Genomic DNA, 62,275 nt, shown 5'->3' on the forward strand with positions numbered 1-62,275 from the left:
GCTTAAGTTTTCCAGGGTTTAGCAGGGTAAGAGTTGGGTTTACTGCTCACTCACCTCTCAGGGCTCTAGCTCACACTTCCTTATTTTTTTAAATTGAGGTATAGTTGATTTACAATATTATATTAGTCTCAGTTGTACAACATAGTGATTCACAATTTTAAAAGATTATACTCCATTTATAGTTACTATAAAATATTGGCTATGTTCCCTGTGCTGTACAATATATCCTTGTTGCTTATTTATTTTTTACATAGTAGTTTGTACCTCTTAATCCCTGATCCCTATCTTGCCCCTCTCCACTTCCCTCTCCCCACTGGTAACCACTAGTTTGTTCTCTATATCTGTGAGTCTGTTTCCGTTTTGTTATATTCACTAGTTTGTTGTATTTTTTAGATTCTGCATATAAGTGATATCGTAAGGTGTTTGTCTTTCTCTGTCTGACTTATTTCACTAAGCATAATACCCTCTAAGTCCATCCATGTTGTTGCAGGTGGCAAAGTCTCATTATTTTTTATGGCTGAGTAGTATTCCATTGTGTGTGTGTGTACACACACAAGTCCACTGTCCTCCTTGGCAGCAGATGCCCATTGAAGGAGACCCAGCCCAACCTACCCCATCCTTTGCTGGAATATTTTATACCACATCTTATTCATCTGTTGCTGGACACAGGTTGCTTCCATATCTTGGCTATTGTAAATAATGCTGCTGTGAACATTGGGGTGAGTGTATCTTTTTGTTTTCGTTCTTTCTTTTTTTTAACTTTGCCAATTCCTTACTTTCATGCCTGTGTGTTTAGAGAGATGATTTATAAGTTTTCAGCATTTTTAGTTTTTTAGTTTTTTTCAGTTAGGGTTGTTCAGGGAACCCAATCTGCCATGTTGCTGGAAAGATTAAGAGAACTTTAGCCAGTTTTCTTAGAAGAGTTAGGAAGGGCATATGGAAGCTGAACAGCCAAGAAACAACGTTGTTTAGAATAAAACAAGGCCTGCCAGCTGGGGGCTCTGCCACATTGCAAGATGTTACGGCTATCTGCTGCTGTGTAACAAATCACTTCAAACTCAGTGGCTTAAAACAACGTTTATTATGCCAATAACTTCTGTGGGTCAGGGACTTGGACAGGGCACAGCAAGGGTGGTTTGTCACCGCTTCACACTGACTCCAGTGTGAAGAGGACTCAAGTGTCTTCATCACTTGTGTGTCTGGTACATGGACTGGCATCCATGGCTGGGCTCACCAGGACTGTGGACCAAAGTCCCTACACGTAGCCTCTCTTTGTACTTGGACCTCCTCACAGCATGGTGGTCTCAGGGTGGTCAGACTTCTTACATGGCAACTCAGGGCTCCAAGAGAGAGAGTCCCAGTGAACAAGACAGAAGCTGCATGGCCTTTTATGACCTAGCCTCGAAAATCAGTTCACTTCTGCTTTACACTGTTGGCTGAAGCAGTCACAAGCTTGCCCAGATTCAAGGGTAGGGCGTTACAGCCCACCTCTCAAAGGGAGGCATGTCAAAGAAACGATGGTCGTTTAAAAAAAATCTGCAACATAGGATTTTAGCCTTCCCCTTTCATGGGTGTTTCTCTATGAGACAGGTGGGGCAGGGGTGGAGTGTGGCCTTGCAGTGTCCCTATTTTCAGCGGACAGTTTTGCTGTGTCTCGTTGTTTTGCTCAGCTGTGTTGCTGTCTCCTGAACTGCTGCAGTTTGCTTCTAACAGCTCCTCCCAGGCCCCCTCTTGCAAGTCTAAGACCCCTCTTCTTGGACACCATTTGACCTTATTTCTCTGAGCGTCTCTTCTCTTTGCTGCTGCTACCTGGTACTCTGTATCCAGATCTACATCTCTCCAAACTCTCTGTCAAAAGAAAACATCATTCTTTTATAGCATGTGGCCTTTTAAGAGGCGTTATCTTAGCAGAAGAGCATGGACCCTTAGTGATAAGTGTTTTCAGTTTAACCACTCAGTCTATGGGGTAGAGGATGGTTTGTCCCCTAGCAAAGGGATTTGGCTAGTTAGCAGTAATATTCTTTATTTTCTACTACCACCTCTCTTTTCCTGGGGTGCATGTGTATCATCAGAAGCTGGGTAGGTGAGGTGGAAGAGAAATATTCAGGCACAATTTTAGGCTATACCTGAAAAGCATTGTTTCTTCTGATGCCTAGGTCTGATTCCAGGTCAGATTGGTAATCTACTTCTATACCTTTGTTTGTTTAATATATTTTTTTCAAAATAGATACCATTGGATTTTTAGTCCACTCTAAATGACTGTATATGCCTGAGCCCTAATTGCGAACAGGTTCCTGTTTTTACTGTGGGACTCCTTACCCAGGTAAGTCACATGGCGGTGCTCTAACATCCCACATTAGTTAAGGAGGCTCTGTCTGCTAGAGCACACGTTGGACCTGCAGAAATCTCTGTGCTTCAGTTCTGCCTTTCAAAAGCACCAGCCAGTCTTTCACATTTTTGTTTCTTTTAATTAGTTCTTAAAATTCCTTTAGCTCTTTAAACTAGAGTAAGCCATCTCCTTCAGGCTAACGTGAGTTAGAGAGATGCTCTTGCTATCTGATTTTCCTCTGGATAAAATATTATGAGTATTGTTCTTAAAATCTGATATTTCCCATTATTTTTCTGTGGTAATAGAATTTTAGCCAGGCACAAGAATAAAGACTACATTTCCTGGTAGCTAGGTGTGGTCGTGTGTTCTGGTAAATAGGATGTAAGTGGATGTGTTGTACAGCACCTTCTGACAACCTTCCGTAAAGGAGAGCTGGACTCAGAACAAAAAGGAATGAACTACTGATACACATGACAACATGGCTGGATCTCAAGGACTTTATTCTGAGTGAAAGAAGCCACTCTCAGAAGGTTACATACTGTATAATCTTGTTTATAAGGTATTCTGGAAAACTACAGCACAGAATAGAGCAGTGATCACAAAGGGTTGGGATGGGAGAAGGGTTTGAGTACAAAGGAGCACCAAAAGGGAATGTCAGGGGTAATGGGGAAACCTATCAGGCTGCTGGGGACCAGGGCTCCGCTGACTGCACTTGGCATCAAATGGCGCACCAGAGCACTGGGAGTCGGGGAAGAGACATCACTGGTCAGCTATTGATTAACTCTCCAGGGTAACAAATGAGGATTGTAACAAGGGTCTCGAGCTCAAGGGGAAATGTCAGGCACTGTAGCAGGCCGATGCCTAAAGGAAAAGGTATCAGGGGCAGGCAGAGCCCCTCAAGTTCATCCGAAGCAGTTCCATTTCTAGTTATGTCAGCCACCAATGAGATGACGCTCTTTTCTCATGTGTCCATACCCTCCCCTTTTTGGTTCCAGAGCACAGAAGAGAACAGAAACTCCTGTGCCAGCCATGGTTCCCAGGCAGCACCCCCTTTCCACACCTCCTCGGCTTGGGAGAAAGAGGGCTTACTTGCTGGGCAGTTGCTGTACCACCCTGGCCATCTGTGCCACCAGAAGTGCTGGCAGAAAAGTGAAACAGATTGAAAGAACAAGAAAGGAGAATGGGGACTTCCCTGGTGGTGCAGTGCTTAAGAATCCGCCTGCCAATGCAGGGGACATGGGTTCTAGCCCTGGTCCGGGAAGATCCCACATACCGCGGAGCAACTAAGCCCATGTGCCAAAACTACTGAGCCTGCGTTCTAGAACCCGTGAGCCACAACCACTGAGCCCACGTGCCACAACTACTGAAGCCCGCGCACTCTAGGGCCCGTGCTCTGCAACAAAGAGAAGCCACTGCGATGAGAAGCCCATGCACCACAACAAAGAGTAGCCCCCCTCGCTGCAACTAGAGAAAGCCCACGCGCACAGCAATGGAGACCCAACGCAGCCAAAAATAAATTTATTAAAAAAAAAGGAGAGTGGACTTTTTGCCCTGATTTAATAGGTTATTCTTCCTTGAACCCCTAATTAGGGTCTATAAATCAACCTCTCAGTCCTCACAAATCCCCTCTCTGATTAAGGAGTGCCCCCAGAGAACCACTGTTTTAATATCCAGACTGTTTCTCCATTTCTTTTAGGTCCTAGATGATACGCGTTTCCAGAAGAGGAGGGAGTCCAAAGCCCTCCCTTCTTTGAGTTCACCCTTCACTGAATCCAAAACCGGGGGGCAGTGGGAGAAAGACAGGCACGTTAACAGCCTGTAGAATGCAGTTAGTAGCCTGCAATTGATCTCAGGTGGCCTCGGCCTGCAGCGGCTTGAAGCAGGATTTCGGTTTGTAGCCAGAGATTGAAGTCAGGCCGTGGCAGTGGGAGTGCTGAATCCTAGCCTCAGACCACCAGGGACCAGTGGCCAGTGACAAGGCCCTGGCCCATCAGCTGTGTAGAAATGAATTTCCACATAGAATCAGAAAGTAGTGAAACAAAGTATTTATTAGGAGGAAAAAGGGTACGTGTGGATAGGCACACAGGTGGGCTCAGAGAGGGTCCTGCCACTGTGGTAGTTTGAATCACTTTTATGGGGCATTTCTTCCACGTTTCCTTTGGCCGACCATCTTGCTTTGCCTGGTTCTGAGTTCGTATTTGGTATATCTCAGGGTCCTCTCATATGTGCGCATGCACCTCTTAGCCAAGATGGATTCTAGCGAAGAGGCCTATGGGTAGGTTGACATCACCTACTATGTGGTGGCGGCCCCTCCCTTTTTGACCTTCAAGGAGCCTTTCTGCGCATGTGTAGTCAGGAAGGTCTCCTCGACCTCGAGATGAGAAATAAGCGGTCTAGCGCTTAGCTTCTCCTCCTTCCTGCTATTTTGGCCCCTTCCAGCCTGGGACCCATCTATCTCCTGCCTCACCATCGGCCATCAGATCTCCTGGGCACTTTATAAGAAATACACATGTCTGGAGAGCCTCCTAGAAATTCTTATTTGGCAGATTAAGGGTAGGGCCCAGGCTTTTTAACAAATCTCCAGTGACTTCTGTTCAGCAGCCCCAAGCCAGGCTCTCCGGCCCAGGTACTAAAGGCACTCCCAATATGGGGGTTGCTTCCGGTTCCCTGCCCGTGGCTGGGAGCAGGGTGACACCTCCATCCACGTAGCTGATGCCCACTTTCCCCATCCGCAGCTGCGGGAGCACAGCACCCAAGAGTCCCCAGTTGCCAGGGCGCAGGCGCTGCTGGGTCCCGCCCTGCAGCCGCGCCTCCTCGCGTGGCGGCCGGTCTGCGCAGGCTCAGGACGGGTCTCGGGAGGCGGGGCTGGGGCTGGAACCCGGGGGTCCCTTGGATCTTTGTGGGTTTAGCTACTCCTGGCGCGCAGGCCTGACCTGGGCACCGTGCCCCGAGCCCGTGACACAGTGGGGAGTGTCCCTTCGTCTGCCCGCCTGCGAGGGGCTGAGGAGGCCTGGAGCTGGGCGCAGAGTTGCGGGGCCGGTCGTTTCCCTGTGAGGCTCTCCCCAGAATCCCTGCTGCCTCCGGGCAGTGGAGGAGCGGGCACCGAGGTCGCAGGTGTGGCTGGGGCCGTTTTTCCTGGTGCTCTGCGTGAGAGCTGGGTTCCAGAGCCTGGTCCCTAGGAGGAGAGCGGCGGAGCGGAGCCCGTGGGCGGAGGCCGGGCGCGTGAGGGGTCTGGGAGTGGGAGCGGGAGAAGAGCATCGCCCCCGCAGCCATGCTGCGCGCCGCTGGGAAGTGGACCCGGGTTTGACGGCCCTGCTCTGGGCGCTGCGGGTTGGCTGGGCGTCGCTGCCGGAGTGGGAATGCCTGGTGTCACCCAGCTTGCTCCCCGCTCCCTGAACCCCGGGAGGACCGCAGGGACCCGGCCGGAGGACAGAGATTTGGACCTAGTGAAAGGACATCGTCCCTTAGCACCAGCTATGGACTCCACAGCATCAGGTTTGGCTCTCGAGGGTGCCGCGGGCCAGACCCCTCCTGGGGGGGTTAGTGCTGGGTCGAGGAGGAGGGCCCTAGGAAAGGGCCGGGGAATCCCACTGGAGAGGCAGAGCCTGCAACCGGCTTCCCTGTGGCGGTGCCTTCCAGGCTAATGAGCGTGAAGTCCCAGCATCCAGAGACCATGGAGGGCATGGCCATGGGAGACTTATCCCAAAGGCCAGAAGACAGAGGGGAGAGCAGGAGGGGATCTCTTCCTGCTGTGGCAGGGAGACGGCAATAAACCTGTGAGGGAGTGGCCCTTGGCCAGGGATCAGAGGACAGTGGGGCCATTTGGAGCCTTGCCACCCACTTCCTTTATTACTTCATTAAGTAATAATGTTCTTCTGGAGCAGCTGGGTACAAGGTCAGCAGTGTACACGGTGGGCACCTCCTGTGACCACCGTCTGCCCCAGTGTTGGGGAGAGCGCAATCCAGGTGACCCAGGAGATTTTAAGCCATTCCTTTCTTAGTTTAGAATCTCCCGCCCTTCACCAAGTGGGCATTTTATTTTTGCTGCCTTGGGTCTTTGTTGCTGCACGCGGGCTTTCTCTAGTTCCGGCGAGCAGGGGCTACTCTTTGTTGTGGTGCACGGGCTTCTCATTGCGGTGGCTTCTCTTGTTGCGGAGCACGAGCTCTAGGTGCGTGGTCTCAGTAGTTGTGGCTCGCAGGCTCAGTAGTTGTGGCGCACAGGCTTAGTTGCTCTGCTGCATGTGGGATCTTCCCAGACCAGGGCTCAAACCCATGTCCCCTGCATTGCCAGGTGGGTTCTTAACCACTGCGCCACCAGGGAAGTCCCGGGTGGGCATTTTAGTTCTTCAGTGCACATGCTCAGGGTCATAAAACTGGCCAATGACAGAACTGGGCTAAATCTCTGGGACTCTCACCCCCTCTTTTTTCCTATATGCCTTGTGGTCTGTAGACCAGCAGCACAGGCTTCCCCTGCAAGCTCTCTAGAAATGCAGACTCTCACGCCCTACCCCACATCCCCTGACCCAGTCTGTTTAGCGAGATCCTCAGGAATGCATATGCACATTAAAGTTTGAAAAGTGCTGACCTGTGCTATACCACGCTGCCTGCCTACCTCCCTACTTTTGTTGGTGGTGGCCGTAGCCACTTCTCTGGCATGGTTGGGGTTAGTTTTTTGTTTGAAGACTTTAAAAAGAGTATGATACAAAGGCCTATAATAGAGGGGCTCTCAAAATACACTCTAGAGACCCAATGGTGCTTAAGAACATAGAGGACAGCTTCTCAGGAAGAGCTGGCCTCTGCGTTGCTTCCCAGGGATAAGGGGAGAGGTGTAACTTCTTCCCAAAAGTCCTATATCCCTATGTGGCCTCGTCCTAGGCCTTATTTTGTATTGTTAACCTGTCTTATATCCTCAGGTTACATTAAAATTCTTTGAAGTTCTTATTCACATTTATATTTTCAAAAGGCCTAGTAAATGACCTGCATTATTGGAGGCCCAGTAAATAACTCTCCGATAGAGTGGCCAGACTGTGGTCACACTTCAGCTACCTACAGCTTGCTGTGGCCTATGGACAGGTGGGGACCTCACGCAGCTGTGTACAAGGGCAGCCTCTAGCCCGTCCGTCAGCTCCCTTTGGCCCAGCCTTGTCCCCAGAACCGTGGAAGTGACACACTGACTTGGGGAGTCTGGGAGCTGTAAATCTCATGAGGGTTAGCCTTCCTTATGTCTCCTTTTACCTTCCTAGTTCTCCCTTCTCAGGACCCTGTTCTTCCTCCAGAGAGATGCCCAGGAGAAAAGGGAACAGCCAGCTTATCCCTGAAAGCCAGGCCCCAGGTGAGTTGGGGTTCTCTTGATGTTTCCTCAATTGCCTGAACTATGGCTAGTTTTGCCTCCTTTTCTCTGGAGCTTCCTGGTTTGCCAAAGGGAACTGACCCCAATTCCTGCTCTGCAGGAGGCCGAGCCCATCAAGGCTTTTGCTGGCCTCCTTGCCCCTTGTCCAGGGCCCTCTCCTCTGCTCAGCGTGCACTCACTCAGATCCTTTGGTTTATTTCTGTAACGGGCACTGTGGTGAGTACCAAGTAATGCGAGAGCACCCTGGCCCTGAAGGAGATGTCACAGCCACGGAGGGGAGGGGACTCTCGCACCCGGGATGCAGCCCCAATCACAGTAAGGGTGTGCGTGGTTTGATGGCAGATGGAATGGCATAGACAGGCCTTTCCATCAGAGTTTGGGAAAAGGAGAACCAGCCTGTGCTGGAGAGGCTGGGGAAGGTGCATGGAGAAGGGGGGACAAGGAGGTTCTGAGGGTTCGGACAGGTGAGGAGGTCATTTGAGGCTGGACCCCCGTGCACATGTTATCTTCCCGGATTAGTGTGGCAACACACTTAACTTCCCTGCTTCCGGCTGCGTGACCTTGGATGAATCACCTAAGCTCTCAATGCCCTGGTTTTGCCAACTGTAAAATGAGGATGATAATGATGAAAATAATAAAAGCTATTATTTGCTGAAAACCAAATAGGTATCAGGAACTATTCTACACAGTTTATTTATACTAATTAATTTCATCTTTAAAACAGTCCCATTTTGAAGAATGGCAGCTGAGGCACAGAGAGGTAACCTGAGGAAACCAAGGCACAGAGAGATAAAGTAACGTGGTCCTGGTTATCTAGCTAATGGCGGGGGAGCCAGTTTCAGATCTGGGTTGTCTGGCTCCAGACTCAACCACTCAGTAACACATGCACCTCATGTAGCTCTTGGAGTCTCTGGCACATGGAGTTGCCTAGTCCTCGTCAGCTTCAGTTGCGATGGGGATGCAGGCGTTAATGGTGACTGACTGTAGAGGTGGATTCAGGTTTGGCTGTAGGAGGCTGGATGTGGAGGGAGAGCCAAGTGGAGGGCCGTGAACGCCAGCCTGCATCGTTTCCTAGCATCCAAGATGGTGGTTTGGTGGGATTCTGGCTTGAAAATAGACATTCATAATTAGTTTTCTAGTCAGTAGGGGAAACCCTCACCAATAAGGAATTGTCTCAAGGAATTAGTAGAGTAATAAAGAGCTTAAACCTCTTTGGCCTTGATGTACACCATTCAGAGGTATATCAGAGAGCTTCGTCTAGTTATGCTGTGGTAGCAACAGCAGCTCTCACTGGCTCACGGTAACGAAGTGTGTTTCTTCTATACGTTACCTGTCGTTAGGGGGCTGGCCGTGACTCTGCTCCATCCATACCCTCTTCACTCTGGGATTCAGGCTGAAGGATCAGCCCTCCTCTGGGGTGTGCCGTTCTCGTGGCTGGGGGAAGGTGCAGTGTGAGGCTCAGGAGCTGGCTCTCCAGGCTTCTGCTGAGAACTGGCATGTGCTGCTTCTGCTCACAACCCATTGGCCAGAGCAGGTCACGTGGCCATGCCTAATGTCCGTGAGGTGGGAAGTATAAGCCTCCCATAGTAAGGGGCCCAGAGGGAGGGGCAGTAAACATTCTGAACAAACAATTACACTGTCTGTTCTCTTGCTCACAGATGTTCACGTCCCTCCCTCCTGCACACAAAATCTCTCCCCAGGGGAGATATAACCCCAAAGCCCCATCCAGTCGGAGCATGAGGATTGAAGTCCTGGATGGTGTGATGTTTTGGACATCAGGTCTGGATATTTCTCCTCTGGATATGGAGATCTCTGAAAAAAGAATCCATATACCCCACATACAGTGGAACAGTGGGGCTGGATAACCACAATAAACACCGCTGTTCAGAAAGGAGAACCATGGGAGGAGCCCAGCAGTCCCTGGTCTGGAACAGTTAGGAAATTCCACCGGGCAGAGTATGCATATGGCTGATTCACTTTGTTGTGCAACAGCAACTAACACAGAATTGTGAAGCAGTTATACTCCGATAAAGATCTCTTAAAAAAAAAAATTCCACTGGGCAGACTTGGTGAGGACCTTGGCCTCGGGAGTGGGGAAGTCTTTTGGTTATATGCAGTGGCTCTGCTCCCTGGGTACAGCTCCCCAGTCCAGTGTTCTCCCTGGCTCTTGGCTCTGCCCTCCAGAAGTTCCTTCCTTTTGCAGTATCCCCCTTGGTCACATATGAAGATGATGTTGGAGGATAAACTCTTTTCAGGGCTAAGCAGCTTTTTCATTCTGCCTGAGTAGGTTGAGGGCCCAAGGATTGTTTCAAGTCATGAACATTCAGTGTAACTCTCAAAAACTCGACCAGCTTTTTGTGTACTTCCTTCCATTAGCTCCCTGTGTCAATAGCTTTTTCCCACAGTTCTTGTTGAAATATGCCCCTCTCTTTAGACTTAATTGTGGAGCTTTTGGGGTTTCCTTGGGAAAACCATACTTTTAGTCACTCTGAACAGATTGGTCCCACTGAAAGGATTTACTGGGAGCCATCTGAAATTAATAAGAGGTTTAAACAAAAGGTTTGACAGTCACACCCATGATTTGGTCCTTGCCATTAGGCTGAGTTTTAATCAGCCTCTGTCATGCAAAAGCCATATTTATTTTGTCTTTGACCAGCTGGAAACGAGAACTGGTTAACTCTCCAACCCTGCAAGTCCTGGAGTTTCTGGACACTTTCTTTGGCCTTCCATTTTTATTTTGCAAATCAGCAAACTCTTGAGTTCATTTTTTTTGGTTTTCCTGTAATACTGTCAAGTGACAGTGCCAATGACAACCAACTCATACTACTGATATTATGTTTCCCTCCTCTTTTTGTAACATCACAAGCTCATGCTTGCACTGTTCGTCTTTCAAGTTACGGCAGCGACAGCTTTACCCCACAGTTCAGCACCAAATTACATGGGTTGCCATCTTGCCAGTAAGTTTCCTCACTGCCTGGCCCTGAAGACAGTGTCACGTATTTTAGGCTTTTTGTCGTGGCAGAACCCTACTTGGAGTACCAGCTTTTTTAATGAGTCCGTTTAGGCTAGTTATGCTGTGATAACAACAGCAAACCCTGAGAGACTTACACCAGCAATGGTTTATTTCTTGTCCACATTACACACAAGCTGTGGTTTTGCCCCACATCTTCACTCTGGGATCGTTTGCTGTTCTCAAAGCAGAGGAAAAAGAAGCAATTGCAGAACCTCCACTGACCCTGAAGGCTTTTGCTCATTAAGAAGCTCATGTCACTTCCTTCACATTCCATCTGTGAAAGCAGAGTATTTGGCCACACCTGAGTCAGTGGCGTAGGAAGATCAATTTTGTAGGGAGGGCCAATGAATATTTTGAACAAATAATATAATAATCGATCACAAGAGGTTACTAAAGTAGTGAGTTTTCCACATTTGATTATCCTGGACTGCCTTTAACTTAATATAAAATTGTTACTTTGGCCTATTCTATGGAAACCTTAGTATCTAAATGGGATTTGACTTTTAAACGTTTTGGGGGGAAAGTAACAGTACTACGTTCACTTATCTGCTTTATAGTTCATAGTTTATGGATTACTGCACAATGTAAGTCAAATGAGAGTGTTGCTGTTCTAGAGAGTGACAGGATAGTTCTGGTTGGGACCCACAGAATGGTTGTACCTTGTGGGGACCTGAGATCCAGGGTCTCACTCTCAACTTTGCACATTCAGGAACTGAAAAATGATTAGGCTTTGGGGGAGAGGATTTATGTGAATCAAACTCGCAGAAGTCTTAACTGATTCACTATAAGGCCACTTGATACACTTCCAGTGAACTGCGTGCTGGCAGGCTGTTTTGGGGATAAGTTATTCTAAGCCCCAGATGATTTTATTTGGCCTTAGCAACAGTTGTCATTGAAATCCTAGGTCACAAGTTTCAAAAATACTTAATTAGAAAACTACTGATACCATTGCATTTCAGAATGCAGAGTACATGAGTTTGTTACTTCGAATTGATTCTATTTAAATGTCACTAAATTGAGAGTGAAACCTTTGGAAAACTGAGGAAATGGATTGTATTTCTCTCTCCCATATAAGCAGAGTGTCTCTGTAGGCCTGATTCTCCTGAGACCCCGATTACATTTCTAAGCACTTGATGTTGACATATGTGGGCACTGGGTGGGATGCCAAGTAGTAAGGATGACACAATCCCTGGAGCAGCTTAAAATATTTTTGAGATGATAAAACCCAGAACAGAGGCATTGTGGTCGCTGGGAACTCTCGGAATCCCTTCCCGTACATCCTGAGGTTCTCCTCAGACACCAGTCTACTCTCCTCCCCAGGGTCATGAGTGTGCTCCCGAGGGTGCAAGAGTGTCTTCTGTGTTTCAGGACCTGATGACATTTGAGGATGTGGCTGTGGAACTCACCCCGTGGGAGTGGGGGCAGCTGGACCCTACTCAGAAGGACGTGTACCGGGAAGTGATGCTAGAGAATTTCAAGAACCTGGCCTCCCTGGGTGAGCTCAGCTCCTCCAAAGCCCAAAGCCTGCCCATCAGGCCATCTTTATTTCTTTGGTGTTTAAAAGCTAGGGGTGTCTGGGCCTGTTGACTGATTTTTGCCCTGGGATTCTGGAATTAGACATTTACATTCTCTTTGGCACCCAGAGATACAGTATTTCTACTCCTTGTTCCTAGGAAAAGTCCCACTCCATATGAACTCAGAATAAGAAGTTTCATGACTCTGCTCCTGATACTTCACAATGCTTATTCTTTGGAGGCTGTCTACAAGCCTTGACCTCTGACATACACAGTCATGATCCTTTTCCTTTCCACCAGGGTTTCCAATGTCCAAACCGTATGTGATCTGCCGGTTGGAGGAAGGGGAAGAGCCCTGTATTTTGGAGAGAGAAATCTCAACAGGTGCCCCCGCAGGTGAGTGAGTTGGACCAAAGCAGATAATAAGGCCCAACCGAGAGCGGGAAGTTCCCCTGAGCCCTTGGTCAGGGGGCTTTTCTTTGAAAGGGTGAGGTCACTTGCCAGGAACCCTCGACACCAGTATTTTGAATACTTGTAGGCTTTTGTAATGTTTTTCTGGTGGGAAAAGAAGAGATGTTCATTTTCTTCCCTAGTGTTTTTATTTCCCTTGTTACCTATCTCTGCCCACCCTTCAGGGTTCCTGGGGCTGTGCATCATCACTAGATGTCACACGGTCAGTATTAGATGGAATTTAAGGAACAACAGATGTAAGTGCCCAGCAATCCTGTATCAGCAGGGCTAAGAGAGTTAGCAAGGAACCAGACTGAACAGTTAAGTAGCCCAGAAATTAAAGGGTTACTGGCAAGGACATCCTGATGGATAAAGTCAGGAAGATCAAAGTGAGGACACTTCAAGCTTGGTTAAGCTAAGCTGCAACAGAGGTGATTCCAGGAACAAAGACTACTCCTTACTAGCTGTTGATGGAACCTCTTTGAAACTGTTTATTCCTAGGTGATTTGAGAGTACCCCGTAGGCTCCACCCCTTGGGGTAGAATTATGGACACAAAGCTCTCCTGACTCCCGTGTGTAGCCCAAGCATACTGGAGATGACAGTCTGTGTCAGTGTCCATCTCTGAGGCAGAATCAGCCCCAGGCTAGAGCTAATGCTCCTGAAAGCAGGGCTCAAATCCTGACAGCACAGGCTGGGCCTCGTCATGGGAACCTAGAAGAGAGGGGAGAGAGGGAAGATGCTGATCTCCTCTGTATTTAGTACTCTCTTGATCTTGTTTCCTTCCAGAATGAGGGCAAGGGTCTGACGTCTGGATCTAGTCTCATCACCAATATGTCTGTTTACAATGTTCTGCAAACATGGCTGTGTTTCAGAATCTCTCGGGGAGCTTGATAAACACTCATATCCCCAGGAGCCACACAAGACCTACTGGCTCAGAATCTGGCCTCTGGGAGCCCTGGTTAGGCATTGCCAGTCATTTTACTCTTCAGAAGGGTCACTGTTATTGTATTAGCTTTCTGTTGTTGCTGAAACAAACTGTCACAAACTTAGAGGCTTTAAGCAACATGTTTATTATCTCATAGTTCATAGGTCAGAATCAAGCATGGGTCTCACAGTGTTACAACCAAGGTATCAGCAGGGCTGAGTTCCTTTCTGGAGTGTCTAGGGAAGAATCTGTTTCCTGTCCCTTTGGGTTGTTGGCAGTACCAATTCCTTGTAGTTGTAAAACTGAGCTCCTCGTTGTCTTACTGGCTGTAAGCTGAGGGGCGTTCCTAGCTTCTAGAGACTGCTACATTCCTTGGCCCCTGGGGTCCTTCCTCCACCTTCAAAGCCAGAAATGGTGGATTGAGTCCTTCTCACACCACATCTCTCTGACTCAGCCAGGAAATCTTCTCTGATTTTGAGAACTCTTGTGATTAGATTGGGCCCACCTGAATGATTCAGGATAATCTCCCCATCTCAAGGTCTGTGCCCTTAATCACATCTGCAAAGTCCCTTTTGCCATGTAAAGTAACATATGTTCCTGGGATTAGAGCATGGAAATCTTTGGGGGATAATTATTCTGCCCACCACAATTACATACAGTAATATAATACATGGTATATGTATATTATATAATACATAATAATGTGTGGTGTGGACTGAGGGAAGATTTTGTGGAGGGCATCTTCCTAACCCTCCTCTCATCTTTACAATCTTTGGACTTATCTTGTGTCCTGGAGTCCAAACACTGTTCTCTCAGGTTTTCCTAATCTCCAGTCACCTGTGTATCTTATTCTTGACACCTCCAAAACTTTGTTCAGACATACACCATTCTTGGAAGAAACTGTACACCTCTTTTAGATATTATTTTATTTATTAAAATTTTTTTTTTAATTTTATTTTCGGCTGCATTGGGTCTTTGTTGCTGTGTGCGGGCTTTCTCTACTTGTGGTGAGCAGGGGCTACTCTTTGTTGCGGTGTACAGGCTTCTCATTGCGGTAGCCTCTCTTGTTGTGGAGCATGGGCTCTAGGCATGTGAGCTTCAGTGGTTGTAGCACGTGGGCTCAGTAGTTGTGGCTCGTGGGCTCTAGGACACAGGCTCAGTAGTTGTGGCACACGGGCTTATTTGCTCCATGGCATGTGGGATCTTCCCGGACCAGGGATCTAACCCGTGTCCGCTGCATTGGCAGGCGGATTCTTAACCACTGTGCCACCAGGGAAGTCCCTAGATATTATTTTAAAGGTTAATTATCTTACATCTATTATAGGACTTTACTTCCTCTTGGCACATAGAACAGGTAATAACAGACTGTCTTTTTTTTTTTTTCCCCAGACTGGGAGAGAAGGCATCAAGCCAAGGAATCAATGCTAAGTCAGGGAATTTCCAAAGAAGAATTATTCCAGATAGCATCAGTGGAAAAAGACATTAGAGATGAACTCTGGTCCTCCAAACTGAAAGCAACTTGTGGTTGTGATGACCAGTTAGAGATGCATCCAAAAAAGCAGGAGAGACATCTGAAAGAAATGTCACTCACTCACAAATATACTACCACCCTTAGGAGAGATCATGAGTGGAGTGAATTTGGGACAAGTTTGGGTTTAAGATCAGTCCCTGTTAACCAACACAGTGTTCTCATGGGAGAAGGATACTATAAATGTGATACAGATTTCAGAGAGACTTCAGGGAGAAATAACTCTCAGAGAACCCATCCAGGGAAGAAATCTTGTAAATGCAATGAATGTGGGAAGTTGTTCCATTTCCAGTCAGAACTTAGGCGCCATCAGAGATGTCACACTGGAGAAAAGCCCTATGAGTGCAGTGAATGTGGAAGAGCCTTTGGTCATATTTCATCCCTTATTAAACATCAGAGAACTCATACTGGAGAAAAGCCCTATGAATGCAGCGAATGTGGGAGAGCCTTTAGCCAGAGTTCATCTCTTGTTCTACATTATAGATTTCATACTGGAGAGAAACCCTACAAATGTAATGAGTGTGGAAGGGCCTTTGGCCATACTTCATCCCTTATTAAACACCAGAGAACTCACACTGGAGAAAAGCCCTATGAATGCAGAGAATGTGGGAGAACCTTCAGCCAGAGTTCCTCTCTCATTGTACATTACAGATTTCATACAGGAGAGAAACCCTACAAATGTAATAGATGTGGGAGAGCCTTCAGCCAGAGTTCCTCTCTCACTCAACATTATAGATTTCACACCGGAGAGAAACCCTATAAATGTAACGAATGTGGAAGAGCCTTTGCTCACACTGCATCCCTTATTAAACATCAGAAAAGTCATGCTGGGAAAAAAACCCTATGAATTCAGACAATGTGGGAAGGCTTTCAGCTGGAGTACACACACCACTAAACCTCAGAAAATATACATGTATGTATATATATGTGTATATATATATATATATATATATACACACACACACATATATTATATGAGTGTAATGTATGTGGGAAGGCTTCTGGTCAGAGGACCTTGTTAAACATCAGACAGGACATACTAAACTGAAGCTCTGCTAATATCAAGAGAGGGAGTGGGCTTTTGTCACAACTCCTCCCTTATCAAACACCAGAGAATTCAAACTAGTAAACTATGTGAACATAATGGATTTGGAAAGGCTTTAGTTAGTGGACACACATTATTCAACATCAGACAGTTTATACTGGGGAGAAGCCTTATCTGTGTAATGAGTATAGCACAGCCTTCAGTCACATATTATTCCAAAAAAACCACAAACAAACCAGATAACCATACTGGAGAGAAACTCCTCAAGTACAGTAAAAACTGTCAGTAATACTTCTCTTCTTGCCTTACTAAGCAGCAGGAATACATACTAAAGAGAATCGCTGAGAAAGCAGTAAATGTGGGAAGGCCTTCAATCACAGCACATCCCTTATTAAGCATCAGAGAATTCGTTCTTGAGAAAAACCCTGTGGACATGGTGAATGTGGGAGAGCCTTCAGCCAAACCTCTTCCCCTTATAAACATCAGCAAGCTCACCCCACTGGTTAGAAACCCTGGGGATGTAATGCATGTGGGAAAGGCTTTGGTGGATGTTCTGCCCTTTTTGCACATCAGAGAATTTGTACTAGAGTGACTCTCTGAATTTAGTGAAACTGGGAAAGCCCACTAGCCAGAAGCCAGAACTACACATATTGTATAGTTCCCTTTATATGAACTCCACTAGTAATAATATGTGTTCTCTAACTAAAGCCTTTCCAAATCCAAAACCCTCAGCATACATTAAGGCTTCACCCAAAAGGGAAACCCTGGGAGCTTAATGAATGTGAGGAAAGTTGATTCATAAATCTAGAGCTGAAAGGAAGCTAAGAGACCACCTAGTCTGGTGATTTCCTACCTGCTGGGGGTTGTTTTTATAACCACTTGTGTTGTCTCCCCATCCTGTTACTGATGGGAGAGGGGGTGCTGTGTGGGTGAAGAGAGTGAAGGCTGAGGAAGGTGGAGGCACCAGTGACCTAGGCCAGCCATATTTTACAGCTAAGGAATCTGAGGTTCAGAGAGTGCCATGCCCTGGTCTATACACCTAACTGCTGGACTTCTTTCCTCCTGGTTTACAGCTATAGTTTGGGGATTGAGAGAGTGAAGGCCTTCTCTACACAAAAGCTCCATGCACTTGTTTCTCTGTAATGTTACTTTTATGAGGCAGTAGAGTACTCTTATTAAAGTTTTTGCGAGCAAAAAGCAATTTTAATAGATCTTTATGCTACTAGATTTGGGATTTTTGAAATAAAAAAATTTTAAACATCAATTAAAATATGGGTATTTTAAAAATCAAAACCTCAAAAACATTATCCTAAGTGAGAGTAGCCAGATGCCAGGGACCACATATTGTATGGTTCCCTTTATATGAAATGGCCAGAAAAGGCAAATCTTCAGAGACAAAGTAGATCAGTGGTTGCCTGGGGCTGGGAGTGGCAACTGGGAGTGACTGCAAATATTTCAAGGAATCTCACTGGGGTGGTGGGGCTGTCCTAAAACTGGATTATGGTGATGGCTGAACAACTTGGTAAATTACTAAAATTCACTGAAATGTGCAAATAAAATTAAATTTTATGGTATGTAAATTATACCTCAACTGTTTTTCAAAAATCAAATATACAGACATACCAACTATCGTTAAACCAATTTTCCTATCTCGTTTGTTACTTCAAGCCATCTGTGTGTCTTTGCTATCACTTTCTATTTTCTGTAATGGTTATTCCTAAGCTTACTGGGTCTCAAGTTCATATCATGTTGTCTCTACAACCTATGTGGAGAAGCCAAGACCAAGAGCTGTCATAGGCCAGAGGAGTCTTGGCTAAAGGAATTAGCTTGCACTAAGGACAGTCGTTCAAACATTTAAAGTCCAGATGAGTTAGCTGAGCCCAGAATTCAGGGAACCAGCTCAAAGTGGGGCCATGCAGACAAGCAGGATCTAGGGGTATAAGAGGTTGGCAGAGGGGAGTAGGCAGGTAGAAGGCACAGGAGGCATCTGGACAGCTAAGATCATGATGCCAGCCTAGGAGCCTGAAAATCATGGGAAATTCTTCCCAGAGATTCAAAGTTCACAAGCAGAAATAGCAAATATTTTACATTAGTAACAGCTTAGTTTGCTCTATCACACATTCTTTCCCTCCAGTGCCCTTCTCTAACCCCCGCCCAGGTCACTTTATATACCTGGATACCTGCAACAACTTTGTAGCTGGTCTTTGCCTAACATCTGTCCCTTCCTCTTTTGTATCTCAGCCACATTAACCATTCTCATCAGTGTGCACCCATTCGCACCCCTGAAAGCCTTTGTACTGCCTACAGGATAAATGCTCACCTCTCAGTTTAGCATTTATTGCCCTCTTCAGTCTGCCCTAATCTCCTGCTGCTCCTGACAAGAACCTCTATTTCAGAAAAACTAGCTTGCCTGCCGTACTTAAGACATGCCTCTGCACTTCCCAGCCTGGGCCATTCTGCTCAAGCCTTTCCACCAGCCTGGAATGCCCCCTCCACTGTCTAAAGCCTAATAATCAGTCAGAACCCTGTTCAAAGGTCCACTCCTTGGGGAATAATTCTCTTGAACACTGATGAGAAGTCAGGTCTTATTCATTTGCAATTGTAAAAGCATTTGTTGTATCCGTAAGTATTTAAAAATGAACATATAGATAGGGATAGTTCTTATCACTGTCTTGATCTATTTAAGTCACGGGTTGTTTATCATCTTGCCACTTTGTCTCCTGAACCAGATTATCAGCTGCTTCAGGTCATTTCTCATACTTCCTCTCAGAAATGAGCACCCAGTAGGTCCTCACTAACCACGTATTAATTTGAAAAACAACTTGTATTGCCCAAGTTTTCTCAGTGCTCTGACTGCACAGTTTCTACTAGATGAAAATCTTTCCTTCTAGAACACTACCAATCAAATATTTTCTTAGAAAAATACTACATTGTTCCTGTAATTATTTTTCAATTTCAAATATAGATTAGCATTGTTCCATCTTTTGGGGTTGTTGTATGCGTATATGAAAATTCACTGCTATTTTATTTTGTAGCACTACAATGACTTCTCATTCCAGCTACCCAGAGGTGGGCCAAATTTCACAGGTTAAGGAAACAGTCACCCACAAGACTGCTCTCACTTCAGACACCAGCCATGAATTGGGGGTCCCTAGGTCACCCTTTGACCATCTGGCTACAAATTTGGAAGTTCCCACTACTCTTTCAGACTTGGTAATTCTATATATATAAAACTACTCTCAGAACTCAAAAAAGTGCTGTATTTATTATAATTTTATTATAGCAGAAGGATACAAATCAAAACCAGCCTAAGGAAGAGACACATAGGTAAGGTTTGGGAACAGCACAAATGTGAGGCTTCCCCAGGAACACATTACCCTTCTGGCATATTGATGTGTAACAATAATACATAGAGTGCTTCCAGGCCAGGAAACTCACCTGAGCTTCATTGCCCAGAATTTTATTGGGGTTTCATTACGTTGGCGTGATCAATTGACCACACAGTTGAATTCCATCTCCAGTGCCCTCCACCCCCAGGTTGGGCTGATACCATGTGGCTCAAAGCCCCAACCCTCTAATCACTTGGTTGATCTGTCAGGCATGGCCAGTCCCCATCTTGAGTCATCTCATTTGAGTAAACTAGGGGCCAACCACGAGTCACTTCATTAGCATAGACTATCAGATATGGTCCTTGGGGGGGTCACTATGAATAACAGAGATATCCTATCACTCAGGAAGTTCCAAGGATTTAGAGGTTATCTCCTAACACACATTCAAATCAATGTAAAAATGCTGGGCTTCCCTGGTGGCGCAGTGGTTGAGAGTCCGCCTGCCAATGCAGGGGACATGGGTTCGTGCCCCGGTCCGGGAAGATCCCACATGCCGCGGAGCGGCTGGGCCCATGAGCCGTGGCCGCTGAGCCTGCGCATCTGGAGCCTGTGCTCCACAACGGGAGAGGCCACAACAGTGAGAGGCCCGCGTACCACAAAAAAAAAAAAAAAAAAAAAAAGCTTCTTCAATTATTATTCAAATAAGTCATAAACATAAAGACTGTACTTTAAACATTCCTCATCAAATAATTGCAATATACCACTTCTGCTTGCAGACCACTGGCAAGAACTTAGACATAGGACTATGGCTGATGGCAAGGGAGGCTGGAAATGGAAGTTTTTGTCCTGGGCAGCAATGGGGCCAACGAAAATTGGGGGATTCTATTACTAAGGAAGAAGAGGAGGATGGATATTGACAAATGACCAGGAATCTGTGCCTGAAGACCCCAATACTTCAAAGTCATTTGGGAATGAGATCATATCCACGATCCTCTCTGGGTCTCAGTCTTCTCCTCTGTAAGATGAAGGGCTTTGCACTTGTGGAAATAAATGAAGACTACCCAAATGAGAAGAAACAGGCTGTTTATTCAGAGCTTGCCATAGCAAGGGATCAGCCACTATCACCTGCACCTGGCAGAGACCCAAAGGCATGAAAGGATTAAGAAAGCTTTACGATGAGAAGAAAAAAAGTGAAAGCTTCAGGTATGCCCTGACTGGAAGTTGTTGGCATGGGAAAACTGGAGGGGGGCTAAGTCGGAGCAGGATATCTTATGTGATTGGTTTGGGCAGCATATTTGGTTTTCTATGGTTGGTTCTAAGTTGGAAGTGAGGGCAAAGAATAGGGGGGAAGTAGTCATTTGGCTGTTCTGAGCTGATTGCTGCAGAGGCTGTGGTTTGGCTTCCAGGCTGGTTGCTGCAAAGGTGTGGGACAGAGTTCTATTGTCATATAAGGTGTATCCATTGTCCACTGGTATATTTAGTCCCTCAGTTCTCCCTTTTGGTCACTTTCTTGCTTGAGAGAGGTTGACCAATTCAGAGATGCTAGAGAGCCAGATCTTTACGGAGGACTGTTTGGTTGTCTCCATAGTAAACTTATCATGAGATCTTTTTGTTGTAGCATCATGGCAATCAGATCTGATGAGAGAGAAGCTGTGCAGAAGCATTGAGCCAAGTAGTGTTTTCTTTAAGGTGATGTACTGCCTGTTCTACCATGCCTGTTTCATTGAGCCAACTATAGCAATAGCATAGATGCCCCCATGATCAGTCAGTAAGAAGTTTAGTGCAAAGCAATCGCCCATAACTACTTGAGCCAATGAGCTGAGACAAAGCTACAGATCTTCAGTCTAGGGAAGAGGTGATGTCATAACTGGTGGCAGTTAGTGAGTGATAGGTCTCTTATAGTCTTTCTGTCTCCCACCATTGGAAATACTGCTCTGATTGTTCACATAAACAATGAGTCAGTAATTCCCCAAGGCAGAGTGCATGAATAATTAAGGGTGGCCGCATTTTGGAGCTCTTGCCTGGGTTGGAATTTCCAGCACTGGTGATGTATAAAGTTAGGATTTCTATATACAGACAGTTTTGGGATGCTATTCCTAAAGTGCATGAATTTTTAGTCTGAGGAAAACGAGACCTGTTGACCTGGTTACAAAGGAAGTAGAATCCAGTAAGGGCACATAGAGATCCAGGAAAAAAGTTGTTCATGACATGAGATTGGAGCCAAAGCCACCCTTAGGCGGCTTTGCTATATATTTAGCTCTGCTATATACTTGGATCCCTTTACTGTCTTCCAGCTGATAAGTAACTGGCCTACTACCCTAATGAAGGTTGTTGAATTCAAATTCAGAATTACCTGGATTCTGATCAACAGATTGTGATAACTGGCTCTTTTTCTGGGAAAGTGGGACACTAGCAAAGTCACAGGTTGCTTTGTTTAAGGTCATTTGTCCCTGTAGGTGCTAATGGAAAAACCACTGGCTTTAATTCTCTATAGTCTCATTTGGTGAGACCAGAACCGTTCATATATATTTATCATGATGGTCTGCCAATGGATGGCATATCCAGCAGTTGGTGAGATTTAGAGCAGTGGCTACTATTTAGGATAATCTAAGAATGGCATTAGAATGAGTACGCTCTGGGGACTTCCCTGGCGGTCCAGTGGTTAAGACTTTGCCTTCCAGTGCAGGGGGTGTGGGTTCAATCCCTGGTTGGGAAGCTAAGATCCCACATGCCAAAAGACCAAAACATAAAACAGAAGCAATATTGTAACAAATTCAATAAAAGACTTTTAAAAAAAAAGAATGAGTACGCTCTGACCTAACAATTATAATGAAGAGGGAAGAAAAGAGAAAACGGGTCGTTATGGGTGGATGACAACCAGGAATCAATAGAAATGAGAAGAGTAACTATAAGCAAGCAGATGAAAAATAAAACAAGACTATTTTTGAAGTATAGTTGATACAGTATTGTGTTAGGCAAAACAGGGCTTTGACACAGGTCTTGGTCTGACATCTTGGGCAGAAGCTATCTGTCATCTGAAGTCATCTGTTTATTCCAAAGGTCTTTGGTCAGCTGTATACTTCTGAAGACCAGCTGCTTCTAGAGCATCTGGGAGAATCCTCAGTTTGAAGTCCTCTACTGGAATAGGCTTCCAGTTGTGTCAATTCGGAAATTCTTCTTTAGTTGTAAAATATGTATTGAAGAATTGACCCCCTGGAGTTTCACTGCTGTATTTGTTAACAGTACCCGATAAGGTTCTACACAATAAGGTTCAAGAACAATTTTTCTCTGATGTCTCAGACAAAAATCTCATAGTTGAAGATCACCAAGAAGCTATTTAGGAAGATGCTGGGGGAAGATGTCCTTAACCTGCTGATGATAGGACTGGGTAGAGTACATGAATCCCTTGTAATATTTTGCCATGTCTGCATGCAGCAGGGTAGAGTCTAGTATTGGAAGTGGAATCTCTAAATAAATGGGTTCAGTTCTTAGATAACTGATGTATCCCCAAGGGAGTGAACCATACGGTCATAAGGGCTTCTGGGAGTACCCTTGGCCAGGGAGCTAAAGGGTTTCTGAGATTTTTGCTAATTTTAAGTTAAAGATGTCACTGATTCCTGTAAAGTGTGTGCTTTGATCACCTGATATAAAAAATGGGATGTGATAGGTTGGATACACAAAATCAAGCAGCTTTTAGTAAGGACTATAGCTTTTCATAGCAGCTAAATGCTTCAGTCCATCATAAAAATAGACATATTAAAAACTAAAACATTCCCATTTCATGAAGGGTAGGAGCTGGATAAAATCCATCTGAAGGTGTCCAAGGATCTTGGAGGCTTTGGTTCCAGGCCATGTCCCACCTTTAGTTTTGTCAAGATTATGATTATAGGTGACATGTGACCTAAAAATAACCTGTTAAAAAGTTTTCTTTTTAAAGTTTATTTACCAATGTTAATTTAAGATTGTAACCAATTTGTATCATGATGTGTAGTTTCATGGAAAAATTCAGCTACCATCTGAAATCATCTGGCACCACCAAGTGGCCACCTTGGGAGCACCAGTGATGATCTGAGTGAAGGTTACATTTTTTAACATTCTTCTTTTTCAGAGTCAGGGGCTAAACGTTGATATTCTATAGTGGCCTCTCTGAATTCCTCCAGAGATTTATCCTTTGAGGGTTTAGTTAGGAACCTCACCTGGGTTAAGGCTGCTTGTTTGGCCTAATGATCTGCTAGTGCATTTCCTTTCACTTCCATATTATCTCTTTTATATGAGCCTCAGCCCTTATAATAGCCACCTCTCTAGGAAACAGGAGTGAATCCATAAGTTCTTGTTGTCCGTTTTTGATGGGGATTCTAGGAGAGGTTAGGAAACCTTCTTTGTTTCAAAGCATCTCAAAGTCATGTTCTGATCTCAAGCATATCTCCTATCTGTGTATGTGCTTACCCTCTGGTCTTTGGCCAGTCGACTAACTGTATAAAGTGCAATAAGTTCTGCCATCTGGGCTGACTGTAACTCAGGTAGAAAGGACTACATTCTAAAGAGAACTTAAATTAGTGACACCATATCCTTCTTGATAACCTTTGGTTTCATATTTGAGATATGCTTCATCAACAAAAAAATATTAGTTCAGAATTCTTAATTGGAGTCTCTAGTAAATCTGAGCAAGGTACAGAAAGTTTCCTAACTAAGGTAAGACAATCATGAGGTTCTCCTTCTGTTAGGGGCAGGAGTGTGGCAGGGTTCAGCGTGCTGCAGTAGTGAACAGAAATGTGAGAGGGAGAGAGTAACAGAATATAACATAATAAGAGGTTAATTAGCAGGCTGACAGTGTAAACTCTCTCTTTTCACAGATGACATGATCTGATATGTAGAAAATCCTAAGAAATACACTAAACACCTATTGGAATAAATGAATTCAGCAAAGTTCCTGGATACAATCAGATCAATATACAAAAATCAATAATATTTCCATACATGATCCATAAAAGAAACAAACCGATAAACTGGACTTCATCAAAACTGAAACCTTTTGCTTGGTGAAAGACCCTATTAAGAGGATGAAAAGACAGGCTATAGGCTGGGAGAAAATATTTGCAGACAACTTATTTCGAAATGTACTCCCATCTAGAATATACAAGGAACTCTCAAAACTCAATAGTAAAAGAAACCAAGCAATCCAGCTAGAGAGTGAGCAAACATTTCACCAAAGAGGACATACAGATGGCAAACAAGCACGTGAAAAGACATTCAAACATCATTACCTATTAGGGAAATGTAAATTAAAACCATGATGATTTATCACTACTCAGCTATTAGAACAGCTTAAAAAAGTGTTTTTTAAGTGACAATTCTAAATGCTAGTGAGGATCAGAGGAAGTAGATCTCACACATTGCTGGTGGAAATATAAAATGGTACGGCCACTATGAAAGAGTTTGGCCGTTCTTAAAAAACAAAACATACCTTTACCATGCAATCTCACTGCTTGGCATTCACTCCAGAGAAATGAAAGCTTATGCCCACACAAAAACATGTACATGATGGGTATATACCTCTAAGTATTGAAAGCAGGGACCTGAAAATCTATTTGTACCCCATGTTCATAGCAGTATTATTCACAATAGCAAAAAGGTAGAAGCAACCCAACTGTCCATTGGCAGATGGATAGATAAACAAAATACAGTGTATACATACAATGGAATATTATTCAGCCTTTAAAAAGGAAGGAAATTCTGACACATGCTACACAAGGATGAACCTTGAGGACATTATGTTAAGTGAAATAAGCCAATCACAAAAGGACAAACACTGTATGATTCTACTTATAGGAGATAGTTAATCAAATTCATAGAGACAGAAAATAGAATGGTGGTTGCCAGAGACCGGCGAGAGAAAGGAATAGGGAGTTTCTGTTTTGCAAGATGAAAAGAGTTCTGGAGACGGATGGTAGTGATGGTTGCCAACAATATGAATGGACTCAATGCTCTGAACTGTACACTTAAAAACAGTTAAGACGGTAAATTTTATGTTACGTGTATTTTAGCACAATTTGAAATTTTTTAAATGTCAAAAAATGCACATGAATATTCACAGCAGCTTTGTTTGGAACAGCCAAAAATTGGAGAAAAACTAGCTATCCTACAATGATGAATGGTGGAACAAAAGGAAGAAACTATTGATGCATTCAACAACTTGGATGTACATCAATGGTATTATGCTAAGTGAAAAAAGCCAATCTCTCTATTCCATTTATATAACATTCTCAAAATGACAGCATTTTAGATATAGAGAACATACTAGTGGTTGCCAAGGGTTAGGGATGGTTGGGGAAGACAGAAGAGGGAGAATGTGACTCTAAAGAGAAAGCACAAGGGATCTTTGTGATGATAGTTCTGTATCGTGATTGTGGTGGTTACAGAAATCTACACGTGATAAAAATTGTATAGAACTACACACCACCCCCAAGAATGCATGTAAACTGATAAAATCCAAATGAACTCTGTGAATTGTATCAATGTGTACAATGGTTTTGATACTGTATTATAGTTATACAGTTGACCCTTGAACAACATGGGTTTGGACTGCATGAGTTCGCTTATATGCAAATTTTTTTCCCATAAATACTGCTGTACCACATGATATGCGATTGGTTAAATCCATGGATGCAACACTACGAATTCAGAGGGCCAACTATGGGACCTGATCACCCATGGATTTTGGTATCCATGGAGCCAATCCTCTGTGGATACTGAGAGATGACTGTATAAGATGTCACGATTGGGAAAAACTGGGTGAGGGGTGCATGGGACCTTTCTGTCCTATTTTTGCAGCTCCCTGTAAGTCTGTAATTATTTCAAAATGACAAGTTAGAAAAAACAAACAAACCAGAACTTGACTGCTTGGCCATGGGCCAGCAAGTTCCCTTGTGACCTGAGCTGTCCATCATGAACTGGGTGCCATCTGACCCACCAAGCCATAAAGCTGGGCACACAGCAGCACGCCACCATCAAGTGGAAGTGGTATATATGAAGCTGCGCTCAAGCAGATCCTGGAGGCACAAGAAATTGATTTCCTCATGACCGTGGCCTCTACTCTTGCGACATTATCTTCTCTCTCCAACCCCTACCTACAGCTTCACGGTAACCTCCCTCTGACCAGTTGCCTGAAGAGGAAAACTCTTGGGTTCTGCATGGTATGCATCACCTAAAAGGACACAGCTGCACAACATCTCACTTTGGGAAGGCTCTGCGGGACAGTGATGAAGGGAAATCCTCTCAGTGGGCAGAAATTTGAGCAGTGCACCTCGTTGTTCATTTTGCCTGATGAGAAGCACAGAGCCATACTTTTTCATGCGCTGTGGCTAATGGCTTGGCTGGATGGTCAGGTACTTGAAAGGAGTATGATTAGAAAATTCAAGGAAGCCTGACAAGGAGTCTGGGAAGAGGTGTGTCGACAGACTTCTCTAATTTGGCACAGAATGTTAAGATAATTATGTTCCATATGAATGCTTACCAAAGGGTGCCCTCCACAGAGGAGGATTTTAATGAGGTGGACAGAATAACCAACCTGTGAATGTCAGTCAGCCTCCTTCCACAGAAATGGACTCAAGAACAAAGCACTAGGGATGGAGGTTACGTTTGCGCTCAGCAACATGGACTTCCACTCACCAGGGCCAATCGGGCTCCAGCCACTGCTTGGTGCGCAATATTCCAACAGCAGAGACCAACACTGAGCCCCCAATATGACACTACTTCCCGAGGATTAGCCAGCTATCTGGTTGCAGATTGATTACATCGGGCCAGTTCTATCATGGAAGGAGCAGCACCTTGTTCTGACTGGAACAGACACTCTGGATATGGATTTGTCTTCATTGCCCGCAATGCTTCTCCCAAAACAACTATCCAGAGCTTTGCTGGAGTTGGGTATGAATAGCTTTTTCATTCTCCTATTTATTTCCCCCCCTCGGACCTTCACTGAGACCCTCTCCGTGCTCGTCTGTACCTCGCACTTCTGGTTGGGAAGAGTCCGCAGCATCAGCTCCGTTCCGAGGGAGGAGGATGTCACCGGCTCGCGCTCCCGCCGCCCTGTAGATCCCGACGGTGCCGCCGGGTCCCTGGAGAGAACGCCGTGAGGCAGCCCCTGCCACACCGGCAGCCAGCCCAAGCCCCGCCCCTGGGTCCTAACGCGAGGTCCCCCGCGGGGGCTGTCCGAGGCTGCGCCGTACTCATCCTACTTTGCTTCCCGTCCAGACAACCCCTCACTCGGGCCTGCGTTGCGGGGCGGCCCCCTGTCCTCGGAAATTCAGTCTCGGGCCGAGGTCCGCGGCCGTTGGACGAGGAGCAGTCGCGGCAGGCGGTGGGAAGGCTGCCCGGACGGAGGCGCTCGTGGGTCTCCACCATGGCGGCGACGGTGCGCGCTGCGGCAATTCTCCCTGTGCTGTGTGGCGCGCCGGCGGGTGAGAGCCAGGACGCTGGGAGCAGGGGCTCTGAGCGGGGCGGGAGTGGGGGTTCGCCCAGGGCTTGCAGACACCCGGGTGGAAAGAAGCGAGAAGCCGCAGCCCCGGCCTCTCACGCCCGGCTCTTGTCCCGCTGGGACCTGCTGTGTGACCTTGCGCGCGTCCGCATCCTCTCTGGGTCGCAGGGCCCGGGTCTGTAAATTGAGGGTGGACTGGACGCGGTCCAGAGTCTCTTCCAGTTCACCAGGCCGCTCGTGCATGCTCGGTTAAAAGGGGCAGGGTAGTGGCAGGCGAGCATCGCCTTCCCCGCGGGCGTGATTCACAGGTTCATTTGGTGATGTTGATGTGGGGTTCGAGGTGGATGGCGGCCAGCGAAGCTCGGAAGGGAAATAGGCTGCCCTCCAGCTTGAGTCGGATAGGATTAGTGTCAGTTATTTTAGATTCCGGGCTGATCAGTGCCCTTTATTAAAAAGAAGGATGTTTGGAATGTCAGTAGTTTTGCTCTTATTGTCCTCCCCCACCCCTAGTTGGTTGTTTGCAGCCCGAGGAAAGGCAATCTGCTATCCTCCAGCCTGATGTTTATCTCTACGAACCACTTCGTAATTAATTTGACCTCTCTTCGCTCTGTTTTATTGTAAACCCACAATCCAGCATTCGTAATTCCGAAATCCAAAGATCTGTAAAAATCGAAAAGTTCTTTTTAGTAACTCATTTTGTTGGGAAACTTGACCTGCAATCGTTTGTAGGAAAATCTGACCTGAGCATTTTTTACTTTTGTTTATGTTGTGACCACCTCCTCCTTTTCCAAAGCCCCAATCAAATAGCACTTAGCATGTGTAGCTTTCTTTCATGAGCTCTTATGTGTAGCAGGGACTGTCTTAAACTCTTTATGCTTTTTTCCTTGCTGCATCTTCACAATGCCTTTATGAGATAGATGCCTTTATTATTCCCATTTTACAGATGAAGGAATTAAGGCACACAGAGGTTGAGAAACTTGTTCAAAGTTAGACTGGGAGGATGTCAGGTTTTTGCACCCACACCACCTGGCTCCAGAGCCTCTTTATTTCTTTCCTTCTTTTTTTTTTTTTTTTTCTTTTTCTAGTGTATAAACTTTTTTTGGTAGTGGCTTTATTGGGATGTAATTTACGTACCACAGGATTCATCTTCTTAAAGTATACAGTTCAGTGGTTTTTAGTGTATTCACAGAGCTGTGCAACCATCACCACAGTCAATTTTAGAACATTTTCATCACCCCAAAAAGAAACCCTGTACTCTTTTAGCTAGCATCCCCCCAGACCCCCATTGCCCCCAGCCCTGGGCAACCACTAATTTACTTTTTTCTCTATAGTTTGCATGTTCTAGAGATTTCATATAAATGGAATCAAGTAATATGTGATCTTTTGTGACTGGCTTCTTTCACTTAGCATAATGTTTTCCAGATTTGTCCATGTTGTAGCATAAATCAGTACTTAATTCCTTTTTATGGCTGAATAATATTCTGTTGTGTGTATATACCACATTTTGTTTATCTATTGAGCATTTGGGTAGTTTGTACCTTTTGGCTATTATGCCTAATGTGGCTGTAAATGTTTGTGTGCAATGTTTTTGTAAGTACTTATATTTTCATTTCTCATGTGTATACACCTTGGAGTGGAATTGCTGGATCAAATGGCGACTCCATGTTTCACTTTTTGAGGAACTGCTAGACTGTTGTCTAAAGTAGCTGCACCTTTGTACATTCCCACCAGCATGAGGATTTTTATTTCTCCACATCCTTGTCAACACTTGTTATTTTCTGTCTTTTTGACTGTAGTCATCCTAGTGGGTGTGAAGTGGTATCAATTTGTGGTTTTGATTTGCATTTCCCTGATGGCTAATGAACGTCTTTTTTTGTGCTTCTTGGCCATTTCTATATGTTCTTTGGAGAAATGTCTGTTCTAATCTATATCCATTTTTAAACTGGGCTGTCTTTTTATTAGTGAATTGTAAGAGTTCTTTATATTTTCTAGATACAAGTCCCTTGTCAGATAAGTGATTTGTAAAATTTTCTCCCCATCTGTGTGTTGTCTTTTCATTTTCTTGATAGTGTCCTTTGAAACACAAAAGTTTTAAATTTGGATAATGTCTGATTTACCTGTTTTTGGTTTTTGTTGCTTATGCTTTTAGTGTCATATCTAAGAAACCATTGCAAAATCCAAGGTCATAATTATTTACCCTTATGTTTTATTCTAAAGGTTTTATAGTTTTTGCTCTTACCTTTAGATCTTTGATCCATTTTGAGTTAAGTTTTATGTATGGTATAAGTAGGGCTCCAACTTCATTCTTTTTGCATGTGAATACTCAGTTGTCCCAGCATCATTTGTTGGAAAGATTATTCTTTCTCCACTGGTTTTTCTTGGCGCCTTTTTCAAAAATTAGTGTCCAGTGAATGTTGTCAGAGCCTGTTCTGAAGTACTGCACTGTGTGAAGTGATACACCGTATAGTTACAGCCTGGCGCTGCAGGGGCTCCTGATGAAAGAGGGGAGCAGAGTGCTGTGGGAATTGGGGAGCCTTCACCGAGAGGTGGTGTTTCAGGCAAACCAGGAGAACCTGTCAGAGACACAGTAAAGGATTCAAGAGCTGAGTGTGTTCCATACTGACTTTGAGTCTGGTGTGGCCAGAGGGGGATGGAGAGGAGAGTGGTGGAGATGAGGCTGACGTGGAAGGTTGGGGCCAAGTCGCAGCCCTGTAGGTGATGCTGAGTTTTGAATTTGTTCTGCAGATAGTAGGGAGCCAAAGAATGATATATCAGGGCTGTGCGGTGACTAGACTTGTAGTTTTAGAAAGGCCTGCCTGTTACCAAAGGGAAAAGGGGAGGGGGGTAAATTAGGAGTTTGAAATAAGCAAAAAAAAAAAAAAAAAAAAAAAAGAGAGAGAGAGAAGGGCCTGCTTGACAGCAGATGGTGAATTAGAGGGAGACTGGAGGCAGACTGGAGACCTGTTAGGAGACTGTCAACAGGAGACTGTCCTTACCACGTGGCTGAGGGATGGAGCTTGAACAAAGAGGGGCAGTGAGACTGTAGGAGGGTGTGTAGCTGAGAGGTGGATTGATTTTTGAGGAGAATCTCTAGGGCTTGGTAACAGGTCAGATGTGAGAGTGAAGGAGCCGATGTGATGTGATTTCATTTACTTGGGCAAGTGGTCATGGAGCCCAGAAATTACTCATTTACTTGTCTTGATTCTTTTATTCTATAGATAATACTATTCTTTAGGTGTTAAAAAATGTTTCTTTTCATGTAGAAATGGATCTTAATTTTTTTTTTTTTAATTTATAGGTCATCTATGGTCCAGGCAGCTTTACCTAAACAGCTTTCCAGCAGCTTCCATTTTGGCATTGAAGACTGTTCCCAGCAATGGTGAGATTTATTTATCTAACTACCTTTTCTTATAAGAGCTAGTGTTAAGAGTACTTTATGTAGTTTTTTAAAAATGTAGAGGAATGAAGTACATTCTTTGTAATAGAAATGGATAAGGTCTAATGAGTATTTTTCAAATTTTTAATGATTACAGCTGTTATAATTCAAGGCTTTAAAAAATAATAGCAATGATTTATTGAGTAATGACTGTGTCAGGTTAATAGTATGTTATCTTGGTTAATCCTCACACCAGTTTTTATGAGGAGTTGTTATTCCCATTTTACAGATGCTGAAGTGAGTCTCTGAGAGGCTAAGTGACTTGCTTTAAGGTCACACAGCCAGTAATGGTAGGACTGGGTCCTGAGCTGTCTTGGATACTGTGATGTGTTCTGGAAACACAGTGTTTGTAGAAGGGGTGGGGAGAGTGCTGACTGGTGGAATGACTGCACAGTTCTCGGCTCCTCCACTTTCTGCCTGTGCGACCATGAACTAATGACACTCCTTGGACCCTCAGTTTCCTCTTCTATAAAATGAGGATGGTAGTTCCTACTTTAAAGATTGTTATCTTGAAACATTGTACTTCCGAAGAGTACTAAAAGGTTTATATCTTAAAACCACTTCCCAGGGCTTCCCTGGTGGCGCAGTGATTGAGAGTCCGCCTGCCGATGCAGGGGACACGGGTTCGTGCCCCGGTCCAAGAAGATCCCACATGCTTGCGTACCGCAAAAAAAAAAAAAAAAAAAAACCACTTCCCTTTTCTAGGCCTTCTCATCTTCCAGTGACACTTTAACTTCCATCTGGTTATATTTCTAAACAGATAGTGTATATACTTGTTCTTTTTTCTGTTAACGTCATTATGCTAATTGAAGATTTAATTAGGCACCATCCCTGCTTTTTCTGAGCATAGTTGTAAGCACAGTTTTGGTCGAATCTGTAGGCAGTTATGTATGTGTTCTTCACAGCCGAGCTAGGTAGTACAGTTGACCCTGTACAACCAGAATGGGTTTGAACTGCACGGGTCCAATTATATGTGGATTTTTTTCAAGAAATAAGTACTACAGTACCATGCAATTCGAGGTTGGTTGAATCCAAGGATGTGGAATCGCAGATAGGGAAGGCCAACTATATGTTATATGTGGATTTTTAACTGGCTGGGGGGGGGTCAGTGCCCATCACCCTCACGCTGTTTAAGGGTCAGCTGTATTCTCTTATTATGTTTCCTTTCTCCTACAACATTTTCTTTTCCCTAGAGTTAGTAATTGCCTTGTTTTTAAAAAATTGCTTTGTATTCTTTGTACCTGTTGCAGTATTTTCCTAAAGGCTGCAACAGATTGGTCAGAAATAGCAATAATTTTTCTAAAATCCCTGAAACACATCACTAATTAACCAGTTTGATTTAATAGAAGAGATTTAAATTAGAAGGAAGCAATTCTTCATGGTGAAAACTGTTAAACACTGAAGTGAAACCTTCAAGGGCAGACTCTGTCTTTGAAGAAGTCCACCCAAGGGAGCTTCCTGGGCTTGGCCCTCTGTGGACTCCATGCTATTCCTGACATGGAGACTTCATGGTCTGAAATTAATAAGCATTCAAAGGATCAGAGCAAAATTGTTAATTGATCATTGGTGGATGATAATCTGTAATTGGACTTCAAATGTGATTCAGCATGAGCTGCTGCCACCTCCTGTTTTAAAAAGCACAATGCAATTTGAGCAAACAGTTGTAGCAACAGTACATTGAAAGAGATTATTTCTGAAGTCTGAAGTTGATTTCTTTCTATTTTTGACAGTTGGACCTTTGTAGGCTAACTACATTATTATTTGTGAATAGTATTTTGGTCTTTAGAAAAAGATTAAAGAATTCTAAATTTGATGGTAGTGATTTTTACACTCTTAAAGTATGTCAAGGATTGTAGTTCTAAACTACAAGAATAAATTCATGTGCACTTGATATTTTGTTGAAGATTGAGAAGGTTACAAGGAAAACTAAAATGTGTCCAACATAATGGGATTTAGAATGATTTTTGAAGATCTGAATATGTTTAAAATGAAAAGCCAGTATTTTCTATTTACTTTTAATTGAGTAATTTACAAAGTAAGCTAATAGGTCCAGAGAGACCTCACTATGTCGTCTGAGCCAGCCTCCAGAAGTTTTATTTTTTAAAGAAAGACTGTCCTCGAAATATGATTCTTAGGCCTTCCCTGGTGGCACAGTGGTTGAGAGTCCGCCTGCCGACGCAGGGGACACGGGTTTGTGCCCCAGTCCGGGAAGATCCCACATGCCGTGGAGTGGCTAGGCCTGTGAGCCATGGCCGCTGGGCCTGTGCGTCCGGAGCCTGTGCTCCGCAACGGGAGAGGCCACAACAGTGAGAGGCCGTGTACCGCAAAAAAAAAAAAAAAGATTCTTAAAAGTTCAGGATTTTAGTGACTTATTTTTATTAGTAACAGTTAATTTTTTGGTGCTGGCAGTGTTTCTCCATAGGTGTGGAGCATCTAACAAAGTTTTATTCCATCTACCTGCAGGCTGTGTGTCATCTCCAGGAACCAGAGACAACCGTCATTTTATCAGCTTGACCCGTGCGCTACAGACACAGTGCTGTGTTTCTTCTCCCAGTAACTTGATGGGCCAACAGTATAGATTCTATAGTTTCTTCACTAAATGTACGTAGACTGGCCACAAACTTCCCATTTCATGAAACAGGAAAATAAAAGGTGGATTTGTATCTTAATTTTTCTTCTTTTTCTTTTTCCTCCTTAAGTGAACTAACACTTCAGAGATTAATATATGACGTACAGGCATACCTCATTTTAATGTATTAATGATGATGTACAGGCGTACCTCATTTTATTGCACTTCACTGTATTGGGCTTTGTGGATATTGCGTTTTTGACATATTTAAGGTTTGTGGCAACCTGTGTTGAACAAATCTATCTGCACCATTTTTTCCAACAGCATTTGTGTGTTGTCTCTGTGTCATATTTTGGTAATTCTTGCACTATCTCAGACTTTTTAGTTATTATTATATTTGATATGGTGATATGTGATCAGTGGTCTTTGATGTTGCTACTATGACTGGCTGAAGATTAGCATTTTTTAGCAGTAGAGTATTTTTTATTTTATTTTTGAATATTTTTTAAATTAAAGTATATATATTGTTGTTTTAGACATAATGCTATTGCATGCTTAAGACTGCAGTATAGTATAAACGTAACTTTTATAGGCACTGGGAAACCAGAAAATGTGTGTGACTCACTTTATTGTGATATTTGCTTCGTCACAGTGGTCGGGAACCAAACCCACAATGTCTCCAAGGTACGCCTGTGCTATTCAAATAAAAATGTTCCTCCATGTACCTCCTAGAATTATCTTACATGCTACCAGTTGTACTATACACACTTTTGGGAGTACTGGTTTACTTTAATCCCCTCATTTGGGGCACCTGAGGTCTAAAGGACCTGTGGAATCCCTGGAATTCCAGGATGGAATTGTGGCCCAAATCCCTGCTGATTTAGACTCACACCAAGAATATACTCAAAATCTGTTTTCAGTTGCACTTTAGTTGAGGAGATAGGACTAATCAGGAAAAGTTAATTTTAAGTAGATGTTGTTTTACTAATATTACTCCTACCTGAGATAGTATTTGAGAGTCCAGTCTGAACTGAAATTAGCTTGTAAGAAATGGAGATTGAATCCACAATTCAGCATTAGGCAAATTAAAAGAAATTAGGATTATAAAGCCAATTCATTTTAGACTGTTTGGTAAATACAGAATCAAAAAGCAAAAAATCACTTGTAATCCTACTACCCTGAAATCCTGGATTTGCTGCTATTTTCATACAGCAGTACGCTATACATTTTCCCATGACAGTACATGGGCTTCTCCAGTGCAGTGTCATAACTGTAGAATATTTCATTGTGTGGGTACAGATCACTTTAATTTGGATTAAATTAAATAATGACCTACTAGGTTATTTGTGTAGCTATGCAGAAAAGAGGACCAGGTGATGGGGAATTGCAAGTAACACAGTCTTCCTTGTATTAGAGGATTTTGGTGTAAAGAGAAAAGAGAGGTGGGTAGAGTTGGAGCCATGAGGCTCTTGGTGCCCCCAGCCCCAGTGTTTTCTGAGAGCTGACTTTGTGCTTCGATGGTGGTGGTTGGGGGGTGTTGGGCGGGTGTATATCCGACTTACAGGCCTTTTTAAAAATAGTCTTTTCCCTGCCCTGAAAGGCCTTTTCTCTAACTCTTCTTGTTCTAGAGGTGCCCCTTGCCCTCTGAGACCACTCACACCTGCCTCTGACTCTCCATTAGCCTCCCTTCTTCCTCAGTCATAGGACTCTGTACCCTTATGAGTTTATTGCTCCCAAGTCAGGGCGGGGTGGGGGTGAACTCAGTTGAAACCAGCATGGGGCTAGTTTTTGCTGTTTTAATAGGAACTAGTCTTTGACTTTCTAAATCTCTTCCAAGAAATAAAGAAAACCATAATTTTTTCAAAACTCATTAAGATTTCCTAAAAATGTTTAACATTGTATTTGTAAATCTATCCCTCTGCCATAGAGGGTCCACCATTAAATGGTGGAATCTTTTAAATCTTCGTCTTAATATTGTTTCTTTTAAAATTGAATCCCTTTTAGTCTTAATGAGTGATTTGCTTATTCTGATTCTAAGAGAAACTGTAATTGATGGACCTCCTTATGCCTCCATTAAAAGTGCTCTCTCTGTGAACTTTCAAGTTTTTGATGGCGTTTATAGATACCATCATTTTTAAGCAATTAGGAAAGAAAAGCAGTCTTTAGTGAGAGTTTAGTTTGAGGTTGGTAATTTTATTTCAAACCTGTGGTTCTTTTAAAAGAATCAGTGTCAGCCTAAAGTTTGAAGTTAACCCTTTGCTTTGATCAGGGATACACAACGCAGCATGTGATGTGGAAGCTTACTTACTTTTGTGAGCTTCAGTTATGCAGATCATCTGTAATAATACATTTGTATTTTTAAAAACAGGGTACTGTATAGCTATAAAGCATTTAAAAATATTATAAATCCAAAGCATTTTTCCCTTTTCATGTTATCTACCCAAAGGATCAAGGTGTAAGGCCTTTCAGGAGGCTAGCAGGTAGAACTTTCATTTTTATTATTTTTAAAAATTTTTATTGGAGTATTGTTGCTTTACAATGTTGTGTTAGTTTCTACTGTACAGCAGACTGAATCAGCTATATGTATAATATAGATCCCCTCTTTTTGGGATTTCCTTCCTATATAGGTCCCCACAGAGCATTGAGTAGAGTTCCCTGAGCTATACAGTAGGTTCTTACTAGTTATCTGTTTTATGCATAGTATCAATAGTGTATATATAGTGTATATATGTCAATCCCAATCTCCCAATTCATCCCACCCACCCCCTCTTACCCCCTTGGTATGGTAGAACTTTTAAAGCTTAAGGGCTCAGAAGAGGAGAATGAAGATACTCATTTGAGTTCTAGAATATGTTTAATATTTCAGGCATGTAGATATATGTATCTTAGATTTTTGACTAGTACAACATTTGTATGGCTCTGATTCTTTATTAAATTGGTAATGGAACAATCTGTGGTCATAAAATCAATTGGTGATACTGTGAAAGGTAGAAGTCCTTGTGAAGACAATTTAAATCTAATAAACAACATAGCTAGCTAAACAACATAGACCAGTAAAATTCAGAAGTGGTCAAAAGTAAAGAATCTGAATATTCCACAAGTACAAAGGGGAAAATACTGCTTGTAATTTATGATAGAAAAAGATCTGGGGACCCTGGAAATTCACAAATGGAAATAAATCAGCAGTGTCAGGGTCTATATATAAAGAAAAGACAACAACAGTGATTTAAGAAATACACACATACACATGCAGGTATTAACTATCAGACCTCTACACACTCATTCTTTTGCAAGTATTGGTTAGGCTATAATCAGAGTTGAAGGTGAATTTGGGCATCTCATTTTGAAGGATATACAGAGATGTTTAGGGCATTTACAGAATAGAGCAAACAATCCAAATTATTAAGATTTTTGGGTTCAAATTGCAGTGTTGGTACTTTGGGCTAAGAGATCTGTATTTTGGAAGTCTAGTTACTGATTATCTCAATAGTTATAATGGAGGCAAGAGGGCAGGGAAGAGATTGGTCACACAGTTGTTAAAATGTCTGGGAGACAAATCTACTGGAAAGTAACAGGGATTGAAATATGGTTGTCTTTTGTGGGGGAAGGCCATATTCTGTAAAAGGAGTAGAATCGCTTCCTCTTGGGCTTTCCAAATGTAACCATGTGATGTGTACAAAGAATGTTTCAATTTTGCTTTCATTGCCGTAATGATATGTGACCCGACTTCTTCCAGCCTTTTGTATTCAACAGGAATAAATCAATAGACCGTAGATCATTTCTTGAAGAAATTTTTTAAAACCTATTTCTTTATAGTGACAGCAGATGAGCTGTGGAAAGGTGCCTTAGCAGAGTCTGGTGCCGGAACAAGAAAAGGAAGAGGCAAAAGAACTAAGAAAAAGAAAAGAAAAGATTTGAACAGGGGTCAGATCATCGGTGAAGGTAAACTTATTTATAAAAACAGCTAATGTGCTTTCTAAGATTTTTTCTCCAAAATTTTATAGATATTTTACAAACTAGAAGCATAAAACATTTCTCATGAAGGGTATTAGGTTCTGTGATTTTAGGGTCCAGCGAAATGGCTTATTGCCCCATGATTCAGGGAAAGGAAAATCCCATAGAAAGGGATTCATTCATTTAGTTATTCATTCAACAAGCCTTAAATGCCCTTGTGTGGTATCTGCTGCAAAAGTCCGTATCCTCAGAGAACTTACGATTCAGAGGTAGAAGGTGGAATAACTGGAGAACTGGCTTAACTTTCTCTCTGAAGGGCCAGGTAGTAAATACTTTTTTAGCCTTATGGGCCACATGGTCTCTGTTCCAACTATTCAACTCTGCTGTTGTAGCACAAGAACAGTCATAGACAATACATAACCAAATGAGCATACCTGTGTTCCAGTAAAACTTTATTTACAAAAATAAGTGGTGGGCTAGGGCTTCCCTGGTGGGGCAGTGGTTAAGAATCCGCCTGCCAATGCAGGGAACACGGGTTTGAGCCCTGGTCTGGGAAGATCCCACATGCTGCGGAACAGCTAAGCCCGTGCGCCACAACTACTGAGCCTGCGCTCTAGAGCCTGCGAGCCATAACTACTGCAGCCTGCACGCCTAGAGCCCGTGCTCCGCGACAAGAGTAGGCACCGGAATAAGAAGCCCACGCACCGCAACGAAGAGTAGCCCCTGCTCGCCACAACTAGAGGAAGCCCGCGCGCAGCAACAAAGACCTAACACAGCCAAAAATAAATAAATAAATAGATTAAAAATAAAAAAAAGCGGTGGAGTAGATTTGGATTGTGGGCCTTACTTTGCCAACTTCTGGAACACATGATTGTTTATACTTGTGTTTTTTAAAGAATAAAAATAGTATACTTGAATCAACATTCTTTACTGTGGTTGCTGACAAATTATCTTTGATAGTAATAGCCTTTTGGATGTAAAGAAAACACCTTTCACTGCACTTGTAGCTGTTGCATGTCTACTTGGATGTTTTTCTCCATGACTTACCTTATATCTTTTTTATTTATTTATTTTTTTAACATTTTAAACAAACATATATGTATACTTTCTCAATAAAAAAAATTTCTCAATAAAAAAAAATAGAGAAACCTAAAGTCCCCCTTGATGCCTTTTTTATCTCCCCCAATCCCAGTTGCCTTCCCTAAGGAAACCACTGATTTCATTTTGATGTGTTTCCTTCTGACATTTTCTAATGCTTTTATATATATAAATACCCTAAAAGGAGTATATATTTTCTTTTAAAAATAATTAGATTATGTCATATGGTACATATTGTCTTACTTGCTTTTTTTCACTCAATAATAGGTCTTGGAAATTGTTCTATATCAGAACCTATAGTGCTAACTTATTCTTTGAATTTAGTATAGAGTATTTCATAGGTTGGATATGCCGTAGTTCATTTTACTGTTCCAATATTGCTGGACATTTAGATTGTTTCTGTTTTTTGCCTTTACAAATAACACTTCAGTGGACATCCTTGTCCAAGCACACATATGCCTCATACCTGCATGGGAGTGTTTTTCTAGGCAATACCAGTAAGTAGAATTACCAGCTGTTACGGTAGGTATGTTTAAAATTTTAATGAACAATGCCAAGTGGCCTGTAGAGTGATTATGTTAGCTTAAGCTCCCACCAGCGGTATCATTATCTATATACACATTGCCTGGCATTTTAATACTCAAGAAATGAATGCTTTTAAAAAAATCCTTATTTATGTATGTTTTTAAACCTTCAGGGCGTTATGGCTTCCTATGGCCTGGTCTGAATGTCCCTCTTATGAGAAATGGAGCTGTGCAGACCATTGCCCAAAGAAGCAAGGAAGAGCAGGAGAAGGTAGAGGCGGATATGGTCCGGCAGAGAGAAGAGTGGGACTGGAAGAGGAAGATGAAGGTTAAACGGGAGCGAGGATGGAGCGGAAACACATGGGGAGGCGTCAGTCTTGGCCCCCCTGACCCTGGTCCCAATGGAGGTAGCAGAGTCCTGGTTTTGCTTACATTGTGACAGAGAGAGCACTCCTATTTCTGGAATTCTTTGATATGATTTTATTTACTCGTCTGTTTAGATTGCCTTCTTCCTAAAAAGGATTTGAGCATCATTGAAATAACTTCACATTATTACCCAAATGTATTTTATGGAGCACTAGAGGCCTATAAGCCAAGAAGTATTCCACAAATAGGGGGCAAAGCACTGGGTTCTGGTGTCTTTACTGTGTGGCTTCTCAGAGCATTTGAACTTGGTGGTGTGCATATGGCTCTGTATAAGTCATCTGTGGGATGCAGTTTCCCAAATGCTGCTGGTCATTGGGTACGGAGCAGCATGGCTTGGGAGTGCTGTTTTGTTAACAGAAGAAACCAAATAGTTGTCATTAAGCCTCATAAAAGTACACATGAAATAAAAGTTGAGAATATTTATCAGACTAAATTAGAAAACAAAGTCATCTCCCCACTGCTTCCTGAGTACGTAAAGAAGTAAAAATCATCTGAAATATTCATTCTTGTCAATGAATAGGAGATGAAGAAGTAGACAAGGGTTCCGCTGCTTTCTTTAGTTCGGCTCAAAGAGGAGACGAGAGGTTGAGGTGGAGAGACTCAGGCCAGCATGCTTAGGACTGAGCAGAATGCTTCCACTGGGAGAATGAAGATACGGGAGGGAGAGAAAAAACCCATAAACTTAAGTCCCTAGGGAGGGCCCAGATTTAGAGTGTAGATAAATGGACGAACTTGTGACGGGAGAAAGGGCAGGGGACAGAGCCAGGTAAGCTGTGTTGTTGGTAGTGGAAGGAGGGGGTGGGGCCTGTGTCAATGCTGTCTCTCTGGAGCCTTCAGTTAGTCTGTGAGGAGGAGATGGGCGTGGATGAGCACGGCCACCAGAATATTTTGATGAAAAGGTAGGGTATCTGGGACGGGCCTCAGAATTATCCAGTGGACTGGGACTTGGACAGAGTTTAGAGGAAAGAAGATTGGCTGTGAGTTGATAATCGTTGAAGCTAGCTAATGGTACATAAGCTCACGTTTTACTGTTTTTTGGGGTGCTTTTTGCCTATGAATGTAAATTTTCTATAGTAAAAAGTCATTAAAAATAAAAGAACACAGTGTTTGAAATGGCTGCTGTGGTGAGAGGAGAGAGACCTAACTAAAAGGATGTAAAAGGCCAGCAGGCAGCAGGGAGGACTTGACTGAGTTGGAGACCATGAGTCTTTCGTGGCCCAAGTGTGTCCCATGCTTTGACTTCTCTACAGCAGCACCTGGCAGGTCAGGTGTGCCCAGACAGCTGCATTGATTCCATCCTGGATAGGGTGGTGGGGAGGGGAAGAGGTGAGGGAGCTGAGGATATTCACAAGACCGGGTGGAAGTGTTAGACTGTGGTGTCTTGACTGAGTGGGAGAGACTGGAAGACCAGAGGGGTGATGGGGAAGGGGAACAGTGGGCAAGAGTCTGGAGGTGCTGGGAAGCCCCAAGGACCATCACCTTTCAGTCACTGAGTGAGAGCTGGAGAGGTGGAGGATGCAGTCAGGGAGATAGTGGTCGAGTTTATGAATTTAGTGGTAGAACAGTTTCTGGTGATGATGGAGGACCAGGGTGTTGCTTTGATAGTGGCACCAAAATATCTGAGATTCTTTCTTAGTTAAAAGTCAGTGATGGGGCTTCCCTGGTGGCGCAGTGGTTGAGAGTCCGCCTGCCGATGCAGGGGAGACGGGTTCGTGCCCCGGTCCGGGAAGATCCCACATGCCGCGGAGTGGCTGGGCCCGTGAGCCATGGCCACTGAGCCTGCGCATCCGGAGCCTGTGCTCTGCAACGGGAGAGGCCACAGCAGTGAGAGGCCCGCATACCGCAAAACAAAAAAAAAAACAAAAATAACTTTCATACACTAATTATATAGACACATTTATCTGTATACCTGTTTCTTTTCTCCCTACAGAAACATATGATGATTTCGATACCAGAATACTTGAGGTGGGCATGCTGAATTAAATACCCAGTTAAGCCTTTGGAGAAGTTGGGATGGATGGAGTGGGGTGGGTGGAGAGGGTAAGAGGAACAGTGAGAAAAAGCCTTTGATGCATGACTTTTTCTGAGCTACAGAGCTGCTTTGGGTAAGGAAATAATGAAACTTTAATTTCAGTTACTTGATCATATTGGCTTTTCTGACTGCTGCCCTTCTGGGGGGCCACCCATTAAGGTCTCAAGACAAAGCAACTTCAGTGGTATTGTTGGTAACAGAATTTGGAGATTACATATAAATTTCCTCCTTCTTAAAGCAAAGGTTGCAGTAGCAATTTCTCCTTGAATTCGGTGTATCTGACGCTCAGTTCAGCGGGCAGAGATTGAGGGGAGCCATGGGGAAGGGTAGAAAGCTTGGAGTTACTGTGTATGTCCAGCTCTTGGTGGGGAAATGATCTGCTGGGCTGCTTGTAGGCCCTTGAAACTGAACCCTGTATCAGGTAAATTGCAATCACTCTTTCCAGGGTGTTTCCTAAAATAGTCAACTTCCCTTTGAGCCAGTGCTGCATACTTAGTGTTAAATGCCATATGCAATAATCACGTATTGAGTTTGTGATTGAATGTGTATATTGTTTCTTCAATATCAGTTGCATTACAGAGTTTAAGATATATTTACAAGTATTTTAAGTCTTTGGGTCCTAGCTTACACCCTTTTGAAATTAATTCCTTTGAAGAACTCTTGTCTGTGTGGGTGATTTCCTGTAGGATTATCCACAGGAGTGGGCTTGAGCCCCCTTTTCTTACCTTATGGGAAAGGGGCTGCCATGTAAGCAGTTTAGTTAACGTTTCATAGTTCTTGGTAAATTTATAAATATGCCCCAAAAATGCAGATTTTCTTGTAGTTCATAATAAGCAGGTATTTCCAAATTTTCTGTTTTCAGTTGAGCCTAACCCATAGAGATCCAGTCCTGTGCTAATTATTTCTGTACACTGCATTTTATCATTTCTAAGATGCACATTTTTTCATATTTTAACATCTGTGATATTGGGATGTGATTGATTGACTGATTGATTGATTTTTGGCTGCTCCCGCAGCTGGTTATATCTTAGTCCCCCGACCGGGGATGGAACCCAGGCCCCAGCAGTGAGAGCGCCAAGTCCTAACCACTGGACCTCCAGGGAATTCGAAGGATGTGCTTTTATAATCAGTTAGTTATAAACTATGTCAGAGTTTAATCGGCAACTTTTTATCTTTCTTGTGGTGCGTTCATTAAAATAGGGTGCATTGAGTTTTACAGTTTCAAATCCTTTAAAAGGTTTCTCAGTCAAACTTTCTAACAAGCCTGTGAAATAAGAAGAGAAAGCCTTACTTCCATTTTACTCCTGAAGAAACAGTCCAGATGGAGGTTTCCCATTGGAGACAGTGTGCTGTTGGTGCTCGTGGGATTGAGGGATGATGTGTGTATTCACCACGTGTGCCTGTGTGTGTGTGAGGAGGTCACTCCAGTTCCCTACTTCAGAATTTTCTTAAGGTGTAATATTTATGAAACATTTTCTTTTAGGTGAGGAATGTTTTCAACATGACAGCAAAAGAGGGAAGAAAGAGATCAGTCCGTGTCCTGGTCGCTGTGGGGAATGGCAGAGGAGCTGCAGGTGAATGGGGCTGTGATCATATACGGAGAGCTGGTGGTGGAGGGACAGCTGTGGCCTGGGCTCAGCCGTGGGGTCAGTGGGTTCAGGCTTTTTTGACTAATTAAATCTTTCAGCGGCTTGGGCTCACAAACCTTGTGGTAAACCCATGTAATCCCTTAGAGTCAAAAGAAGGATCTTCCTACATCTGCCTTTTTCCATGAAGACAATTAATATTTTAAAAGGCTTAAGACACTACTGTTTATGTATAATAGTGAAAAACAAGGGGGGTGGACACTAAATGTTCCACAGTAGGGACACAGTTACAAGAAGAGTATAGCTATACATTGTAATAGTCTATAGCCATTAAAGAATTATGGAAAATTACTTACAAAATAATGGTAAGTCAAATGAACAGACAAACAAAAACCCACTTCATATAGAACTGTATAATATAATCCCAGTTTTTTAAAAGTATGTTTATATGCAAAGAAAAGACTGGAAGGATTGGAAGGATATACACTGAAAAGATTAAAAATGTTTAATTAGTATGTTTGCCAATCATTTAAATTTCTTCTTGATACTTTTCTCTAAAGTTTCCATAGTGAACATCTGTTTTTGAAATGTATACATGAATACATTTCAAAAGGGAAAGAAAAGTGGAAAGAAAAATGGAAAACTGCCTATTTAAATCCATACTGACACTTTCAAAACAATTAATACCTGTAGATAGTATGTTGCCAAAGGAAACCACTCTTAACAGTTACTTTTATATCTTTTCAGAAATTCTTTGTTCAAATATCACCATATATCTTTTTTAAAAAAATTATACAAAGGGTCATATTATATCCATAATTTTATAGCTTGTTTTTCTTGCCTAGTATTATACCCAGAGATTTATATATTAGCATAAGTGGATTCCCCCTCATTTTTTTGTATTGATTGCATCGTGTTCCAGTGTATGGATAGCGTAATTTTTGTAACCTTTTTCCTATTGCTGAATATTTATGTTGTTTATACTTTTTTTTTTTTTTTTTTTACTATTTATAAAAACAGTGAGCTTCTTGTACATGTCATATGTTGTACTTTTGCAAGCATATCGATGGGGGAAATTTCTTGCAGTGAAATTGCTGCCTCTAAGTTACATGCATTTGAAATGTTGATGAGTGTTGCCAGATTGCCCTCCCAAAAGGCTGCATCCGTTTATGTTTATCTGCACCGTCACACCCTTGCCAGTCCTGGATAGAGTCAGACTTTACTGACTGTAAGTAAGTGACGATATGAAACATAACTCTTAGTTTTGATCTGTATTTCTTTAGTTATGAGAGTTAGGCCACCATTTTACATGTCTGTTGGCCATTATAATTTCCTTTTTGAGATCTGTTAGTTCATGTGTTTCACCCACTTTCTGTTGGGTGATTATTCTCCTCAATGATTTTCCTCTTTGTATGTTAAGGACATTAGCCCTTTATCTATCATATATTTTGACTTAGTTTTAAATTTTTTCCACATGAAAGTTTTTAAATCACAGAAACTTTATACCTTTATATAGCAAGTAAGTTCACCCATATATTCCTCAAGGACTTATATGGTTTAATTTTTTTTAAACTAGTAATTGTAATCCACAGCCCCTTTTGCCCCAGCTTCTCAGATGTCTTGCATATCTCATGGAACAGTACTGTCTTATGTTACTTTTCTGTGTATAATTTAAAAACAAAATACATTCTTCAAAATAAATAATGGTGATAGCAAATAATGCAAACATTTTCTTAACTTGTGGTAAACCTCATTTCACAGGATTAAGCATTTACAAACTCAGGAATCATTGATTTTTATTTCCGTGTATGTCTAGCAGTGTATGTTTTTTTCCCAGCTGTTCTGGTTATTTTAATCTGTTTTCAGAATTTGTGAAAACCATTTACCTTATTAATTTAGCATGGTTAGGGTTTTTTTGGGTTTTTCGTTTGTTTTTTTATTCAGTGTAGTTTTATCTAGAAATTCATAAAAGGTAATGTTATGCATCTAACCTTGAATTTCATAGGTACGTTCAAATGTAATGTTTCCAAAATGCGCCAAAACAAAGAAGCAAATCTCTGTAGCCTCATGCTTTGTCGTTTGTTTTGGATAGCGGGTTTTCTGTGGGCAGAGGAAAGATGAGCTACTGTGAAACGTTGTAGGAACTGAAACCTGAAATGTGGTAAAAGACATTATGTGCCAAATTTATGCCCCTTTTCATATTTATGCTTTTTCTTTTAAAGGTTTTGCCATTGGGAAAGCCAGTGAACGGGCAGATGCTTTCAGAAAAGTATGTACATTTTCCCTTTGTTAACAGTAAAAAACCAATAAGCTATGTGCTAGACATTGTGGGAACCACAAAAAAATACTTACTGTCAAAGGTTACTTAATAACTGTCAAATACTTACTGGCAAAGGTTACTTACCTCAGAAAAAGCAATTTCAGAAGTGCCTGTATTCTTGCATCATTTCTATCAGACTTGTAATTGCTTGCCAAAATTACGAGACAACAGGGAATGTTTGAACACTGTCAGAGATATTAAGGAATTGTTTTGGGTTTGTTTTCTGGCGTGATAGTGATGTTATACTTACGTTTGTTTTTTTTTTTAATTAAATCCTTAGCTTTTAGAAGTATATACTGAAATTTTTGTGTAAATTTGAAATTTTCCATAATAAAATATTTTATAAAAGGTATTTTTTGAAATCCCTGAAGAAATGTAAATTCTAACAGTAGATTTAAGAAAAATATTTTCCTTCTTTCTTTCAGGCAAAGAACAAGGCAGTTCACTATTTGCATTATATAGAACGATATGAAGACCATACAAGTGAGTTTTAATCTTTTCTTTTAAACTTTGCAGGATTATATTTGTTTTATTTATGTGTGGCTGTATATCTCTGTGGGTGTTTCTGTGTTTCCCTGCTTATTACTGCATTCTTACATATAAATATATAAAATGTAGAAACAAACTTTCTCTCCTGAGAAGATTAGTAATGAGTGAGATCGGAGTTTGTTACTCATCCTTGGCCAACATGTGGTGTCTGCTTAGGGTAGTAGTGGTTGCTTTGTGATATTTGCAAGGGCATTAAATCTATACCCCTAACCCTTCTTATATTTATGTTTTTACCCTCCAGTATACCATGATATTTCTTTAAGATTTAAAAGGACGCACATCAAGATGAAGAAACAAACCAGAGGTAACTAAAAAAACTCATAATTTGTTGAAGATAAAGCAGAGAAACTGTACCAATTTCATCCTGCCCTCTATTTTTGCTCACCTTTACCTGAACTCATTTTGAAAACACCAAAATGTAAAGGCCCAAGTTAGATTTAAGAAGATTGAGGCTTTTGGGGAAATAAAAAGCAGTCATCCTACCCAGGCTCTCATGATTAAAACACTTCCAGGGGTGACTGTAGGTGGGAAGAGCACTTAATGAATAAAAAACAATAACTGGGGCTTCTCTGGTGGCGCAGTGGTTGAGACTCCGCCTGCCGATGCAGGGGACACGGGTTCGTGCCCCAGTCCGGGAAGATCCCACATGCCATGGAGCGGCTGGGCCCGTGAGCCATGGCCGCTGAGCCTGCACGTCCAGAGCCTGTGCTCCGCAACGGGAGAGGCCACAACACTGAGAGGCCCGCGTCTGCCAAAAAAAAAAAAAAAAAAAGTAACTGAGTGAGTGAATAGTTGGGTTTGTAGTGGGAACATTGGTTACTCCTAGACAATTCATTGATGCTACTAGCTGGTTCTTTTTTTAAAAAAATTTTTTTAATTTATTTATTTATGGCTGTGTTGGGTCTTTGTTGCTGTGCGTGGGCTTTCTCTAGTTGCGGCGAGCTGGGGGCTACTCTTGGTTGTGGTGGCTTCTCTTGTTGCGGAGCACGGGCTCTAGGCGCGTGGGCTTCAGTAGTTGTGGCGCACGGGCTTCGTAGCTCTGTGGCATGTGGGATGTTCCCAGACCGGGGATTGAACCCATTTCCCCTGCATTGGCAGGCGGATTCTTTTTTTTTAAAATAAATTTGTTTATTTATTTTGGCTGCGTTTGGTCTTAGTTGCTGCATGCGGGCTTTCTTTAGTTGCGGCGAGCAGGGGCTACTCTTCATTGCGGTGTGCGGGCTTCTCATTGCAGTGGCTTCTGTTGTTGCAGAGCACGGGCTCTAGGCGCACGGGCTTCAGTAGTAGTGGCACGCAGGCTCAGTAGTTGTGGCTCACGGGCTTAGTTGCTCCACAACACGTGGGATCTTCCCGGACCAGGGATCGAACCCACGTACCCTGCATTGGCAGGCGGATTCTCAACCACTGTGCCACCAGGGAAGTCCCAGATGGTTCTTTTCTTACAGCTTGTTCAGTTCCACTCATTTATTCTCATCACCAAGTATTGACTGAGCATCTTCTGTGAACCAGGTGCTACACTGAGCTCTGAGGTTTCAGAGATGGACCTTCTTCCTGTCTTGGAAAGAGCAAGCAGGCAGAGTTCAGGGTCATGGAGCTATGCCAGTCATGCCCAATGGTCTCGAGGTGTAGAATTCTTGAACATTCTGATTTGTGTTTCACCTGTGGTTCTACAGTAAAAATGATCTCATATAACTCTAGGTATACTTACAAGGTCTGGATCAGAAGATAAAATATTAAACAGTATTTAAATTTTTCATGTCAAAACTTCTCATACAACTTTGCTAGAGCTACGGCATGGAAATAAACCAAGAGAAATAAAAATCAAATACAGTACCTATTGTATTAGTGCAACAGAACTTGCCTTCTGCTTTAAAGTCATAATTAATCATTCATATGCCAGATAAAAACCATTTATCTTATTATTAGAAAAAGTATTGAGTTGAACACTTAGACATTAAGGTTTAGACCTGTGCTAAGGTGTGTCCCATGTGGTAGTTGTGGCCTGTGTGGCTATGGAGCACGTGAAATGTGGCTTCTGAGAGACCCTGTAAGTGTCAAATACCACCAGATTTCAAAGACTTAGTATAAAAAAAAGAATAAGAAATATCTCAAAAATATTACTGTATTGATTACATGTTCAGATGATAATGTTTTAGACATATTGGGTTAATAAAATACTAAATTCAGTTTTACCTGTTTTTAAAAAAACTTTAAAAAGCATATCTGCGAGAGAATTTAAAATCATATATATGGCTTACATTTGTGGCTTGTGTCATGTTTTTGTTAGACATGTTACTTTGGATACATCTTTATCCGAATGATTTTGGAAAGACTGCTACCATTTTAATTGCAGAAGTTACCTTTTTTATCTTCCCTGTCTTCTAATCAAAGCTGTAGTTTTCAGTCCTGCCTTTAAGGCATGTGCTGAGGTCCATGCCTGGTTAATCAGAAGGTTAAGAGTCTAAATTTGGGCTTTTTCTCTGCATCATTCCCACCTGCATCTGCCAGGGGCTGATCTAGGCTCTGGGGATACAGCAGTAAGCAAACAATATCCTGGCTCTCATGGAACTCTCATTCTGCTGAGGGGCAACATTGGATAACAAGTTCGGCTGAGTGCTTGAAAGCAGCCATCAGGGTCTGGTTTGCAGGGGAGGGCATGGGGAGGGAGGAAGGAGGCCACCTTCACTAGTGTGGTCAGGGAAGGTCTCTTTGAGGAGGATGTATCTGAGCGAGACATTGAAGGTAAGAAGGGGTCATGCAGGGAGAGCAGGCTGAGGGAAACACTGAGTGCAAAGTCCTTGCGGCGGGAAGGCCAGCACACAGAGAGTGGTGTCTCTGGATGAAGTTGGTGAGATGTCAGTCACAGAGCAAAGAGGGCTTTGAAGGCCGTGGAGTTCTTTGTTCCAGTCGACCCTTGAACAGCACGGGTTTGAACTGCTCGGGTCCACTCATACTCGGCTTTTTTTCTAAATACTACAGTGCTTCACAGTCCGTGGCTGGTTGAATCCATGGATGTGGAACCTTGGATATGGAGAAACTGAGGACATGGAGGGCCAACTATAAGTTAGACTCAGATTTTCCACTATGTGGAGGGTCGGCTCCCCTAACCTCCACACTGTTCAAGGGTCAACTGTACTTATTTTAATTCGAGGGACAGTGGGAAGTGAAGGGCTTTAAATAGGGAGTGATGCGTTTGCTTTGTGTTTTTAAAGCTCTCCCTAGGGAAGGGATTACAGGTAGACAAGAGTAGGGCGAATGGCTGGAGGGGAAACCACCCAAGATTTAGAGGCCAGCAAGGAGGTGAGAAGGATGGGCCAGTCGCTAGGAGGAAGTCTGGGAGAGGGTGTGTTACCGAAGCTAAAAGAGTTTTTCCAGGAGGAAGTGGATGTCTCTGCTCAGTGCAGCTGAGCATTCAAGGAGGTTGAGAACAGATGTGTCCCTCGAGTCTTAGTTAACGTGGACATGGGGCACCAAGAACCTTCAGGCATCTCTGTTAATCTGAACAGCCCTGTTTTTTTTGCCCATACGTTTAAGAAACTTATATATTATTTCTTTAATCCTTATAACATCTCATTTAAATAAGTGTCATTGTGGAAGCTAAGTAAGTTGTGAAGTGTCACCCAGCTGGGAAGTGGTGAAGCCGGAATGTGAACCAGCATCCCCTAAATCCAGAGCTGGAAGCTGTGCGAAGCCAGCAGGTGATGCCGCCTGCACCGTGGGCAGTGGGCAGGTGTTTGACTTGTTCTTCCTCTTTCTAGGTTATGGCCTCCGCTGCCACCGGGCCATCATCACCATCTGCCGGCTCATTGGCATCAAAGACATGTATGCCAAGGTCTCTGGCTCCGTCAACATGCTTAACCTCACCCGGGGCCTCTTCCACGGGCTCTCCCGCCAGGTAACTTCCCTGGGCTCTGAAACAGAAGGGCTAATTTGTATGTCATTTGTGTGCTCTGAGACCACCGTCTCCTGGGCTGTCCTGGAGTTGCTCTCGGGCCACCTGAGGACTGGGCATTCTTTGTTGTCTGTGGCTGCATCAGGTTAGTTAATCCAGCTGACAAGTTAGTTCATGAGAATTATCCTGTAAAAAAATACTCTATGGGTGTTTTGAAGTTTTAAAATTAAGTATTTTTAAAAGCCAGTAATTATAATCTGCTTTATTATGGAAAGAATACCCGCTTGTTCTAAAGCTTCAACAACATAAAGATGTAAAGTAAAAAGAGAAAGTCTCTTTCCTAATTTCGTCCGTTCCTTTGGAACTGGGGTGAAGCCCCTCGGGCACCTCTACTCGAGAGCCGTCTTCAACTGAAGCACGGTCAGTTTTCACGTCACCTGTATCGGTAGTTCAGAGGGACATCTGAGTCAGTAGGAATATGAACATTAGTAGTTCAGGTTATTTCTCCACATAGATGGGAGCTCTGGGCCCCTGCCCAGCTCACCCCCTCAGCCTCGGCTAGGCTCACAATCACTCCAGCGGTAGGGAGGAAGGGCTGTCGCTGCACGGGGCCCCCGCTTCTGGGCTGCCTGCTGCCTCTCTGCCAGCTCGGTGGGGATGGCTTGTGCCTTGAAAGGATGGGTGGACCTTAGCAGAGCTGGGTGAGCAGAAAGACAGCCAGGTTCAAGAGACATTTGCTGAGGACTTTGACAGGCTTCCTGACAGAGTGTGATGACTGTTTCTGAATAAAGTGATCCATGGAATAATTGTAGCCGTCTCTGTTTAAAATAGGAAAATTAATTGAAAGAAAAAGCTTTGCGTAAAAAACTTTTTTTGAACAGCTGTGTTCGTGTGTGTGTATGTGTGTTTGTGTGTGTGTGTGTGTTACTACTGTCTAAAACGTGTGTGTGTGTTAGTACTATCTAAAACATCCTTCAAAAGCACTTCTAAATTTACACTTACTGTTAAGAGGTTTAATTGTTTGATGTAGCTAAGATATTTGTTTTAGATAGGTCATATTTATGGTCAAGTAGACCTGTTCTAAAATGCCATCAGCTATAAAAAGTTGCATTGTGCTACTCAAAGAAAAAAAATGACACCAGTGTAAGCAACATGCCACTGATTATAAGACACTCCAATTTAAATTATTTTATGTTGGTTTTTTTTTTATGAATCAGCTCTTCTCTTTTCTAATTTCAAACGTATATAGAATTAGAATAGTACAAGATGCGCATAAAGTCCGGAAACATGAGATTGTACATTTCTCATGGTATTTTAGGTATTTTAATTACGATCAATAAACCATCTATTGAGTTCATTCGCCTTTTTCCGATTTTTATGGCTACCTTCTGTTATGAATCCCCATGGCTCTCTTATACAGCATCAACAGTTAGCAGCTCATGGCCAGTTTTGTTTCTCGAAACCACCCCCAACCAGCCCTAGTCATTTTGACCCAAATCTCAGATATCAATTTATTTCACTCATAAATATTTTATCATGTATCTCTAAAAGATAAGGATTAAAAAGGACCCAACAATACTAATATCATACGTAAAAAATTAACAGTAACGAGATATCAGACATCTAGTCAGTGTTCATAGAAATGTATCCATTTGTCAGATTAAAAAAATTTTTTTAATTAATTTATTTATTTTGCCTGCTTTGGGCCTTTGTTGCTGTGCACGGGTTTTCTCTAGTTGCAGCGAGCGGGGGCGACTCTTTCACTGCGGTGCGCCGGCTTCTCATTGCGGTGGCTTCTCTTGTTGCGGAGCACGGGCTCTAGGCGTGCGGCTTTCAGTAGTTGTGGCACGTGGGCAGGCTCAGTAGTTGTGGTGCATGGGCTTAGTTGCTCCACGGCATGTGGGATCGATCGTTCGGGACCAGGGTTCGAACCCGTGACCCCTGCATTGGCAGGCGGATGCTTTTTTTTTTTTGCGGTACGCGGGCCTCTCACTGTTGTGGCCTCTCCGGTTGCGGAGCACAGGCTCCGGACGTGCAGGCCCAGCAGCCATGGCTCACGGGCCCAGCTGCTCCACGGCATGTGGGATCTTCCCGGACCGGGGCACGAACCCGTGTCCCCTGCATCGGCAGGCGGACTCTCAACCACTGCGCCACCAGGGAAGCCCTAAGATCTTGTTTTTAATCACTCTTAAATAATTCAGTAAACAACTAAACTTGATATTATATTACCTGGGCCATGTTTCCTGCTGTAATAATCACCCTCAGTTAATGAATTTTAAAGAGTTGCTACATTTTAATCAACCAAACAGTTTTGGCCATGCAAGATAAGTATCAGGGCTGGACCATGTTAGACCAACCTCATAGACCTAACCTCGTGTCCTCAATTTGGTCGTGTCCAGGAAACCCATCAACAGCTGGCTGATAAGAAGAGTCTCCATGTTGTGGAATTCCGGGAGGAATGTGGCCCTCTGCCCATCGTGGTTGCCTCCCCCAAGGGGGCCTTGAGAAAGGATCCGGAGCCGGAAGATGAGGTTCCAAACATCAAACTGGACTGGGAAGATGTGAAGGCTGCCCAGGGTATGAAGCGCTCTGTGTGGTCAAGTTTAAAGAGAGGCGCCACCTAGGCCTCCATCTGGCCTGGCTCAGCCTGGCATCTCTTGCTTCTGACACCTGGGAGAGACTCAACCCCTCACACTTTGTTGATTTTTTTTTTTTTTTTTTCTTTTTTGCAGTACGCGGGCCTCTCACTGCTGTGGCCTTTCCCGTTGAGGAGCACAGGCTCCGGACGCGCATGCTCAGTGGCCATGGCTCACAGGCCCAGCCTCTCAGTGGCATGTGGGATCTTCCCGGACCAGGGCACGAACCCGTGTCCCGTGCGTCGGCAGGCAGACTCTCAACCACTGTGCCACCAGGGAAGCCCTCAACCCCTCACACTTTGGATTGTCACTTTTTTTTTTTTTTTAAAGGAAAGGCCAACCTTACATTTCTTTATTTACAAATAACAAATAATTATAGATTTAATTTATTGAGTACGTCATATATGCCAATTACTGTGATAGGAACTTTACATACATATCTTAGTTAAAAACTACTTTAAATATTCATTTAAACTAGCAAATTAGGGAGGCAGGGCTTCTAGTCTGACCTAATAAAAAATAATATGCAGGGCTTCCCTGGTGACGCAGTGGTTGAGAGTCTGCCTGCTGATGCAGGGGACACAGGTTTGTGCCTGGTCCGGGAAGATCCCTCATGCCGCGAAGAGGCTAGGCCCGTGAGCCATGGCTGCTGAGCCTGCGCGTCCGGAGCCTGTGCTCCGCAATGGGAGAGGCCACAACAGTGAGAGGCCTGCGTACTGCAAAAAAAAAACAAAAACAAAAAAACTAAAGAAGAAAAAAAAATAGCCTATTGTATTTACCCATGTTTTTGCTCTTTCAGTCGTTCTTCTTTCCTGATATTCCGAGAGTCCTTTTGTCATTTTGAGTGGGGAAAAGCCAAGGTCCCCTCCTGTGTGTCTCCTTAACTTTCACAGTACTACCACACTCCCGGCACTTCTGACAGCAGATGTGGGGGGTTTCCCCTCACCAAGCAGTCGTCTGCAATACCAGCTACTTGTCCTACAATTTAACTCAATTCTGACACTGTCTACCTGGAGGTAACATCAAATTCCACTGGTTAAAGGCTCAGTCCCTCAAGACTGCCCCCACCCCACTTCACACCAATTGCAAGTCCGGTTGTCACCTGTGCTTCTGACTCATCAGCTGTAAATCAGAGGTTACCATGACTCCCTCATTGTGTTTGATAATTTGCTAGAGTGGCTTACAGAATTTAGGAATACAGTTTATTTATTGCCTACCAGTTTATTATAAAAGGATATGATAAAGGATACAGATGAACTTCCAGATGGAAGAGAGACAGAATTTTAAAATTTTCATGAAGTCTAATTTGTCTGTTTTTCTTTTGTTGCCTGTATCTTTGGTGTTCTGTACAAGTAATTATTGCTAAATCCAGTGTCGTGAAGCTTTTGTCCTATGTTTTCTTCTAAGAGTTTTATAGTTTTGGGTCTTACATTTAGGCCTTTGATTTCTTTTGAGTTTGTTTTTGTGTATGGTGTTAGAGATCAACTTCATTCTTTTGCATGTTGATATCCAGTTTTCCCAGCAACATTTGTTGAAAACACTGTCCTTTCCCCATTGAATGGTCTTGGCACCTTTGTCAAAAATCATTCAACCATATATACAGAGGTTTATTTCTGGGCTGTCTATTCTATCCCATTGGTTAACATGTCTGTCTTTATGCCGGTACCACACTGTTTTGGTGACTATACCTTTGTTGGATATTTTGAAATCAGGAAATATGAGTCTTTCCGTTTTGTTCTTCTTTTTCAAGATTGTTTTGGCTGGTCAGGTGTCCCTTGAAATTCCATATGAATTTTAGGATGGGTATTTCTGTTTCTGCAAAAAATATCTTTGGGATATTGATAGGGATTGCATTGACTCTGTAGATCACTTTGGGTAGTATTGACATCTTAACAATATTAAGTCTTCCATTCCATGAACGTGGGTATGTGTTCACTTATTTACATCTTCTTTAATTTCTTTTAGCAATGTTTTATAGTTTTCATTGTACTTTCACTTCCTTGGTTAAATTAATTCCTAAGTATTTTATTCTTTTTGATGCCATTTTAAATGAAATTGCTTTTGCAATTTCCATTTGATAAGGGATATTGGTCTGTAGTTTTCTTGTAGTGTCTTTGGCTTTTCTATCAGGGTAATGGTAGTCTCATAGAATGAGTTAGGAAGTATTCCCCCCTCTTCAATTTTTTGGGGAAAGTTTGAGAAAGATTAACATTAATTCATCTTTAAATATTTGATAGAATTCAACAGTGAAGCCACCAGGTCTAGGGGTTTTCTTTGTCACAAGATTTTTGATTACCTACTTAATCTCCTCAGTAGTTATAGGTCTATTCATATTTTCTATTTCTTCGTGATTTAGTTTTGGTAGGTTTTGTGTTTTTATGAATTTGTTCATTTCGTCTAGCTGACCCAATTTACGGGTGTACAATTGTCCAGTATACTCTCTTATAATCCTTTTTATTTCTATAGAATCAGTATTAACAACCTTAGTTTTATTTCTAATTTTTTAATAATTTGAGTCTTCTCTCTTTTTGTTCTTAGTCCATCGAGCTAAAGGTTTGTCAATTCTGTTGATCTTTTCAAAGAACCAACTCTTGCTTTCATTGATGTTTTTCAATTATTTTTCTATTCTCTATTTTGTTATCTCTGCTCTAATCTTTATTATTTCCTTCTTTCTGCAAGTTTTGGGTTTAGTTTATTCTAGTTCCTTAATTTATAAATTAGGCTGTCAATATGAAATCTTTCTTGGTTTTCAGTGTAAGCATTTATAGCTGTGTAATTCACCCTTTGCACTGCTTTGTTGTGTCCCATAAGTTTTGGTATGTTGTATTTTCTTTTTTATTTATCTCTAAGTATTTCTAATTCACTTTGTGATTACTTTTTTGATTTATTGATTGTTTAAAGTGTGTTGTTTGATATCTACAAATTTGTGAATTTCCAAGTTTTCCTTTTGTTATTGATTTCTGACTTCTTATTGTGGTTGGATAAGTTACTTTTTATAATAGTTATCTTTTAAAATCTGTATGACAGTTTCTGGCCTAACATATGATGTAGCCAAATTTTCTGATGAGATCTGCTGGTAGTTTTAATGAGGATCCCTTGTATGTGATGATTTACTTCTTGCCTCTTTGAAGATTGTCTCTTTGTGCTTGTCCTTTGAAAATTTGATTATAATGTGTCTTGGTGTGGATCCCTTTGAGTTTATCTTACTTGGAATTTATATTCTAGATGTTTATATTCATGTCTTTCATCAAATTTGAGAAGTTTTCAGCCATTACTTCTTCAAGTGTTTTATTCTCCCCTTTTCTCTTTTTTCTGAGACTCCCACAATTTGCGTGTCGATCTGTTTGATGCTGTCCCACAGGTCCCTTAGCGCTGTTCATTTTTCTTCAATCTTTTTCTTTCTGTTCCTCAGACTGATAATTTCTTTAAGTTAATTGACTCTTTCTTTTGCCTGCTCAAACCTGCCTTTTAATCCCTTTAATAAAAATTTCCATTTCAGTTATTAAAATATAGCTACAGAACTTTTTTGTTTGCTTCGTTCTAGGTGTTCGATATCTTTATTGGTGTTTCCATTTTGTTCGTACATTGTGTTTTTTGGTTTTGTCCCCATCTTCCTTTAGTTCTTTGAGTGTCTTTAAGACAGTTGTTGTTTTTTTTTTTTTTTTCTTTTTTTTAAGACAGTTGTTTTAATGTCTTTGTTAGATCTGCCATTAGGTCTTTCTCAGGGACAGATTCAAAAGTAGACATTTTAATGTAATAATGTGGTAACTTCAGAAATCAGATTCTCCTCCTTCCCCAGGGTTTGATGTTTTTAAATGTTTTAAATTTATGTATGTATGTATTTATATTGTTGTAGGTTGCTTCTATGTCAAGAATATGCCAAGATGTAAACTTAAGGTCTTCTCAGGTCTTTTCTGAGTCTGTGCCTTTCCCTGGGTATGAATGGTCACTTTATAATGTTCCTTGTATATGCAGCTCCTTTTGAACCTCCTACTCTTTAATGTGTGACCCCCAAAAGGTGAAAAAGAGAAAAATAAAGAGAAGGGGGAAAGGGCATCATCCCTTTAAATCTCCTTAAAGTCACTTCAGCTGGAGGTGGAGGAACTTCGAACAGTTGTGGGAGGTGCAACAAAATTAGCCACCAGCCTTTTTGTCTACACCTCTCTGATCAGAGGCAACAATCAGTGATCAGAGCAGAGATCCCTGGTATTTGGGGGACAGGGTCCTTTCTGCACACCCTGGCTTCAGCAAGCTGTGTGCAGGCTGCTCCAAGGACACTTGCACAGCTGCCTGCCAGGTGGCTTAAAGCAGGGGTGGGGAGCTGCTACTGTGCTGAGTGATGAAACTGACCAAAATTAGCCACAATTTACCATCCATGCATTTCCCTGAAAGTCAGAAACCTTCAATAGACTCCACAATTCCAAAACAGTTACATCAGATTCTGCCAGCACAGTTGTTATTTAGATGGGGAGACAGATTCCTGGTGCCTGCTACAACCAAAGGGTTCTGAGAACCCTTTCTTGTTGCCCTTGTTCTCTGTTCCTATTGTTGTCTTCCACCCCTATCTGCTTTGTGTGTGTGTTGTTATAATTGAGCATTTTATATGATTCCATTTTCTCTCTCAGCATGTCATTATACTGTTTTTTTTTAGTGGCTGCCTTAAAGTTTCCAGTATAAACTTACAACTAATCCAAGTCCACTTTCAAATAACACTGTACCACTTCATGGGTAGTGCAAGTACCTTATAATAATAAAGTATTTCTAATTCCTCCCTCTCGTCCCTTAATGTCATTCTTTTCACTTATACATAATTTATAACCAATGATACACTGTGACTATTTTTATTTTGAACTGTTATATGTTAGATAACTAAGAAAAAATTTTTATTTTTCCTTCACTTATTCCTTCTTTAATGCTCTTCCTTTCTTTACGCAGACCCGAGTTTCTGGCCTATATCATTTTCCATCTTTCTGAACAGCTTCTTTTAACATTTCTTGCAAGGCAAGTCTACTTGACAAATTCCCTAATTGTTGTTTGTCTGAGAAAGTCTTTATTTCTCCCTTGCTTTTGAAAGATAATTTTACAGGATACAAAATTCAAGTTTGGTGAGATTTTTTTCCCCTCAATACTTTAAACATTTCATTCCACTCACTTCTTACTTGCATGGTTTCTGAGGAGAAGATGGATGTAATTCTTATCTTTGCTTCTCTATGGGTGAGATATTTTTTCCCTTGGCTTCTCTCAAGGCTTTTCTTTACCTTTGATTTTCTGAAATTTCAGAGGGTACTTTTTTTTTTGGCCATGTGGCTTGTGGGATGTTAGTTCTGTAACTAGGGGTTGAACCCGGGCCACAGCAGTGAAAGCCCAGAATCCTAATCACTAGGCCATCGTGGAACTCTCTGATTTTCTGCAATTTCAGACTTACACATATATTGTCAAATGATTTTTGACAGACTCCATGGTAATTCAAGGAGGAAAAGAATAGTCTTTTCAACATTTAGTGCCTGGAACTCTTGGATATTCATATGGAAAAAAAAAAAGCTTGACCTTACTTTAGGCTACACACAAAAGTTAGCTCGAAATGGATCATAGACCTAAATATAAATCAATAAAATTTCTAGAAGATAATCTTGAAGACCTCAGGGTAGGCGATAACTCATGTCTTAGAAACACAAAAACATAAATCATAAAAAAGATACATTGGTAGACCAGTCTTCATAAAAATAAATGTTCTGCTTCTCAAAAGACAGAAAAAGAAAACAAAAAGACAAGCCACAGATTGGGAGCAAATATTCACAACACATATAACTGACAAAGGACTTGTATCTAACTTGGGTCATGCATCCCTCTGACAATATGTACACTTGCTTCTCATTATGTGTTCTGTGCTGTGAATTTGCCAACTTGCTAATATTCATTTTACCCCTGAAGTGGATCCTTATGGTACTTCTGGGTCATTTGTGGACATGTGCAGAGTACTTGGGAATTTGAGTTGCCTGATGTGCACATTCTGGCTGAGGTTGAACAAGGTGGTGCTCTGCTTTCATGTTTCAGCCCTTGTCCTGTAGCCAAGTATCCTTTTCACGGTCTATTTAGCGCCATGTGTTTTGCATTTTTGTGCTCTTTGTTGGTGATTTTACTTTTTAAAATGGTGCAGTTAGTGCAGCACAGTCAGTGCAGCACAGTTAGTGCAGCACCGTTAGTGCAGCACAGTTAGTGCTGACTAGTGTCCCTAAGCGCAGAAAGGCTGTAATGTGCCTTATGGGGAAAATACCTGTGTTAGGCAAGCTTCATTCAGGAATGAATTATAGTGCTGTTAGTCATGAATTCAGTCTTAATGAATCAACCAAATACATTAAATAAGGTGTCTTTAAACAGAAACACAGATAAAACAAGGGGATGTATTTGCCAACTGGTGAAAATGTAGTGACCATAGGCTTATAGAACCTAATGCTGTATTTATCCTAGGAGCAGTAGTTCAGTATTTACCAAGCCAGTGTTTGTGGTGACTTTATAGAACCTAGTTACTGTGAATAATGATAATCAAATGTATATCTGCTATGTATATGTGAAGCATTGCTCTGTTGCATTCAAGATTTCAGAGCTGTTATTTATTTGATGATTGGAGGGAAATTATTTTTAACCCAAATTGTATACCCTGCTAAACTATTAATCAAGTGCAAAGGTAGAATAAAATATTTTCAAACACAAGCAGTCTAAAAGCAATCACCTCAGTCCCCATTGAACTGTTTCCTAGGAAGTAACTAAAGCATGTCCCCCAAATGAAGGAGTGAGCCAAACAAGGAGCAAGGGTTGTATGGACCACAGGAAACCAGAGAGCAACGTGGCAGGGAGAGAACATGCAGAGTGATGATGAGGGGACAGCTGGGCACAAGGTCCCAACAGGACAACCAATTCAGATTGCAAAGCTCTGGGAGAGACTTATTAACGTCAAAAAAAAACTGAGGGAATATCTGACACATCTCACAACTTGAGAGATTTAGAAAACTGCTACAGTATTTTGGTTGAATTAATGATAATAGAAAAAAATAAATCCCTCCCCTTTAAAAACAAACACAAAACAAAAAACCACAGATATTAACCCTACGGGAAATAAAATTATTTTAAGGAAAAGAAAAGTAGTCATGTTACTGACACTTTGGATTCAGGCCCCAATAAAGGTCCTTCTGTCCGGCATCACTTGTGCCAATAGAACGAGAGGGAGTTCGATTCAGAAGCGAAGGGAAGTTTTTTTCTCTGATAAAAGAATGGAGAGGTGTGAGCGGCCTCAGAGTACACGCTTTTCCCGAAAGGCTGCGGGCCGGGCTGCTCAATCAGGTTCTCTTCCATGGAGGGCCGGGTGGGCGCCTGCAGGTCCAGCGCAGGCGCATTGCTCACTGCACTTAACACTGAAGGACGGGGCAACGTCTCTGCACACCGCCCGCCGCCGCCATCTTGGGTTGAGTGTCTTGGGCACCGTCTGCGCACAGCGTGCCGAGCTGAGGTGTCAGGCGCAGCCCCTGGCTGTGGGAACTCTGTCTGAAGTGCCGGGTGCGAAGCCACTGCTCGAGGCACCCTTTGACCAAGTGACACCAGACTGAGCACAAATGAAAAGAGAGGAGGAAAAGAGCTTAGACTTTATTATTCAGATTCTGTTTTTATATACTAGGAATTGTTAATGAGCTTTGCCCGTGACCCTAGTGCCCACCCTCTGGGCAAGTGACAGGAGAGCCGTCTTGCATGTCGCTTTGCTGCCCTTGTCCCGGGCACCTCTCCCTGCCTCCTGCCAACTCCGGACCCCGGTGGCTTCTGCAGCCGCGTCTGTTCCTGTTCACAGCTGTTCTGGGAAATGACTTCTCTGGGCCCAGGAGACCGGAGCTCGTGGACTCCAGCTGGGGCTCCTTACTGCTCCTCAGGGTTGGGGGTGTGGGGGGGTTCCATTCCCTGTGGGTCTGTTCTCTCACCCCAGCGGGAAGAAGAGTCTCCTTGAGAGAAAGATTTCGGGGCCGGGAAGGATGGGATCCTGGTGGCCAAACACCGTTAAATCCTTCCTTGCAGATTTTCAGGGTCTCCTGCTGAAATGCAACATCCTCGGGAGCCGTAGTCCCTTTAAGCCCCGAAGGTGAACCGGGGCAGCTGAGAACCTGTATGGAGCTGGGGGAGCGGGGGAGGCAGGTGCTCGAGGGGACCGGGGAAGGTGGGGAATGCGATGCTTCTTCCGGGACGGCTCCTTCCCTGCCTGGGCGCCCGCTCAGCCTCCCTGCTTCAGGGCTGGGCTCAGCCTCTTAGCAGCGGCCTCAGCGGGGCGTGATCTAGAGGCTGCGCCGTGGAAACGGCGACCACACCTGCCTGGTAGGATCGCCGCGAGGTGACGGCAGAGAACACGTGGGGAGCTTTTAGCTTCCGTCCCACTGCGGGTGCACGCCAGCCACTGGGGGCCCTCGTGTGGATCCCAGGAGGGAGCAGAGCTGAGCGGGTGGGGGGGGGGCAGGATGGGGGCCTATGGTGACCACGTGGCAGCTTCCTCTCCCCCTAACCCTCCCCCACCTCCCTGCCTGGTGAGGCCAGAGTCCCCTGCGCCTTCCATTACCGCTGAGGGCTGTGCCGGGCCACGGAGGACACCCTGTCGGGAGACCCCCGAAAGGGTCCAGGATCTTTCCCCTGTTAGAATCAGAGGCCAGAAATCCACCTACTTAGGAGAGTGGGGCGAAGGGCGGGCAGCCCTATCAGAGCATCTGGAGGAAGAGGCCAGCTCTGCAGGCACGCTGTCTCGGGGTGCATTCCAGGCATTGTTTGCCCAAGGCAGGGCACAGGCCGAGACTGGAGGCCCCTGCCCCACTTTCAGAAGTGAGGGCTTGGCAGAAATATGCTGTCTGTCCACCTGCACCTGCCCTGCCTGCCATACCTTCCCGACCGGGGCGATAGGAATGAGTCCCAGGAGGGGCCTTGGGACCAAAGAACTTCTTCCTCCTGGGAGCTGTTGAGAGCCCCTCGGTCCTTCTAGCCTCACTGTGTCCTGTTGGGGGGTGGGTAGGGCGAGCATCTGCAGAGAAGCAACCAGTCAGGGCATCTGCCTGGGAGGTGGGGGTGGGCGAGGTGCTCGTAGGGTTAAAGAGCAGAGGCTGGTGGTGTGGAGAGCAGGACACCGGGAGCAGGCTGGGTGTGGGGACGCGTCGGCATCGTCACAGATGTTCGTGGTACAGTGTTCAAAGAGTGGGCTGGGTGATCTGTGCCTGACTCCCAGGGACGGCCGTGCCCCTCCCGAGCCGCTGGTGGATGCTGTCCGGTGATTCGCA

General features: G+C 43.2%; 2 protein-coding genes across 2 annotated transcripts; both read left to right on the plus strand.

Annotated features, from left to right (window-relative positions):
* The first annotated feature begins 5,178 nt into the window (after positions 1-5,178).
* On the plus strand, positions 5,179-16,103 carry ZNF514 (zinc finger protein 514). Its single transcript, XM_030838984.2, has 5 exons — positions 5,179-5,824; positions 7,573-7,661; positions 12,061-12,187; positions 12,507-12,602; positions 14,972-16,103. Exons 1-5 carry the CDS (start codon positions 5,689-5,691, stop codon positions 15,955-15,957), a joined length of 1,434 nt encoding a protein of 477 aa, XP_030694844.1. The 5' UTR covers positions 5,179-5,688; the 3' UTR covers positions 15,958-16,103.
* An 11,621-nt stretch (positions 16,104-27,724) lies between these two features.
* MRPS5 (mitochondrial ribosomal protein S5) lies at positions 27,725-53,041 on the plus strand. The gene is made up of 12 exons (XM_030838986.2): positions 27,725-27,940; positions 31,256-31,336; positions 33,857-33,994; positions 37,779-37,904; positions 39,712-39,945; positions 41,895-41,929; positions 43,480-43,570; positions 45,805-45,851; positions 46,328-46,385; positions 46,693-46,755; positions 50,210-50,346; positions 52,743-53,041. Exons 1-12 carry the CDS (start codon positions 27,883-27,885, stop codon positions 52,965-52,967), a joined length of 1,293 nt encoding a protein of 430 aa, XP_030694846.1. The 5' UTR covers positions 27,725-27,882; the 3' UTR covers positions 52,968-53,041.
* The last annotated feature ends 9,234 nt before the right edge of the window (positions 53,042-62,275 follow it).

This window comes from Globicephala melas, chromosome 12, assembly GCF_963455315.2.
Source record: "Globicephala melas chromosome 12, mGloMel1.2, whole genome shotgun sequence".
NCBI lineage: Eukaryota > Metazoa > Chordata > Mammalia > Artiodactyla > Delphinidae > Globicephala > Globicephala melas.

Coding starts and splice junctions, on each gene's coding strand:
- ZNF514 (XM_030838984.2), top strand. CDS start 5,689: ATGCCTGGTGTCACCCAGCTTGCTCCCCGCTCCCTGAACCCCGGGAGG. Junction 5,825..7,572: donor TATGGACTCCACAGCATCAG/GTTTGGCTCTCG, acceptor TTACCTTCCTAG/TTCTCCCTTCTCAGGACCCT. Junction 12,188..12,506: donor CAAGAACCTGGCCTCCCTGG/GTGAGCTCAGCT, acceptor CCTTTCCACCAG/GGTTTCCAATGTCCAAACCG.
- MRPS5 (XM_030838986.2), top strand. CDS start 27,883: ATGGCGGCGACGGTGCGCGCTGCGGCAATTCTCCCTGTGCTGTGTGGC. Junction 33,995..37,778: donor CTATAGTTTCTTCACTAAAT/GTACGTAGACTG, acceptor ATTTCTTTATAG/TGACAGCAGATGAGCTGTGG. Junction 41,930..43,479: donor TCGATACCAGAATACTTGAG/GTGGGCATGCTG, acceptor ATTTTCTTTTAG/GTGAGGAATGTTTTCAACAT.